General features: G+C 36.7%; 2 protein-coding genes across 2 annotated transcripts; both read right to left on the bottom strand.

Moving 5' to 3' along the window:
* Nucleotides 1-15,377: 15,377 nt before the first annotated feature.
* Nucleotides 15,378-16,791, bottom strand: LOC100892390 (gastrin-releasing peptide receptor-like). The gene has a single exon (XM_030981229.1). The coding sequence runs from the start codon at nucleotides 16,678-16,680 to the stop codon at nucleotides 15,418-15,420; it is 1,263 nt and encodes a 420-aa protein (XP_030837089.1). The 5' UTR covers nucleotides 16,681-16,791; the 3' UTR covers nucleotides 15,378-15,417.
* Nucleotides 16,792-29,477: 12,686 nt separating this feature from the next.
* LOC584023 (phe13-bombesin receptor) lies at nucleotides 29,478-55,120 on the bottom strand. The gene is made up of 2 exons (XM_003723762.3): nucleotides 54,851-55,120; nucleotides 29,478-32,691 (listed from the first exon to the last, which is right to left on the bottom strand). The coding sequence occupies exon 2, from the start codon at nucleotides 32,274-32,276 to the stop codon at nucleotides 31,032-31,034; it is 1,245 nt and encodes a 414-aa protein (XP_003723810.2). The 5' UTR covers nucleotides 32,277-32,691; nucleotides 54,851-55,120; the 3' UTR covers nucleotides 29,478-31,031.
* Between the last annotated feature and the right edge of the window lie 16,969 nt (nucleotides 55,121-72,089).

Below are 72,089 nucleotides of genomic sequence, written 5' to 3'. Positions count from 1 at the left end.
TCAAGTCAGGGAAACTGCTCCTTTCCGTTACTGCTCTTTAATACTGGTAAGATGTTCTTTAAGTTACTTTGAGTTTTATTTGGTTTAAGTAATTTAAATAATCGCTACAGAGTTTGAGGAACATGCCATAAAGCAAACTAACGTTTCTGCTAACACTATACAAACATCACCTTGACCAGCAACCTGGAGTGCAGGCAGCATTCTTGAGGGATGGGAACTTCTGACAGTACTGAAAGAGATGGGGAATCCATCTCTAGAACAAAGTCAAGACATACTAGTCATTGGCACAAGCGACATATCATGGACATCCAATTGGCTGAAACGGGGAGAAGGATTGAGACCCTAGGTGAGCAGTACACAAAGTTTGTGACAGAAAGTCTAGAGCAGTGTACGACACCTAGCTGTCACACAAACACTTCATACGAACAAGTTGCCATTTTTCAGTCGGCAGCCGGCGAAGGTTATATATATGTTAAAACAGAAGGCACAGCTTGCAGCACTTAAGAGTGACTGTGGTCTCTTTTTGAGGATTTACATCTCGTGTCAGACAAGGAATGGAGATATGGACAATTTCTTCTCTCATGAAAACCAGGCAGTCCCGCCAGCTTTGTTAACTGGAGGTAAATGCGGTTTGGAGTTAAAGCAGATCTACTTCGCTGCCTGGAATCAAATCTGCTCGAAAACAATAGTGCACCTGTGGCCCAAGCAATAATTATTGATGGTGAAGCTGTGGTTCAAATGCTCAACCCTGGAACATCAAGAACATTTCAAGAGTATGGAGAAAAAGTGTTTGCCCCATACATCTTTGCTCAACTCGAGAAAAGCATCCGCATCGACCTTGGCTATGGTGTATACTTACCTGCTAGCCTGAAAGCCTCAATAGGGCAGGAAAAGGGTGGCTCCTTCTATTTTGCTGCCAGAAAGCTGGAAGGACTTCCTTCGATTCAATGAGAACAAAACCGAATTGTTTGATTTCATGTCATGCGAAGCCGTTTACCGGCCTTCCTCTACCACAGGGCAAGGAACTGTATAATATGCAACAGATGGAAGTGGAGTACTCTGCTCTCCTGCTGAGTCACACTTGGCAGGCCTTGTCCCATGGGTGTAAAAGGGTATCCATACGTATTTTTTGTACTGATGCGGTTGAACTGGCCGTGGCTTCATTCAGCAAGACAGCTCCTGATGCTGGGGATCGCTTTTGGTGTCAGATCAAGCTTTCGGTACAAGGCTTTTCATAAAATCATGATAGTTGCCACCATGAGTCTGACACAATGTATGACTCTTCCAATCTTTCATGCGTTCACCGGGTGTCACACTGTTTCTACATTCACAGGAAAAACTTAGAAGTCTTTCCCAGAGGTGAATGATTCTTTCAATGAACTCCTGTGCATGCCTAGGGAGGTCAGTGAAGGATCAATGTTACTGCCAGAGCGATTTGTGGTGCTAATACGACCGAACCAGTGAGAGCATGATAGTGAATGATGCCAGGAAACAGCTCTTCGCACAGAAGTCTAGAAACCTGGAGAACTTTCCTCCATCCCAGGCAGCACTCAAGCAGCACCTCAAGCGCACTTGCTACCAGGCCAACTGTTGAAACCAGATATTGGCCAAGAATCCAGAGATGCATCAGAGAGTCATCTGACTTGGGCTGGACAAACGAAACAACTGGGTGGCAGCCTCTTTGGACCACTCTCCCGGAAGCATAAAAATTGTGGCATGAATAATCCACTGTCGCTGCAAGAAAGGATGCACTGAACTGTGATCTTGTTCTGGAGACTGTTAGATTTTGATCGTTACCATCATTAGGATATGCATAAGTTGTGGACAGTGCTAAATTCATGTAGATATCTATAGCTGTGGTTATGAACAGGTTTTAGGTCGTATTTGGAATAGCTTTTTTTTGTCTTCTGGGCCCAATTTCATAAAGCTGCTAACCGGTAAGCAAATTTTCGTGCTATAACTGTAGCAGACAAATTTGGTTAGCAAGAAAACAAGGCGTCCACCTTGTACATTCACAATGGGTTGCATTGTTACAAAATTCATTTTCGTCCAGTAAGCAGCGTAAGGTTAATGCATTTTCGTGTGCTTACGGTTAGCAGTGCTTTGAAGTAGAAACTAATACGTAAGCACAGAACCAGCCGATAAGCAGCTCTATGAAATTTGGCCCTGGATAGTCAAAGTGGTGGTACACGGGTCTTTTTATTAATTTTTAAAATAATGAAACCTTAAGTGTCAAAATAGAGGCAAAGTTTATTTTAAAAAAGAAAACAGCACTTTTTTGGCCTAATATGACCTTTAACTTGACCTCATTGCAAATCCCTGAGTTCTGGCGACCTCAATGTATTACGTAATGAATTGGTATCCCCAAGTTAGTTGGAAATGACACCTCAAACGTTTTTCTACACTTTTTGGTTAAAAAGTTACCACGTTTGTACATTAGACCATGCGGACTGGCGGCTATTTTGGATTTGACCTCTTAGGGTCATCAGAGGTCACATCAAACTGTTAAATAAACTAACTGAAAAGGATTAAGGTGGAGAACTCTGCAGGGAAACCATTCCACAATAAATTTGAGACCATAGCTAGGGAGAACAAATGACAAATAATGGGGATTTAACCTTCTGTAACCATTCAAAACTTGCTATTTTTAGCCAATTTTGACCTCGACCTTGACATAAATGCCACACCCTGAGTTCTGGCGATTTCAAATGTACTACCAGATGAACTGGCATCCCCAATTTAGTTGGAAATGACACCTTAAATGTTTTTCTGGATTATTTGGTTCAAAAGTTACTGCGTTTATACATTAGCCCTTGCGGACTGGCAGCCATTTTGGATTTGACCTCTCAGGGTCATCAGAGGTCAAATCAAACTGAAATAGACTACCTGAAAAGGATTAAGGTGGAGGACTATGCAGGGGAACCATTCCTAAAGAAATTTGAGAACAAATGACAAATAAATGAGATTTAACCATTTGTAACCATTCAAAACTTGCTATTTTTAGTCAATTTTGACCTTGACCTTGACCTAAATGCAAAACCCTGAGTTCAGGCGATCTCAAAAGTATGACCAAATGAATTGGCATCCCCAAGTTAGTTGGAAATGACACCTTAAACGTTTCTCTGGACTATTTGGTTCAAAAGTTAAGCATGTTTGTACATTAGACCATGCGGCCTGGCGGCCATTTTGGATTTGACCTCTCAGGGTCATCAGAGGTCAAATCTGACTTCCCTCCACATCTGAAAATAAATCTTATGGTGAAAGCAAACTATGCTAGAAGTTTCATGCTTTTATCAAAAAGTGCACAATTTTCTTGCTAAGCCGCTGCACTATTAAAATTGATGAGGGGGAAATTAGCAAATATTAAGCTTTAGTGCATCAAGAGCGAAATTTTACCTCTGTTTATTTATGTTTAAGGAAATAGTATGGTGAATCACCTACTTTTTTCGTTTAGCTTGAAAATCATTTCACTCGATAAATCATGTTTTTAGTTGTTTTATATATTTGTACACGTTTTGGTTCGTTATAGATTTTGAAATATCATAATAGCGTATAAAAAAATAAATTCTTAATTACTCTGTTTGTAAAAGGAATATTACTTCTGTGTTTGTGTATTGATTGAAGCATGAAGGCTCAACTGTGAATGCTCATTTGTACACAATCAGGTCTTTCGCGGGGATCTGTAATAAGGTTAACAAGAGTTTGATATTGGTTAATGTAATTAGGAATGTCAGCTTATCCCCCCCCCTCGCCTCATAAATCATCAATATTTCGCTGCGATTGTATGCTGTCAAAACTCTAATCCACGCGCATATCCATGTATAAATCAACTTTATTATCTCAAGGTCTACAGCACACACTTCGGCTGGATTACAAAAAAATACCCTGTCTGAAGACCTGAGGGGTCGTAAGAATATCAATATTGGATTATGTGGTAGTTTAAGTCTTCCATTCCAAATTTGTTACTAGTCGATGTCCAATCGTGGGCGACATGTATGATGTTAGTAGGATTCGCAGCCGAACGGTTCTTTTCTTTGTCTGGAATACTCTAAACGTCCTGCAATGTCACATTTCGTGACCTTAATTAGAAATAATTTATATTTCTGAAACACCATGTTTAGTTCTAGTTCGATTTCTTTTGAAAATCCAGTCATAGTGACTAATTAGATCGTAAGGTGCATGACGACCTTAAATGTCATCGGGGAAAATCGATACAAAAAAGGTAATTTTGCCAAAAAGTTACCAAAAATGACCACATTTTTGGTTGATGGTAAACAGTTTGACAGTTAGTTTTTCGGATCGGGGCACGTTTTGACATAGAATAGGCCATTAAGTCTCCTTTGCTGATAATATCGATAGGAAATATTACCCTAATCAAAAGTGACCATGACGATCAGTATATAGTCAAAGTGTGTCCGAAACTACCAAACTTGTCATGAATAGGGTGAATAAAATCAGTGGAATTTCTACCCCAGATAAGCTATATATTCAAACCTTCCCCACCAAAAACTCTTCATAAAGCCTCTAATCTCCTACGGTAGGTATAACCCACAGCGCACGGGTAGTGGATCTGATTGTTGTGAGGGGCACTTTAGAAGGTGTGTATACCCCCTCCCCCGTCATCGTTCATCCGTGTAGCGTCTTTCTTAATTAAACTTCAATCGCTTTGTCGAACATGGGGTTGTGGTCTCTCGTGTAACATTAGAAGTATCATCGATAATTCTTATCCACCAGGAGACTGTCGATCCATTACAACCAATAGCTTCAAGATGGTGAGGTAGATAGGAGAATCTCGGTGATTCATGAAAGCTGGGATTAATACATTCAGATCATCATAGACGTTTACTAAAGGATAGGAAGCAAACCACTCGTGAAACGGGAAAGTTAAGTGCAATTGCAATAGCGCAGAAAATGCGATAAATTGCTTTAGCATATAAAGTTCTTAAGTGATGAATGAGAAACAAAGGAATCAAATAATCAAGTAAAGTACTTCGACACGAGAGAGATGCGTTTAAAAGTGCAGATGTATGAACAAATTTCATGCTCCAGTTGCTATTCTTAATGGGTGTCCATGATGACGTCATAATGGTCAATTTATAAGTTTCGTAACGGTTCCTCCCTATCTTGTTATTAATCTTCAATATAATGTTTCAATTAATGCACGAACATTAACATTAGGAACGGAGTGTGCAGCTGATACCATTATTATCGTATCAAAATGATTAGGCTGTCAGTTTATTTCATGCAGTGACTATGAAATTACTTTAGAAAATGTTTTCTACGTATCAAACAAGAGATCACAAACGGTTGAAGTTGAATAATAATCGAAATTAGCCTATGTTTTTTCTTGTTTATCATTGAATCATATGTGCGGTTTCCTGCTCTTATGTTAGCGTCATTTATTCGGGCTTCATCTGATCGTACTTTAGTTTGATTTTAAACTTGCTTCTACTGTATTTTGATTCCCATTTGAATTTTCCTGACTTTTCAAATTCGGTTATACAAAACTATGGATTTGTATTCATAAATTGATTTGTTTTTCTATGATTCCTGCGTAGATTTGCCAATTAACAAGTTGTCTATTTGTTTGGCTTCCAAGATTATCACTGTTCATAATGTATATCTCTTTAATATGATATCACCTGATGACCGTACCAATGTAACATATCATTTTGGGGGAGGGGAGCCGGGGGGGGGGGCGGTTGTAGAGAGAAAATAACTATTCTGACAGTTGATCGATGGTACCCTGCGTGTGTTCAAATATTCAGAGACATTAAAACGTTTCGCCAGCTGTTTCATGGAAATTCCCAATCGTTGATGAAGAGATTTTGTTCATATCGCATGTACCATGTTTGATTTCGATATTGTTATTTTTAAATGACTAGGACCAAAATTTAAAATAGGCTTACAACTGATCTTGCTATCATAGTTTGTTTGAATATCACAACTAGTCGTTGAGCATGTACAAAAAAAAAGAAAATCTAAATCAGGGGGGGGGGGTGGATATCACAATTCATCGATATAAGCAAGAGAGCTAAAACACAGAACAATTCAGAAAGTCAAATATAGACTGGTAGAGAGACAAATCGTTATTTAGGCGTAACGTTTGCATTTCGAGTGGTTCTCAGGGATTTGAACTAATAGTTTTTGACTTCACAAGACGTCATGAATACCCATGGATCAACACATAGCTTCTTCTATTTCGTTTCGTGGCTCAGATGACAAGAATCCAATTTCACTATTCTTTTCGGGCCCTCCTAAATACGGACTCCCACGATATAATAATTTTCTGCGTTTAATGTTTCAATGGAGTTATCCTAACGGGATCCAAGATGAGCCCGGGTTTTGCCTTGATATCAGGCGAAATGATTTACTATAAACATAAATCTTTTTAATTAAATGAGTTTAAACCGATTTCATTTCGAAAATTTGCTAATATCCTAACAAAACCCAAGAATAAACTGCGCAAACTAGAGATACGCCAACCTCATTGCCATAATGCTGCGTTTACATGGCCAATGCCCATTGAACACGATGCGTCATGGTATGCTGGCGTTGGACTGCGTTAGTAAATGGTGCGGTCTTTGACACTCCATCCGTGTGAACGTCTCGTGTGCACCGAATATTGGTTTACGTGTGAGATCACGTTCACTGTGAAAAAGTCCGTACGTAGGTGAACAACCAGTGTAATAATTGTAGCATTTTCAAAGACGCATTTCCCAAGGCAATTTCGTTCCAAGTATACATGAATGATGGAAAGCGACTTAGTTAAGCATTCCATAATTTGTTCAAACGCATGTTTCAATTTTTTTACACTTTATTCCCTTTTCCCTTTTCTCCTTCTTAAAATAATACATCTTTAAGATCTTGATTTCAATTCAGATGTAATGATTCAGGTACAGTTTTTGCTTTAAAAGATCTAAAAATGTTTATAAATTCCAAGGAACAACTACCGTATATTTTGCCACTTAAAAATCTTGATTTGATTAGGTGTTGAGTGATGGTCCCATGGAAGTTAAGTTTTATCACCCCAAAAAATAATCTTAAAATTTTTGGTTTCAATTCAGATGTAATGGTACATTTTTCGTTTTAAATGATTCAAAATTGTATACAAAATCCAAGGAACAACTACCGTATATTTTGCCACTTAACAAAGTAAAACGTATTGTAATATTTACGGTTTTAGTCATCAACAACCTGATTTATATGAATTATTTTGCAAAGGCGCCGAGTAAATAAGACTTTACAATACACCATATATATTAGACGATTAGATGGTAATATATAGAACAGATATGTGTAAAGGAATAGTCCATTTAGGCAGGAACTTGAAAAACATTGCGAACAAAATACATGTACCTTGTGGTATTCTTTTCTTTTCGCAATTCCACTCTTTATCGCTGCACATCGGGCAGGTAATTCTCTTGGCAAGAGAGAGGGGAACAGGAATTGAGGTCGGGTTTAAGTAAACTACTAAGGCTTTTAACATGCCAATAATAATAATGGGGTATCGAGAAAGTGATAGTGCTCATTCGATCTAAAATCTACACAGACTAAAATAAGGTTTGAGGAAATGGCGTGAGAAAATAGGTGAGTCATTCTTTAGAAAGAAAAGTGAATATTCGACTTGGATTTGTAGCTTTGCTACAGGCATAAAAATACCATTTGTCTTGAATTCAAAAGTCAATTAAATCAAGTAAAAAATAATGTAAGTTCGCAAGTGTTAACAAGTTTTTTACTCATGATTTGCAAGACTTGAATACAAATTTCAGCGCCTCTAATGTGCTGTTATTACTCTAAAACTATTTTCATTTTTTCAAAACGTCGTTTTTGTCTGGACCCTTGAAGTTAAGTATTCCTTTCTTTGCGCCATTCCACTCGTTCATTTGCCACGCATCCGCACCCACACACACGCACACATACCCACACACAAACACACACCAACACAAACTCACTCCACCCTCCCTCTCTCTATTTTGTAGTCACCCTACCCCATCTGCCTTTCTCGATCTTCTTGTTATTTTCTATTTCACCATCGCAGTTTGATCTTACAGACTGAATTATAAATAGTTTTGTCATTACTCGTAACTCAAAATCTTGCTGACAATTATGACACACGCTATTGCATAAATAACTAAGTATCTTGTTTGTAGCATGGTGTCACCCCCGGGGCGACTGATATTGCCCAAATGCATATAAATGGTTTAATCGTCTGAACATTAATCCGACCGCATCCTCTACTGCGTGGGCAGGGCTTGGAAAAGTCAAGATGTACCGATTCGAAGATACATAGATACATGATAGAGATGAGGAAAGCAGGACAGGTCAGCAGTATCAAGCGGTCTTTTCGTATAGATAGTTGCGATTGATCCGAATCACATTCAACTCTTTAGTCGATAGTACGTCAATAAACAATCAAATGGCTGCAGGATTTGCTATACGAACTGTCCTCGAACTCACCAGGGACCCGTTTCACAGAGCCTTTTTTCAATGACAAATGAACAAAAAAAACAGTGACAAATCTGTTGATAACCAATCAGAAGCAAGGGTTTCAGTAGCTTATAACAAAAACTGTCATTTGTCACTAATGACAAGTTTTGTGAAACGCCCCCTGCTGTCATTTATTGACGTTGTAGTGCGTCATTGAGTTCACGGCCTTTGACGCATTGGGGTAGTTGTTTCATAAAAACTTGTAATCAATAACAAATGCTAAAATTATCTGACAATTTGCTCTCAGCCAATCAAATGTCATGATTTAAGGAGATTATAATGGGGTTTGTAACACTTATTATGAAACAAGCCCCAGGTGAGAGTGATATAATAAAAAATTGAATGCAAAATGAACAGTGCAAATATTCCATTGAATTTGCTGGCGCATGCACTAATTGTATTTATTGGTTTGATAATGGTTCATAGAATGACCAATCTGGTCATATGATACATTCACAGTTTGTTATTCCGTAAATTAAATTTAGGAAAAGAAATCAGGTAGATAGATACGGTTATATGCCTAAAGTCACTGTATTGTGGAATAATGGAATCTTTAAGTTTTAGGGGAAAATACGTCGCTTTACCCTGCTCCATTTTCGGAATACCTTCATATTAATAACTCCTAATATATTTGCCGGAAAACAAACAAACTAATAAACAAATAAGCATGTTAACGATCATTCCGAACAGATGAACCTTTTAATGGTATTTCAGAGTAACTCACGCATGATGTTACAAATTGACCTCGCATGGGAAAAGCAATAATTCCCAATGCATGCATGCATGAAGTGTCAAATGTTAATTTTTCTCCTAAGGCCATTTTGACATGGAGTGTGGCTATTATAAATGCAGTGGTTCCAGTGGTTCCAGTGGTTCCAATCGGCACGAAGTATAAGAAACACCTTAATTACCATATAAAGTAAAACTGAAGTGGACTATATAAATCAGCGATTGTAATATCCTCTCTCAGTTGTAGTGTACAATGTATAATTAGCAAGTGTTCTATCGTGATTGACCTTAACAATGAAGAGATTTTTTTTTAAAATAATTCTTAAATAAATCAATAATTATCAATTGAAATCTCGTTCCTTATTTTGTATACCATCTTTACATTTGCTTATAAAACACTCATACAAACAAACAACAGTTTATATTAGATGCTGCTTGTATGTATTTGCTTGCATGGTGGTGTAGATATACAGTAGGCTTACGGTTGCACCATGTGAGAGAGGGGAGAGGATTGGGGAGTCCTGAATAGAAAAGGATTTTCGGTAATCTTTGCAGGACACCCCAATCCTTTCCCTCTCTCACGTGGTGCAACCGTAAGCCTGCTGTAGAAAGTTTCTATTACACTCATTATCACTGTCTTTAAGATCAACCATCTCTCTCTCTCTCTTTCTCTTCCTCTCTCCTTCCTTCCCATTTATCTCCCTTTTTCTTTCTTTAACCCCTTTCCCCATCCCCCCTCTCTCTCTCTCTTCTCTGCCCTCTCCATTTCTCTCTGTTACTCGCATTTATTTCTCATTCCTTCGCTGATCCCCCTCTCTCTTTCCTTCGCTTGCATCTCCCCTTCCATTCACCTATCTGTTTCATTATGTTCTCACTCCCGGCATAGTCCCCCATTTGTAACTTCTCATTTCACTGCTTCTCCATCTTTCTGCGATTACATTTATGTCAGTCCATATATTTCATTCACTGTCTCTTAGTCATATCTCTCTTGCTCTTGATTTCACCAATGTTTAAGATATTTTCTTCTTTCGAAATCATTAATCTACAAGTATTTAGTACGACAAATTATTCAGCAGAGGGTCTTTAATAACTCGCATGCAAACAAACATAATTTTATTCTCTCAAATTGACAAAGAATTTAAGAATCCAATGTACAGTCGTCATGCATATAAACGCTTTATTTATACAGATATAAGTAAGTCACCACATTACACTATAAATGAAATAGAAACTGAATATCCGACACACTTGAAGATTCTATATATGTGAAGGTGTAGTCTTACAATGATTATCAAATACACTATTTTAAATATTTACATAATTTATAATTGACTTTTTTTGGTGGGAAGCTAACGTGATAAATTTCGTCATTCCCCTCATGATGATCACAATTTGGGTAATAAATGTGATGTCTTAATATTCTGACGCTTTTCAATTTGTCTTTTTGACCAGCTAATTCTGGTGATTCTACCTGTCGTCGGACGGCCTCACACCGGGTTTTATTTTGGGAGATATAAGGTTAGGGCTTGGAGTTAGGTTTAGGGTATTGATTAGGTAATGGATTTGGAGATATGTAAATTGTTTGGTAAATGGTCGAAACTAATTTGGAATTGACCGTCTAACAATTTTTGACCAGAGCATGAGTTTTACAACTTTAAATTCGTCAACAAAAACTGAAAATAAACACACGGATACATGTACGTATTAGAAACCACACTTTGAAGAAATAGAAATCATAGCCTGATTGTGATACTCTCTGCCTTGTGATATCGTTAAAGCTGAACCTTTTCCATTTCTTCTTCTTCTTCTTTTTACGACTGCATCTTGATGCAAACAGATTCTGTATATCCATAGACATATATATATATATACACATACATACCATATGCACTCATACCAAAAAACAAATTCAGAAAACAAAAATCAAAAACATTAAACAATCAGACAAAGATATAGTCATGCATTGAAAATAACATGCATGTACATGTATACCAAGTGAGGTTGAAATATGATAAGTTTTCACAGGTATGAATAATGTATTGTATTATTACAACTGCTCTCTAGTCTTATAATAATTATCATCATTGAGGGCTCACATGCCTCCGGGTAATAGTGTTGAATTTCACTTTTGTGAGCCCTGGCCCACACGTTGCTCCCTCCCTTTTCCTCTTGTTTTGTTTATGTATTGCATGATCTGTCAAATGTATTTGTATTGTGCTTTTATGATTGGCCTAATAAATAATAATAATAAAATAATAATAAATAATAATTGTTAATATTATTAATTCTAATGTTATCACTATTATCATCATCATCATCATTATATTATTGTTATTATTACTATTATCATGTTCAGGTATCATAAGGTTATTTTAACAATCAAAATGTTTAAATTATTACAATTAGGAATCAATTCTTAAAAAGGAAAAGGAAAAATAATCATAATGAGATATCCATTCCAAAGAGAGAAGAACTGAGAAATAAACTGAGTGGGAAAGAAAGGTTATTATCACCCTTCTCTGTTCTTTTATACTAGATTAACTTTTGTTGACAATAACACGCCAAGGAATGTAAATATCAAACTGTGAATACCACAATTTCGGATCAACAAACCCCGTGAATGTCGGCACATTTTCACGATTTTAAGACTTCTCTTAAATAAGCACAGGAGTCGTTGAAATAGTTTGTTGCTTTTTTAGAGTTTTGTTATTCCCATTTTCTTGACGCCAACGTCTGTATATTTCCCTTATCACCTTATAGGAACACATTGCAAACTTTAAAACATTCATGAATAACATGGAGTAAGATAAGAACCTCGTTATTGCCCTATATAAATGAGTTTAAGAGCTGATTTGTCCAACAGCGTGCTCATCCCAACCGGTTACGGGACCGCATTCTTATATAGTTTCCGTTCAAGGGGTGCTGATTATTCTTTAGAATGGATTTTGCCTTTTCTACTATCCTTTTTCGACATAGATCTCTAATGTTTAATTATTGCCCTATTATCTTCTCGGCCTGTTTGATGATTCTTTTCTGCACATTGAAGTCTCCTTTACGACAACTTGTGAATAGAATGAATAAAAACAACAAAAGTCCACAATATTGCGTAGCATACATACACTGCAATATATTTGTGTATGGTTTGTAATACAACATGTTTGTAAAATACTAAAAGACTTATTAGATCAACAAAATTTCCCAGTTTATGTTACATAAGAACGACGTCTGTATGATTGCAGCCGAACCTGGAAGGACTTGGTTTACTTATTGACTATTAACGTAAATCAAAATCATATACCATCAAAATGAAGTATATTATGCTTGAATATCCTCCAAGCTGTTTCTTTCCATCCATTCCAAACGCTGTGTAACATTATACAATAACGCATTTCGGACTTTACCCTTTCAATAAAAGATTATAAGGTACATGTACATCTATAATTTGTCCTCGATGAATTTATTATTATTATTATTATTATTATTATTATTTATTATTATTTGGTGTAAGCTTTTATCACAATGGTTAAAGAATGCACCGCTTTTATATTTGCCCCTCATACTGAATAGCAAATTAAGAGAAATTAAAAAAAAATCTCTGTATAAAAACTGATAATGGATCGACATGCGTTTGAATTTGATTTGTCAATGCGGTCTTGTTATATGTGACCTTTTCCAAAGCAAAACAGGGATGACACTCATGGTTTTGAATCTCTGCGAAAAAACCTTTATCCCATGCTTTATGTGGCCTTAAAGCAGTCTCAAATGCACGTTTTTCATCAACATGATTAAGGTTCTAAATATAGATATCTCATCATTGTATAAGGTAGCGAACTGATTAGTCTTGCAATGAAAATAGTGATTTTATCAGCCAGTCCTTTAGGATAAAAGGAAATAGTGTTCGAGGCGTGACGGGACCTTGAAAATTAACTATTAGCCCCATTTATTTGGTAAAGTATCTACTTTTACAATATATAAAAGGTATTCTCGATGTATATTTTGAATTTAAAGTGCTCTTAGGTTCAGTGGAGGACATAGAAACCGATTCCATTGTTGCGTGAAAACTATTTATTCGTTAATTTGATCTCGATTAACATGCAACGGAATCGTTTTTTTCACACGAGACCTATTTTCGTAACTAAGAGGTGACCTAGCGATTTTTAGTTATTCTTCACCATTTTATTGACTTTTTGACCTCCTCTCGGGGTATGAGAATACAAACAAACATAAAAGTATGAATAGCAATGCATAACTTGTGAATACAATTCTTGTACAATGTACATAGATAATGACACAAAGATACAACGATAATAGGTCTATAGTGTATGAAAGTACAAACGTTAACATTGTAACCAACTAGTAAACACAATGTATACATACAATTTAGATAGTGACAATAATAAAATGTATAAGTATAATGTAGTCTATTTACAAGCTAAAGAGTAAACAAAGACGGCTTTCTCACTATCCTACCGCTACGAGTACGTGTAGGTTCAGCTCTAATTGTACTGCCTGAAATGCTTGAACTATCTTCTTTCTCTGTTTTTGAGAAAATTCAAACATAATAAGGCGAGCAAATCTTGCTAAATTCTTCAACTGAGAAGTGCTTCAAGTATCAAAAATTTCTGTCATGTGCAAAGCACGCGGAAGTTTAGTTTTGTACAAAAAAAATTAAGTAAATATATATAAACATCTCTACATTTGTTATATTATGTAAAAAGAGGATATGAACTACTTCTTTTCAAATATTGCACGGATTGTTGCCGGGGAGAAATTTTTCTTTTAAGCCGGCGAAAAAGATCAATCTAATCTTTTTGATATTATTTTAATCAATATAAATATGTACCATGTGAATGAAGTATTCCAATAAATACAAATACGATACAATCAGTTCGATTCCCCTGAAAAAGCATCCTCTGGAGAAAAGGATTTTCCACCAAATTTTTTTCTCTTGTTAAAAAAAATGTGTGTGTGTGTGTGTAGGTGGGTGGTTCTTTGGCCGTCCCAGGACCGCCTGTATATTGTCAGCGATATACTGAAAAGGTCATAGAGGTCCTTGACTAGGCCAGAAGTCATTAAGAAAGACACATCAGTCATCTGTTCTTCAAGAGTAATTGAAGAATCAGATCGTCCCCTTTTTTACTCTGCTTTCAGATTTTGGACTTCACCTCGTAACATCACAATCATGAATGAGAGAACCACATGTCCCCAAATGATTTTGACGAGGGTGGGCATTTTTTAACACATTATTAAACATCAATGAACCCGATTTTTCGTTCTCGCATCTTTTTATTTTGCTAAATGAATTATCACTCATAATCAAACGCTCGGAGTGACTGCATAGTTAAAAGTATTCCAAACGTAAAAAAAATCTTTCTCCATCCCTTCCTCTCTCTTTCTCTCTCTCTTTCTCCCCATCTCTCTCTCTCTTTCTCTCTCTCTCTCTCTCTCTCTCTTCTACCTTTTTTTTTGGTTAGAAAAGTGGGGTACCCGAAATACACAAGAGCAATTTCCACCTATGTTAGGTACCGTTATTAAAATCTTTTGTTTCTGCAGTAGTCCTACCATGTGAGATCGGCTCCAAGGATATTATATTATGGTAAGAAAATCTACGTTACATGTTAACAGTTTTCTACAATACAGAATTATAATATTTTTTTAAAAACAAGTATAGCTAGGTATTAAAAAGACATGAACATGAAATAAATTAATTTCTTTACATTTGACTACTTTGTGAAAAGAAACGGAATTGGGCATACGAACCACTTGCGATTGTACAATAATTTTTCATCGACACTTGACAATTTTGACACTTTGAGATTGTAAGAGACTTAAACTTCTATAAATCAGAAGACTTAGAACACATTTATCCCCATATCAAACATACTGCCTATTATTTACATATTCCATTCCTTGTGGCATATCAACATTTGCTATGCCATTGGTGGGATTCGTTGCACAGTTTCTAAACACAAACACCATACAAATTGTTAATGTATAACCCTAGCTTCAACTCGAGTAAGAATTACAATTCAAGATGGATAACATATTTCACAGTTTGACGAGATGTGACATCGGTTTCCTCCAAATATTGTCTAAATACTGAAAACACTTGACGATAAACTATCATCATGTTCATACCACGTTAAGTAGTCTGATGGTCTATTCCTATACTGTGACCATGGTGCCTCACCTCACATCTTATAATTCTTCAGAAGATGCCGCTACTGGTGTCCCTCGATCATACCGGCTTGATGAAGACCCTCTGTTAAAGTTTGACCTACTCCTGAAGGTACTAGCCGTGAAGAAGGATCCTTTCAATGAGCTGAAGGTCTCTGAAGGCTTCCAGGCGAACCTGCGATCACCAAAGCAACAGAAGATATCATTGAACAACTGCTGTCTGAACCGTGTGCTTAGGATGTAGAGCGCGATGGGATTCAAGCAGCTGAGCACGTAGATCGGAACACTTCTCCAGCGAAGGAATTCAAACATGGCGTATGTCTCGAAGGTCTCACTGTAATAGAACTGGAACCAGATACTGAACAGATAGAAGGGTGACCAAGCGAAGAAGAACATCGCGGAGAGTACGGTGATGACGATCGCCAGCTTGACTCGTGACCGTACGCGTGGTGTTTGACGATTCGTAGGAGAAACCTGTGGGGTGACACCAATGACTGGCTCTCGAACACTCTTGATAAGTGCATATGCAGTGAGTGTATGGGCACCAATGATCACTGCTAAAGGGATTAGAAACGCAAACAGGAGACGAAATACTTTGTAAATCTGTGCAACTTGCTGACCATGGTTGATAAACATACAAACATTCACGTCATCGTAGTAGACGTACACTTGTGCTGTGTACCAAATCGGGGCTCCAACTAGGAACGCTCCGACCCATATCATGAGAACAATCTGCCAGGTCGGACCCAAGAAACAGCTTCGGGACAGCCTGACGCATCGGCTACTGGCGCGATTACGCCAAGGCCAGGCAATAGCCAGATAGCGCTCAATCGCTAAAGCCATCAGAGAATACACGGTGATACATCCACTGGCCACCATACTGCTATGGGCAAACTTGCACATGAACTGACCAAACACCCAGTTCCTCTGAAATCTGAAGTGGTAGTCAATGATGAGAGGGAGATTGAGCACGAGACAGAGTAGGTCTCCAACCGTCAGGTTGACCACGATGATGTTCGGGGTGGATCTCAAACGTTTGTTCTTGAGGACGATAAAGATGATGGAGAGATTAGCTATCACACCAAAGACCAGTACGATGATCATAACAATAAGCTGCGGCCACGGGATCTTCCTAAAGTGATCTGGGAGTGGAGCTAAGGTCCATTGATCGGTCCCATTGGTAGTGTTAGTACCCCAGTAATCCTCTCCTGATACATCGCTCATCATTTTGATCGCTCTGTCCGAAGACTCAAGTGTCTCTGAAGCCATTTTGTGAAAACACATCGACAGGGTTATAGGCCTATCTTAGTCAAAGTACTATCTTTCTATCGAATCCTCTAAAATAATTCAGTTGTATGCTATGACATTGACAATCTGCTCTCAGTTATTTCAATGTGTATTGCCATACTTCCCCTCCGAGTCAAGTAAATCTCATGCTATCAAGAAGCAACTCGGTGATGCAAAAGTCAGATGTTGTACGGGTGTGTCCAAACTTTAGGGACCACTTGTCTTTAATCGTAGAACTAAACTGAGAAAAATTACAACTTCCGTCCCTTTTCATAGTTTGACCATTACTATAGGCTTAAAAAGGGGCGGAATTTGATCGTGTCTCTATGACGACATTATATATTCGACCAATCACAGATAACGATCCAACAAGACCAGACTCAGTGGGTAGTCAGAATGGGTAACGTGCTGGTGGACTCACGCACCATTTAATATCATTTAACCCAAATCTTGAGAGACCATAAGCGGGAAATGTAGACCAATGAATCTAATCGTGTCATGCACGAACAAACTCATATTGTATGCTAGGAATTATGCCAATTATATCAATATTGAAATAAATCCACTTTATTCTACGAGCATATCAAAATGGAAACTCGTTATAATGATTTTTCATTTATACCTAACAATTGCAAAATGGGAAAATGTAACATATCTTGATAATCAATTAGAGAATGTCGTTATTATTATGAGTATTATTAACTAAAATATTTGCTTAATGTGTATTCCTTTTAATGATTCTTTAAGGATCACTTTAGGTTGTCACTGTGAAAATACACATAAATATTTTTTTCTTCTGAGTTTTTGTTTGTGTATTTCTATCTCGATTGAGAGAGATACGTATTTAAATATTTGATTGAAGAAAAAAAAGTTTACGTAAGTGGTACTGAATGTTGAAGTGAAGAAATGGAGAGAGAGAGAGAGAGAGAGAGAAAGGGGGTGGGGGTCTGGAATGTGCCATTGATAATAGAGGGTTAATTAATTCAGCTAATGCAGGGATTACTGTGCTAGCCTAGTATTGTGTTGATTAATAGCAAGGTATAATTATCATGCCTCTGATTCAGGTTCTGTACATAATGTTTAGAGGTTTGGCGGGAGACCAGTCTGAGACCTTGCCACACCTCAATTTTGAAGCCGAGAGGTAAACATAATTTTGTTTTGCTTTGCAGACATTGCTGATTGGCTTTTGAATTTCTTCCTTGGCAGAAATTGCTGAGTTCCTTTTTAAGTAAAGAGACTGACAGCTTGGGTTCTGCTCAGCAGAAGTGGCTTATTTATTTTATTTTAACTGCAACCATCAGTAAGCGATTTGATCGTAATATTTCACATTGTATCACTGGGTTATTTATTCTTGTATGATGGCATTACAAATGTCAGGGAAATGAAGATATGAGATTTTTTTTAAAGTATGTGAAAATCATATAGTGTGATTTAGTGGTTTCCCTCTAAAAGTAAAGGAAATTAGAAATATTGTGTAGTTCTGGATTGTGAAAGTTAATTTAATTCCAGTCGTTCTAATTGAATATATATATATACAGTGCGTCCCAGAAAAAACGAAACCGAGAATTATCGATGTTTTATCATAACTTAGTCTCATTTATAATTAATAAATGACACATATTTGAAAAGCTTAGATCCTCTTCTTTCATTTGATGTAACTTATAATGATGCATATTTCACGCATGAGTGATTAAAATGAATTTGAAGAGAGGAAACCCAAAAGTCATTTGGCGGACGGTATCTGAATTTCAAAGAGAAAATCACATTTCTAGAAAGTTGAGTTTCTGCCCTTTCATATGACACCTCAATCAGGAAAAATAAGCAAGGAATGACAAGTTCTGTTTGTTTAAAGTAGTGCTTGCATTTCCATTATTTTATGCCTGCCATAGAAACAAGAAGAATTGACAACAGACTTAACTCCGTTTCGTTGACAATCAGCCATACATGAAGTCTTTCGTCTACGGCTGATTGTCAACTAAACGGAGTTAAGTCTTTTGTCAACTCTGTTTGTTGCTACGGAAGCAACCAGTGAAAACGAATTCGTTTGATAATTATAAATAAGACTAAGTTATGATAAAACATCGATAATTCTCGGTTTCGTTTTTTCTGGGACGCACTGTATATATATATATATATATATATATATATATATATACTCATTCAATTAGAACGACTGGAATTCAATTAACTTTCACAATCCAGAACTACACAATATTTCTAATTTCCTTTACTTTTAGAGGGAAACCACTAAATCACACTGTATGATTTTCACATACTTTAAAAAAAAGTCAGAGTCACCGGTAATGAATCGGGGACAATTAATTTTGAGCTGTATCATACCATATTGGTATTGCTACTAATGAAACTTTTGAGACATACAGCGAAAGAAATCGTGGAAAGTAGTGAAGACGACACAAATTATAACTGCACGCGAAACTGATTTTCATTGTTGATTATTACGTTTTGGAAGTGTGGATTTCCCCAAGACGTCCTACGGTTAATTCGGCACCCATCAGAAGAGTGATCATTTAGATTGCTATTGACTGAATTGAATATGATTGAAAGAGAGCCATGTGTGATATATTTCTTAGAGGCTCTCTGGAGCAGAGTAGACTTGAATTCTATTTTTTAAATGGTGTTGGCCATTATTTTGTTATTTCTTTCTTAACGTCATATGTACAGAATATGAGACAAAGTTACCGGATCCCTTTAAACAAAAGAAGTGTAAGTTTGAAAAGAAATTGTACCATTAAGAAGGTACAGGGTTTTTGGATATCGAGATGTGTATCTTCTTCAGGTCTGTACAGGTTAAAAGAGCATAGGATGGGAAGTGAACTATAAGGTTGATAATCCTAAGGTGTGGTGAAAGTTTTTTTCTGTTTTTCTCATAGGGGATATAATGTGCGAAGGTGAGCATGTAGTCATGCTGGGGCGAACCGAATACGCCATGGCTGAAAATGATTCCCTTTGTCAATTAGTTATATAGCTAGGTTAGTTCAAGGCATAATCCCAGTGAATTAAGTTATGTGTGAAACATAAAAAAGGTAGCTAGTATGAGCAGTGTGAGGGAATAAACGTCAATTACACTGGAACCAAGTTTCAAACAGTTACAGAAGGGGAGAAGAAGTATGAGATGTTATTTGAAGTAACCCTAGAGGGTAGCTTTTGCATATTTCTGATGGGTCATGGTTACATTTCTTTGTTGACATATCAGAACTTATTATATGTGCTTACAGAAGGGAATAGTGTAAATGTGTTAAAGATAAAGACCAGTTCTGGTCATGCGATTGTGAAAGAAACGTTGTGGAATCGATCAAAAAAGGTTGATCATCTAGCATACAAATATTAGTGTGTACTGCAAGGTTCTGGAATCATCAAAATGATAAGAAATTTGGCCCAGTCTTGGTAAAGTTACAAGCACTGTTAACAGAAAGATGTATATGGGACGACGCGAAACGTGCGCGACACGTGCGCGATATCTATCAGGTCCAAATAGATATAGTATTTTACCAAATATATTAATTAGTAGGCGGTTTCTCGGCAAAATTTGTATCATTACGTATTAGTCAAAACATATTCTTTCACATGATTGGTAATGAGAGCTTCCATTTCATTTTTTGAGAAAGGGGCGTTTCCAAAACTGATCTTTACCTTTAAACCCAGAATAAAATAAGGGCATTGTTGTATGGTAAGTGGCATGTGTGTTTTACTAAGTGCAATTATTTTGAGTTACTGTGTGACATAGGTCCTATATTTGAAACAGTTAACAACAAAAAATGTATATATTTTGTATAGCCGATATATCCAGAGTCAAAAGTATGAATTTGACTAAATTACATTATCCAAAGTCTACACAAAAAAATATTTGAAAAACTTCCGTAAGGTTCTGAGTAAAATGGTTATGGATTTGGTGTAAAGGATGTTTTTGTCTTCTCCCGGTATGCCCTACATTGTGTGGCCAATTTTTGAAATCTAAAATTTAAAAAAACGTTCTGCAATTTAAGTTCGAGCGTTGATATTTATCTTTTTTTATTTGTCGTTGGTGTCATTGAAAAGCCTGTTTATTCCCGTTTACACTGAGGCACCATTTGTAACGATTATGGAATATGCAGCACACCTGAATATGAGGCCAAGTCCAAAGTTAAATGTTCTAAAATCCGTTCTTATTCCTTCAAACACAATCTATCCTTAAAATGATGAATTCCCTATTGACAATGACAGTGCATTTTTTTTTATTTCGCATAATATCCATGTATAGATGTGACGATGTAGATGTACTGGGAGTAGCAAATGTTTGAACAAATATGAATTCCAAACTAATCTGCCATAATTCGTAAAGTAACACAACGCAATCGCACAAACAACTGCAATAGCCGGATGGGTTGATTTGTTGTTGTGTTTATAGTGGTCATTTCTGTCAACCACGCTTGACGTCACACATCCCATTCACCTGTTTAAAATGATAGCATTTGTATGGATAGAATCGATCTTGCATATCTGTTTCGTTCCTATGACGGGCTAGCCTCTGGCAAGCTTCGGGGTCGTCAAGAAAAAACCTTTCTTCCGTAAGTATGAAAAAAAATCCGAATAGATTTTAAATTGAAGAACTATTGCCTAAAAATAAAGAAAAAGGGACATTACAATTTCTTCTCTATGAAATATGAGTATGCATGTTGAGCTATGATTTCGAATATCGGTCAATCCAAAACAATAGAATAACCCCCCCCCCCCAAAAAAAAAAAAAAAAAAAAAAAAGATATATATATATATATATATAAATAAATAAATAAAAAAATAAATAAATAAATAAATAAATAAATAAAATAGACCGTTAAAAAAAGACATTATGCCATTCTAACACAGACTCAAACCAACTTTTCGAGATACAGCCCAGTTGACTAATAACAAACGAGACCAACAATGTGTACATTGTTTCTTGTAATTATTGACGTAAATAATTTAAAGTAAATGGCGAACGAATAGCACAGTGAACTGTCAACTTTCCCGATCTTTTGGGAAATATCTATTGGAAATATCTGTTTATTGCGCGATTTTGATCATTCCAAGTCACCATGATGAAAGAAGCTGGAAGAACGACGCTACCACGGAAGGTTAAAGAAGACGGAAAGGGGAATTTGAAGCCAAAACCACATGATGTCAACTCTCCATCTTCCAAGGCTTCCCCGCAAGGCAAAGCTGAACGGACTGGTGCGACCCAACCCGCCAACACTCCAGGGCCCAGTACTCGTCCAAAGACCGCCTCTGCAGCTGCAGGCCCATCGACGGTGGGTACACCCATCAGCTACCTGCCGCCTGATGACATTCCGGGCGATCTTCATGACAAAGAGGATGACGTAACTACAGCAGCAGGAATGGCCCGATACTTCAAAGAGGCAACAAGGAACTTTGAACGTATGATAGAGAAAGCAGTGGAATCTCTCGTCGAAAACATCATGCTGGTCGAGACAAAGCTAGGATCGGCAATAGAATTTGAATGTCAGAGAGTGACGGAGGTTGAGGAGAAGAATAGACAGCTGGAAAAGAGAATGAGTAAGCTTGAAAAGGAAGTTCAAGCGTTGCGACTGGAAACAACGAAGCAAACCTCAGCAATCAACAAGAGCGAGCGATTCTCCAGGTGGAACAACGTACGAATTGTTGGAATCCCGGAGACTACCACCGGCAAAGACGACTGCGTAGCTCTCGTGGAAAACATCGCGCAGGTCAAGTTCGGGCTCGACATCAAGGTTGAAAGAGCGCATCGAGACGGGAAGTCATCACAAGGTCGCCCAAGGCACATCTTGCTCAAAACCCTATCGTATCGTCAGAAAATCGATCTCATGAGGAACCAGCGTGAGAAGTTAGCGGATGAAAACTATTATATGACTGACGACCTCACCTACGAAGATCTCATCGAGAAGAGAAAATGGAATACATCTGTTCCGGAACTGTATAGGAACAACGTGAAACTCCATTTCTCCGGTGGTAAATGGCGAAACCAAGCTGGAGTCCCCTACATCTTCAAGCCAACCAGTAACGTCAAGTAAGACTGTGCATGTTTTTTTAATGTATTTTACACACTCGAATGCTATGTAATGATGAATTTCTTCTTGCTTTCTGTGCATCTTTCATCTTCTCTCTCCTTTATCACTCTATTTACTCTTGACGTAAATGATGTAAATAATAATGATGATGTCTGATAAAAATTAGACCATATATAATTTGTTTATATTAATACGGAGAGTTGATATGTGACATACTGTTATTTCACTTATAAATTGTATTATAATGTACCCATGTACCTCACCTGGTACACCCTCTTTGACTTGCATCTTTCTTTTTCTATCCCCTCCTTTGTTGGTAATAATAATCTCACTATTGCATGATACTTGTCAGGTCATGGACGACATAGGTACAATATTATATAACGATGGTTGATGAAGAAGAGATAAACCCAAGTATACACGATGCTATAGCTTGTAAATATTACCTTCCTCATGAATTTAATTCAAATTTTATGAATCATAAACAGTCATTCAGTCTATGTCATACCAATGCTCGTAGTCTTGCCAAAAACCATGAATATTTAAACCTTCTTTGGTCTTCTCTTACTATACACTTTTCGGTAATAGGTGTTACTGAAACTTGGTTGAGGGACAACTCACCACCTATATGTAATATCAATGATTATTCACTTATACGGTCTGATAGACAATCTGGTAGAGGTGGTGGAGTTGCGATGTATATATCTAATTTGTTGTCGTATAAAATAAGACCAGATCTTACCTTCAACAGTAATTTCATTGACTCAAAAAGTGTAGAAATTAACTTGCATAATACAAAAAATGTTATTGTTTGTACGGTCTATCGGCCTCCAAATACGAGCGTTGATATATTTTTGGAAGATTTAAACATTTTATTAGAACGGATAAATCATGAAAATAAAGATGTATACTTGATGGGTGATTTTGATATAGACCTGTTGAACTCGGATAATAATTATTATAATACTTTTGTGAATATGTTACAAGCGAATTCTTTCACTGGAGCCATTGATAAACCTACAAGAATTACGCAGAACACATCAACTTTAATAGATAATATTTTTACGAATGTTGTTACTGAACATATGAATGCTGGTCTAGTTTACAGTGAAATATCTGATCATATTCCTATATTTCTTATTTGTAATAATGATCTCATGTCTCGTACAAAACAAAAGGAAATATCAATGTCTCGTAAATTTAAAGCAGAAAATATATTATCTTTAAATAACGATTTAATGATGGAAACATGGAATGATGTACTATCTTGTAATGAAACTGATATTGCATATGGACTATTTTGGAATATATTTTCAGCCCACTTTGATAGATGTATTCCAAAGACTAAACAAAATAAAAATAAAAGAAAACCACAAAATCCATGGATAACGAAGGGAATTTTTCGTTCAATTAAGAAACGATATATATTGTACAAACGTAGTCTCCGTGATCCAAGTAACGAGAATAAATACGAATATAAATGTTATAGGAATAAATTAACAACAATGATTAGAGTATCTCGTAAAATGTACTATGTAAAAGAATTTGAAAATGCAAACGGCAATATGGCATCTACCTGGAAAGTCATAAAAGAAACTCTTCGAAAGCAAAAGGCCAAGTCAAAAATTAATATTAACAATGATGGTCAGACAATTTCAGACTCTAAAGATATAGCAGATTGTTTTAATAAGTATTTCGTAAATGTAGGCCCTATTCAGGCATAGAAAATAAATTCCAATGGTTCAGATTATTTACAATTCCTTTCAAATCCATGTGATAAATCGTTTTTCTTTATGCCTACAAACTGTGTTGAAATTTGGAATGTTGTCAATAAGCCAGTTTCGTAATGTAACCAAATTTAATGCATACGTCTTTGTGAAGTGCCTCAATACAAATTATTTCATTCACCTGATAAGAATAATAGTATTTCAATAGTCAGAATGCAACTGCATATATTAAGTTGTTGCCAGGTTGGACAAACATTATGGCTTGACCTACCTAGCAACACTTAATATATGCAGTTGCATTCTGACTATTGAAATACTATTATTCTTATCAGGTGAATGAAATAATTTGTATTGAGGCACTTCACAAAGACGTATGCATTAAATTTGGTTACATTACGAAACTGGCTTATTCATTGAAAATTAGTTATTCTTGTAGTCATGATGAGATGAGTGCGCACTTTTTAAAACAAATAGCAGGAAGTATTGTAACGCCTCTAGTACACATTTGTAATTTATCACTTACAACGGGAGTATTTCCGGACTCACTGAAAATAGCAAAAGTATTTCCAATATACAAAAAAGACGACTCTTCTCTAGTTTCAAATTACCGACCTGTTTCTATCTTACCAAGTATTTCTAAAGTTTTAGAAAGACTGACTTATAATAGACTGTATGATTTTCTAACAAAAAATGAACTGTTGTATGAAAATCAATATGGTTTTAGAAATTTCATTCAACGGAGTTAGCTTTGTTACAATTATTTGAGTGTCAAATGCCTTAGCTGATCATAAGCATGTTATTGGAGTATTCGTGGATCTGAGCAAGGCATTTGACACTCTTGACCATACGATACTTATACGTAAATTGGAATACTATGGATTGAGGGGTGTTGCTATACAATGGTTTAAAAATTATGTAACAAATAGAAAACAATATGTATGTTATATGATTCAAATGAATCAGAATTAGTATCTATAACGTGTGGAGTGCCACAAGGGTCAATCCTCGGCCCTTTGTTATTTCTGATATATGTAAATGATATTCATAATTCATCAAATGCACTACAGTATATTTTATTCGCTGATGACACCAATGCATTTTGTTTCAATTCGGATTTTCAGATCCTTTTAAGAAATATTAACGCTGAATTACCAAAGTTATCAAAATGGTTTAGAAGTAATAAACTGTCTCTTAATTTAAGAAAACAAACTATATATATACTTTCAGAACAGAAAAAATAACGATATTCCTGACATTGAAATTACTTTGGATGGTGAATTATTGGAAAAAAGGATAGCACAAAATTCCTTGGTGTTTTGATCAATGAAAATCTAAAATGGAATAATCATGTGCAATATATTTCTAATACTACTTCACGTAATATGTAATATTGGTATTCTCTGTAAATTGAAATATTATGTTCCTTCAAATATCTTGTTTATGTTATATAATTCATTGATACTGCCTTATATTTCATATTGTAACATTATATGGGCAAATTCGAAAAGCAACGTTGACGCCATTTTACTGTTACAAAAGAAAGCCATGCGTATATGTACTGATTCTTCCTATCGTGACCACACCAATCCCTTGTTTTCAAAACTAAAAACTCTAAAAGCTGATATATAAATTTTCTACAAATAACACTTTTCATGTTTCGCTTACAAAATGGTCTACTACCTTCATACTCCCCCCCCCCCACTGTTTAATTTGAATAAAACCATCCACTCTTACCCCACAAGACAAACTGAAAAATTCCATTTAAGAAATCCAAAAACCGCATTGGCTCTCAAATCCATTAGACACGCCGGCCCAGACATCCGGAACTCTCTGCCCATTGTAATAAGAAACCTTAGGACATTGTATTCTTTTAAGAAGGCAGTTAAAACTATGTTATTGTCTAAGTATTGATCATGTTCGTGTGCATCGTTTTTCCATTCATGAATGAACCTGCATTCAATCAGCAGATGTATGAGATGTATTGTATTATTACCAACGCTCCTTCTCTCCCCTTTCCTTTTCTTCTCTGCAAGTCACTCTTTTTCATTTTTATTTGTATTGTTGTATCTAAGTTGAGGATTGCCGGCACGTCAAACTACTTTGCTTATTTCTGTAGCCCTCCTGCATCTAATGTATGTTAATTATGCATTCAATATATTTGTTTAAATTCAATATATTTGTTTAAATTCAATATATTTGTTTAAATTCAATATATTTGTTTAAATTCAATATATTTGTTTAATATCGTTTATTATCTGTATAAAATTATATACACTTGAAATTTTGTATCAAGCCATGTTATGTTCATGAAAATGTATGATGAAAACAAAAGAAAAAAGATGCAGAAACCAATAAATCAAATCAAATCAAATCAAATCAAATAATAGACTTAACTCCGTTTCGTTGACAATCAGCCATCCATGCATGAAGTCTTTCGTCTATTGCTGATCGTCAACGAAACGAAGTTAAAGTAGATATTCATTGGTTTTAAAATCTAACTTTATTTTCATAATTGCAAAGTTGAAACTTTAATTCTACTAGGTTATCAAAATTCAATGCTTGGAAACATCCGAAGGAATGATTATTATAAATTACAAAACGCTTAAATACAGCCCCGGCATAGCACCTGAAGAGCTCTCCGAACGCTGCTGAGATGTGTGAGATCACAGTATGGACATGACTTGCACAAGCAGACGATGTCTCATGACATCTCACACATTTTCAGTTCCTGTGTTTTCATCTTCTCTCGAGTTCTTTCTCTTACTTCACTAAATGTATAATCTATTACCTCACTCTAATCCCCGCGCATGGGTTTATTTTGATGACAAATGCAGCGATACAAATATAAAGGAATCTGTCGCCTGTAAACGAAATAAGACGCCATTGTATATTCAGCTGCACACACCGGGGTATGTTCGGCGTTTCAAGAGGGAACACATGCCGTCTTTAATATCATTCCGGGGGTTTTCAATTTGAAAGTCTGGTTTCTTTGATTGTTAATTAACCCCTATCCTGTGTATTTACAAGCAAAAGATTTTAGTTATCAGAATCGGGTCATATCCCCCTTTGAATGGTTTGACATGCCATTACAGTTATATACACTAAACTCATTATAATTTGTGAAATAATAGCTTTGCAAATATGTTCATTCTCTATGGGATGTCGTCTGCTTGGGCAGTGTTGGTCCATATAGTGACGTCATTAAAACATCGTTATTTTTCCGGCGAATCTCTCGTATATCCCAGCTGCTATGGAGGTGGTTGTATTTGTATTTTTATAAATCACCCTATATGAAGTTGACCTAAAACTTGTACGATGGCCATCTGTTAGCTTACCAGTTTCTAGTGATACATTAGTTGACTTATTTGTGATCTTCTTTGAATTTCACCTTTAAGTCATTTGTCAATTATGTTTGTTGCTACGACAGGCAGGCAGTGAAAACGAATTCGTTTAATGAAATTATGGAAATGCAAGCCTTACTTTAAACAAACAGAACTTTTTTTTATTCCTAACTCATTTTTCCTGATTGAGGTATCATATGAAAGGGCAGAAACTCAACTTTCTAGAAATGTGATTTTCTCCTCGAAATTCAGATACCGTCCGCCAAATGACTTTTTGGTACCCTTTCTTCAAATTGATTTTAATCACTCATGCATCATAATAAGAGTTGCATTAACTGAAAGAGGAGGGTCTAAGCTTTACCAATATGTGTCATTTATTAATTATAATCGTGATTAAGTTATGGTAAAACACCGATAATTCTCGGTTTCGTCTTTTCTAGGAGCACTGTATAGGAGAGGATGATCAGCAAAACAAACTGACAAATAGAAAGCTACAAAATAATACTGTACTCACTCTCTCTGACATGAATAATTTTTGGTTGCTTCTGTTTAGATATCAGCATATGTCTCACCAGAAATGAAGGATACAGTTACTTTGATCGAGTTTTAACAGCTGGAGTCCCAACTGGTAACTAATTATTCCAAACAGCTGCCGTTTCTAAGGTTGCACAAAAGAATCTACAAATGTGCTCTTATCTTTGATGTCCGAGGTTTGAAGCCGCCAATATCATTGGAAAGCTTGAGTAGTGATTTTTGTGACAAAGACATATGGTTATTATTTCACTTTTTATTTGAAGTTACAAGGGGAAAATCGAACAGATGATAAATATCAATACAAAAGCCGAATTGTTTCAAAAGATTTGTTTACATTGTATAATAGCAATTTTGATTTGTGAAAAAAGTAAAATTGTACAATCCTTAAACCTGCAATTTGACATTTTTCCAATTACTTCCAGCTCACGAAAATAAAAAGTGAATTTGTTCATGTCCAGTTCTTTAAGATGTTCTGATTAGTGCCCACAAAATAATGCCCAGTCGAGTAATTTTGATTAATATTTTAGGAAGTTTTGCTCCATTTCCTTTCGCTTGCCTCCTGTAAAGGTAAGCACTGTGTACCCCTCGTGTTCTCAGACGAGTGGTAGCGAAAAGTAATTATCATTATAAAAGCATATTTCCCTTTGAAACTGGCCCTTGAGTTTGCAGCTAGGCAGAAATCTTTTGTCTACGTATCTCGAAGGAAGATCCAGTTAAGCACATGCCTGACATATTTTCTCCTGGCTGCATTGAAGATGGTACAAAGGGAAGGAGCTAGATATGACTCCATCTCTTAAAACTCCTTGCTTTGATTTGTTTTTTCTCAGCTTATTCCTTTTTGATAGACGGGTCACATACAACGGATCTCAAGATCAAATACACAAGGAATATTACAAATAAATGCTCTTTTTATTTCCCTCTTCCTCTCCGACTCAGGCATCTTTCCCTCTCTATTTTTTATCTCTTTCTCCTTCCCCCTTTCTTCCGCCCCTCTCTATCATGAATATCACTCTATTCCATCCTTTCACTCTTCTCTTTGTAACCTCTCTCTCTCTCTCTCTCTTTCTCTCTTACCCTCTCCATCCCTCGCTCTTCGTTCACAACCACCTCTAAACACTTGACAAAAATATCAAACTGTAAGCTGCGATGTATTTTAGGTATTTTGGGTTTACTGACCACACAACTGAATAGAGTATCACACTCTTGGTAGTACAATTAAAGACTCAGAATATGAATTAAACGCAGACAAAATATACAATCACTCACTAGCTTCCCAATGGTTCATAAAGCGAATAAAGATTTATCAGCACGATCAAAACTGCAATACTATAGATTCTTAATCCATGAAAAAGATAAACGATAATAATATATTATGTTTTATAAATAATCTATCATATATACAATATGAACATCACTTCAATAAAGAGCTTATGGTGCACATAGTATATTTACATAAGAAGGCAATTATTACTACTCTATTCTTGTTCATACAGTTTTGATTTTCATGACAATCGCCATTTAATATTTACATATTTTAAAACAAATCACCCATCATCAAGAGCTATAACTAACATTCAAGTAAATTAGTGAAATATTCGTCCTTGATTTCACGAAGTGACGGTAGTGAGGAAAATCGTCACGCAAAGTGAATGCAATTTTTTTTCACTACCGTCACTTCGTGAAAACAGCGACGAATTATGTTGATAAATATTTCGGTTTAGGTCCGTTTCATTTTCCACCCAAACTGATATTATATGTAGTTAGATCGCAGCCACATACATCTTTCACAAGTCATTTGTTTGAAGTACAAGTTTTATCCAAACAAACATCAATTTAAAAAACAGTTGAAAAATACTATAAGAAACACGATGATCATTGATGCTAGTAAATAGACATTGTAATATGAAGTAATTGAAGTTGCCTTAAATGAATGCATTACAAACCCATATTATGTTACTCAGTATTGAAAATAATGTTTTTGGAATCTGTATCGAGGACATAGTAGAAAACATCGTCCCTCTACGTCCAGTATTATTCCCAAACAAATCTGTTACATCCATTATATTTCACATCATTTGAATGTTCTTGAACGATTCTTCTCCTACAGTCGTCGTTTGCTTGTCGGGAATTGGTTGGCAAGTATTTGGAAAAGTTTCAAGGGCATCACATCCTGACCAAGTGAAATTTGATTTTGGCAGTCATTTTCTTTTCATTGGAGGGGGGGGGGGAAGTCAATTTGTGCGGTCAGTTTTCGATCTACTGTCTGTCTCGTCAGTATGAGTGAAGTGTTAGAAGTAGCTAACAAGTCCATGACATCCTAGCCTTCCTCCTACCATGGTTTAACATTCCTTAGATTGGTCAATTTATAGTTAACAAATAAAATCTCCTGCTGAAAAGGATGAACGATGATGGCGATTGTATGTTTATACACTGTACATTGCATCTGTAACAAAAAGAAGGATATACTTTTGGCCAAAAGATTTCGAGAGTCGAAGGTTAATATGAAATTGTTTGAATTATTGACACAATATATAAAAGAGGGCTAGTTTTTCCATCTTCTTTTTATCAGTATGAAAGGTTTGGACCGTCTGATGATATTTTTCCGCACTTCAATGCTTCCTTATGTATGACCTTTGATTTTTGTATGACCCATGCAAACAGAATACAACGTCCCAACATGCCCACGTTGATGAGAAACTGTTCTTCTAGAACTTAGTAAGTTCGTTTGCTGTAGCAAGCATTCGATCTTGTCTGCTTGGTGATGATCTCCTCCCTACGGTTGAACGACCTCGGAAGGTACTCGCCGTCAAAAAAGAACTCTTCAAAGAACTGAATGTTTCTGCGGGTTTCCAGTCGAAATTCTGCTTTGCGCAGCAGCAGAACAAATCCTGGAAAAGTTGCTCTCGGAAACGAGTACTCAGGATGTATAGCATGATAGGATTTAGACAGCTGAGGACGTATATTGGAAGGTCTTTCCATGCGGCAAATTGCGTCATGGCTCTTCCATTAAAAACTGTCTGAGTGTACTGAAACTCTACCCACATGCTGTATACGTAGAACGGAAACCATGCGATGAAGAACATCACTGAAAGTATGCTGATGACAATTGCGAGCTTGACTCTAGAGCGTACACGAGGCGTTGAGCGGTTACTAGCACACACCTGTGCGGTTGCACCTGTCACGGTGCCTCTGACGCTTTTGAGGAGGGCAAGAGCTGTGAGGGTATGGGCAATGATGATGACGGTCAGCGGGATAATGTATGCTATCAATAATCGAAACAACTCGTAGCCCTGGGCGAAAGTATCTCCGAGGTTCAATGGCATACAGACACTGTAGTCGAGAAATTCATAGACCAAGACTTCAGCTGTAAACCAAATCGGAGCCCCCACGGCGAATGCTCCGAGCCATATCAAGAAGACAATCTGCCATGTTGGTCCGCAGAAACAGCTTCGGGACAGCCTGACGCATCGACTACTGTCACGGTTACGCCAAGGCCAGGCAATGGCCAGATAGCGCTCAATCGCTAGAGCCATCAGAGAATACACGGTGATACATCCACTGGTCACCATACTACTGTGGACAAACTTGCACATGAATTGCCCGAAAACCCAATGCCGCTCGTGCCGGACATGAAAGTCAATGATGAAAGGTAGATTGACCAACAAGCACAGGAGATCACCAACCGTCAGGTTTACTACGATGATATTAGGCGTCGATCGTAAACGTTTGTTCTTGAGCACGATCCAAATGATGGACAGATTGGCTAAAATACCAAAGATTAAAACGATGATCATGATTGAAACCTGGGGCCAGAAGACTTCTTCTGATCCCCATGATTGTTCTGTTGTCAGATTGGTTCGATTGTCAACGATCTCCTTGATGATCACACTTATCGACGTCTCACTGATTATCTCTGTTACGTATATAGGTGCTTGGGTTGTCTCCATCATGGACGCTGTACAGATGAGTCCTTAAGATTATGGCCAGAATACGATATCATTGATGCGTGTCATGAAGAACGTCCATCGTTGTTCTTACCACAAATGCAACATTTGCTCGATGGTCGCGTCTTTCCGATGGTCACGTCTTTCAGTGTGGAAATGGAAAAGAACTGATGATCGTTGAAGCTGTAAATTGATGCTGCTGAAAATGTTTTCCCACTCGCGATATGTCGTTGACGTAGCCGTTCTATTGGATTTCTATAATTATACTGGCACTCTCGAGCTATTTTCCGTGAGGCCCACTTCCAAATTACAGAAGAAAGAGTAGGTCATCGTCCTATAGCTTTTGAGAGGAATGTCTAGCAGTCTAGTATGTCTCCAACATTTGATGATCAACACTCCAAGTTCAGTTCAACACAGGACCCTGTATATGAGAATGAAAAGAAAAAAAATGGCAACACGTTTAATAGTAAATTCGAGTCATTTCATTATTGAGCATAACATTCGGAGATAAAACAGTTATCATTAATATTCAAAGGCTTACGAGGACTCCGAATACCAACTTTACATATTTGTGAATAATTATTTAATGATTCATATTAGTTTGAAATCCATTGTAGTAGTTTTGAACAATCAGTGAACAAAATTATTTTGATCGTGAGAGGAATTCATTCTCTCTTTTCACAATCAAAGATACCCCCCCCCCCCTAAAAAAGGGGGAAAAAAGAGAAGAAAAAGAGCAATACCAAATAACCAAAATTAGACGATAACAATTTAAAACAAGGCATGCTTTAATCATGAATGGTACGGCCTATAATGATTCCTCTGGAGTCAAATTATGAAATATTTTGCAATTCCATCGGAATATTCAGATTGTTTTGTGACAGTCTATATATTATAGGTTACACCTGCATGTGTGCAGACCTGTTCGAATGCATTACATATCATTGACTGTAGGTTTTGAGAATATGCCCGCTTATCATAAGCCATATCACTACCAAGATGCGACGGATAAGGACAGTGATAGCCTGAAGCTTTATCAGGAAACTTGTTTTTCAATCTGTTATCTGTCGTGGTCACTCCGCAGAATAGAATAAATAGAATGAATAGAATGAAGAATGAATAGAATTATACTAGCAAAAATCGTAAATTTGCATTTTCATTGACCCGACATGATTTATGGTATAATATAGTAGGGTAAACCTATTAATTTCAATAGTTTATTATAGTTGCTGTTCACAGATGCTCCTAGCATTCCTCTTTTGATTGCTATGATTTTGTTATTAACATATTTCATTATACCCTCCGGATTGATGAACGATGTCTAAAAACGTGAGGCATGTCTTGGTCAAGTGTGCACCTGTCTTAACATGGAAAGGAAATCCTGTTTCGATTTCTCGTCAAAACCACAGCATCAAGACGCCGGGATAACATCAATATCATCGATATCTATTAGTAGAGGCTTATGATTGCGAGGATTGTCACGGTACATCTAACATATTTAGCCCCCCTTCCCTCCCACAAGAAAACTGTCAAGTATTGCTTAACTACGCTGAAAAAAAGATCCAGGTGAAAATCTGTACGGTAACAAGAAATACGCCTTTCACCTTTTGGATAGATGTTTTTAAATAGCCATTATCGACAGCTTAAAAATGAATGAGATATCTCCATCATGAAAAAAGCTTTTAAAGCCAAAATCCCACGAGTTGGTAAAAATTCGAATGGATTAACCCCCCCCCCCCCTACTCAGTGTCATTTAGGGTACGCGTATGCATGTTCCCTCCCTTTGAAAAAAACCTGTAAAGTCGGATATTTGTGTATTGGGGTCGGACTTTGTTGCGTCAAAAGTACACCTTTAACGGAGATTTTGAGAACACGAATGCGGTACCTCCGACCCCGGAGTGGGGGGGGGGGGGGATTAAATCGTATTTACACTCTCCCTTTAATTATCAGAATGTATGTCATAAACTATACAGAGGATCTTTCTTTCTTCGTAAACCCGCATTTTTTTCTCGTTTCCTTGAAAATTTGCCAATACTTATTGAACTCGAAATATGATTCTTCTTTTCTTCTCTCTCTTTCAGCATCCGTCTCTCGTTTTCTCTCTTCTCTCCTCTTCCTTTCTCTTGTATTCTCTTTCGCACCATTCATATTTCATGGCATACTATCCAATAACTGTAAAAGGATACTGGCAAGATAAGATGCAGTCAACTTGAAAAGCGTAATACTGAAGAGAATATGAAAACCTATGAATTTTGTATAAATGGCAAGGTCAGATATTAACTATTCCGAACAGTCTATTAGACGAACTAAATCAGAAACGAATCTTCGAGCGATTTATACGAGATGTGACTGTAAAAAAAAGAAGAAGGACACGTTTGTAAAATTTAGCGTTCAACTTCGTGTCGGTTTTGACAACAGGTCATTTTTCCAGGGTGGATAGTAGCAATGTCCTTTGGCAAGACATTGATCTACATTTGCCACACACAACCCAGGTGAGGTAAATGGGTACCTGGTAGGATTATTCCTTGAAATGCACTGTGCGCTGATAAGGCTGCCGGAGCTAAAGCTAGGGTAATAAAGTCCAAGGCTCTTTGAAAACGCATAGAGATGTTATTTCATAACGTATTGTGCGCTATACAAGAACTGAACTATAACTATTAATGATCAGATTAAATTCATTATGTGGAGTGTTGGTGTCACGACGCTCATAACTGACCTTCGAAAAATAGACCTATTAATCATCATCGTAATCAAAACACGCTTTCAGAAATGTGAGGGTCGTTAATGACTCCTCCAAATGATCAATCAAAATATCGGTAGGTTTTTAACATTAAGATCACATTTTAACCAAATTGAACAGATTATTGCTCATGTTTAACCTTAGAAATGACTGATTTAAACGATTACGATTGTGGACCACAGTATAAGGTGACAGGCTCTGTATCCCAAAACAACATAACTGTGGAACCGAAAAAATAGACTAAAATAATTTCCTCACGACGTCTATTTCTCATTTTCATTCAATATTTGTTAATTTATTTCCTTTTATTTAATTTTAACTTTATACCATTCAGAGTTTGCTTACAAGGGAGCCCTGCTATGCATAACAACATAGAAAATACATAAAGATAACGCTTTGTTACAGAATCGCATAAATTTGTATGGTTTTGGCGCTCCAAAAATCAGCTCACTCAATATTAGGCCAGGTTTATACCAGTTTGCATATTATAAACATGATTCCGTACTATCGTGAACAAAGGAGATATCATAGGATTTCCAGATCTATTTCCAGATTTCAAATAGGTTGAAACGGTAATCTTCTGAGAATAGGAATAATAAATGACCTGCCGTTATAAGCCTTGATCGTGACACCTCATTCATCATTGGATTCGTTAGAAATGCTATTACTGCATTATTATACATGTATGATGAAGCCGCCAGTATTCATGTCGAGGGTTATTGTTTTACACTTGATAGATAAATGTAACTTTACGTAGGTTGGAACTTTATCTTGTTTTATAATTATGAAGAATGGTACGTCACCTCTGAATTATGTTTAAAACATTTTTTATGCATTTTCACGAGTCGGATACTAATTTTCTGTTTACCCTTTCCATATTTTTCTTTGTTCCCGTGCTGAATAGCGCCCATTTTCAGTAAAATAAAAACAACAAAACTAAATATGATATCATGCCTAATGTTTATTTTGTTCTGTCTCAATAATAAAATAGCTAGTCCTTTTGTTTTATTTCAATATTTACCAAAATATTTGTTCCTTATTCATACTTGGGGAAAGCCCAACGCACACTACACCTTCCTCCTGTGTTCCGATTGTCGTAGAAAGGGCGGTTATATTCGATATGGAAATCTAAAAAAACTTTATCCTCTTGATTCAGGCTTTAAATAATGATAACATTGACAGCCAGACTATTGTGCGTATAACTCTTCAAGAAAGAATAAAAGCCGTATCGGTTTCAAGTCGTAGACGATCGCACTACTGGTCCAGCATCATTACGATTCTGAGCTGAGTTAGCTTTCCCCCTCCAAAGAAGCCTGAAATCCCTTGAAATTTATATTGTATTAATCATATGGCTATTCAGTTCTTAAATCATTAAGATTTTACATTTTTAATGTTCATACAAAATGCTATCACAAATTCTTGCAAAATTAGATCGTTGTCAGATCGCGTAGATCACTTCGGAGATACCGGCCTTGTTGCCGCGCTGTGGCTTCACCTAAATAAGGATTAAAAATAAGTTTCTTCTCTTTCATGTTTTGTCTAGTTGAGGTCTAAAAGGACTAAACGTCGATTTCAGCTTACATCAGGGGATAGTCACATCTTGGATTGCCAAATAAGTCATGTGACTACAATTGACTATATTCCTTCTACCGGTATATCCTTTAGTAGATAATCAAGATCTTACAAATTTATATTTTATTAGGTTCTATTCCCAGATGATACTTACAGGCCTTCAGGAAATGCATTTTTGCTTCAAAAACAAGAGCATTAGGGAGCTTTTATCAAAGCTACATATGGTACAATCAACATGTCTTCGTTTCATGATCGAAAATATGGTAGCTTCTAACGGGGCAGAATACTGTTGAGACAGAGGATGTACAGCTGAATTTAACCACTTGTTTGGTTCAAGTTTCCGGCAGCTTTCTTTAAGTGTATTATGTGGTTATTAAACAATCCTGATGTAGGCATACCATGTTAGTGGTCTGAAAGGAAAGGAACTCAGCTTTGGTTGTGGTCTAATTGAGAATCTCCCATTACACTTATTGTTAAGTTCTTTTTAAACCTGCAAAAAAACTTCATCGGGATTCTTCCATTTTACTCACAGAATTTTAATTTCTTAAAAAGTTGTCTATTACTGTTGTAGTTTTTATAAATAATTTTGAAAGTATATTAGCTACGATAAGCATTAAACCATTTCTTTTGTTCGTAGCAATTGTTCAGTAATCTGATCTTATTCCTAATCTTGGCTCTCATCACATACTCAGAAAAATATCATCACATCCCTATTATTTTTTTTTTTAACTTTTAAAATTTTAAAAACTTTTAAAACTCGTATGGGTCTATCCCAAGTTAAAACAACAATACATGTACAAGGGTTGTGATATGTCCCAGGATGGGGAAATTTGTATATTCTTATTACTCTATTTAAAATTTACTTACATAATTTTTTGCTAGGTGTTTATGTAGAAGTTTAAAATCGAAATGGTTTGGGAAACTCGAGGAGGCCAAGGAAATGGCACGCGAACGCTGCTACTAGAGTTTCGGGGTTTTATAGGGAGAATTCTGAAAAGGGTGAAAGACACCATAGGATGTTGAACCCCAGCCACACCAAAAGAGGCCGACACCAGACCGACCGACCGGCCATCGGTCAGTCGGTTTGGAGTCGCTGTGCAGTCGGGTTGGCGGTGTGACTTTGTCATTAAAGTGATAATCCGACTGGCAACTTCGGTTTATCAACCGAAAATTACCTTTACTACAGTCGGCACAACTTTGAAAGAGGAAAGAGCAAGTCCGTGCACACGGGTTCAGAGCATGTTCAGAGTGAGCGAGAAGACTTTGTTTCTTTTCCATTCCTCGGGGCAGCAACACCTCTCATCCGTCATGAAAACATTCCGCCTTCATCTTTGAGCGATGCCGAAGATTGAAAAGGACACAGATTTTCAAATGGCAAAGTAAAGTCAGCAGATATATCAAGCTGACTTAAATCAATTGGTGTAATCCAATGGATTGGAATGAAAATGCCGTTTCAACGATTTGTAAAACATTGCCATATATTTCTCATGTCTCATGCTGAATTTAATCGATTGGTTTCTTCCAAATGAATTAGACTGAAATGCAATAACAACGATTTGTGAAACAACAAGTGGGAATAGTGGATGAGGTAAGATAAAGGAAATTAGACAACAAATTATGAATCGAATTTCTCCGACGCTCTCGTTTCTTGAAGCGCTAAATCAACAAGCTCGAGGAAACTGCACAATTCAGTAGCAATCATCACCAGCTAATATTTTGTAATGCTCATGGAAACAAATTTTCTCACCGTGTGAACAAAGAAGAGATTATCAATCACTTATTAAAGTATAATTTGCTTCGCTTAATTCCATCTTATACATGAATTAGTTGTGTTGCTCGGATGGAAAAAAATCTTGCAGCGATTTGACAATTTAAATTCATAGTATTGAATATCATAGATGATATTGCGCTGAATAATTCGAACATCCATGTGTGCAGTGTGCTCATACCCCCCCCCCCCCCGACAACATAATCTATAAAATTAACTATAAATTATATCCATGCACTTGTTTTGACCTCTCCGAAACTGTTTACTCCAGAGTCAGCCTGACGCACTACGAAAAAATCCAGAGACATGATACGGCCCTTGAAACTTTAGATCCCAAGTTTTTAATTGCAGGTATGTGTATGGTAACATGTATCATGCTTGTTCTGTCCTTACGTTTTAAAGTATATGTAACTGGTTTCTTGCATTAATGAACAGACTAAGGTTATTGAAATGACAGATCAAGCAGACAGGAGTATGGTGGCCCTGAAGGGACATCGCGAATAGACTAAATCGTGAAAAATATGCGATAAAATTCACGATATCGTCAATTTTATCGCATATTTTTCACGAAGAAATTCACGAAATTGACGATATCGTGAACTTTATCGTGAACTTTTCACGATGAAATTGACGATATCGTGAATTTTATCGTGAAAAGTTCACGATATAAAGTTCACGATATCGTCAATTTTATCGTGTACTCTATCGTGTACTCTATCGTGTACTCTCCTGACGGGCGCTTCGTAAACAAAACCAGCCCTAGCTGGGGGAGACAGAGAGAAGGAAAAAAGGGAAAGGGAAAGAGAAGATAAAAGGAAAGAAAGAATAATAAGAAGAAAAGAGGGAAACGGGGGGGGGGGGGCGAAGGGCTCTTGCCTCCTCCTCACTCCCCCCCCCGCCAAAAAATAAATAAGGAGAGAGAGAAGGGAAAGGGAAAGGGAAAGAAAATATAAAAGGAAAGAAAGAAGAGGAAGAAGGAAAGAGGGAAACGGGGGAAGGGCGAAAGGCTCTTACCTCCTCCCTCCCCCCGCCAAAAAAATAAATAAGAGAGAGAGAGAGAGAGAGAGAGAGAGAGAAGGGAAAGGGAAAGAGAAGATAAAAGGAAAGAAAGAAGAGGAAGAAGAAGAAAAGAGGGAAACGGGGGCAAAGGGCTTTTGCCTCGTCCCCCCGCCCCCCGCCAAAAAATAAATAAGAGAGAGAGAGAGAAGGAAAGGGAAAGAGAAGAAAGAAAGAGAAAAACGAAAAAGAGGGAGAATAGGAAAGAAAGGAAAAGAAAGAAAAGAAAGGAGGCAAGAGCCCTTCGCCCCTGTTTCCCTCTTTTCTTATTATTTTTCCTCTTCTTTCTTTCCTTTTATATTTTCTTTCCCTCTCCCTTTCCCTTCTCTTTATCTCTCTCTCTCTCTCCTATTTATTTGTTGGCGCGGGAGGGGGGGAGAAGGCAAGAGCCCCTCTTTTCTTCTTATTCTTCTTCCTTTCCTTTTTTATTCTCTTTCCCTTTCCCTTCTCTCTCTCTCTCTCTCTTATTTATTTTTTGGGCGGGGGGATGCAAGAGCCCTTCGCCCCCGTTTCCCTCTTTTCTTCTTCTTCTTCCTCTTCTTTCTTTCCTTTTATCTTCTCTTTCCCTTTCCCTTTCCCTTCTCTCTCTATCTCTTATTTATTTTTTTGGCGGGGGGTGGGGAGGGAGGAGGCAAGAGCCCTTCGCCCTTCCCCCGTTTCCCTCTTTCCTTCTTATTCCTCTTCTTTCTTTCCTTTTATATTTTCTTTCCCTTTCCCTTCTCTCTCTTATTTATTTTTGGGGGGGGGGGGGGGGGGGAGGAGGCAAGAGCCCTTCGCCCTTCCCCTGTTTCCCTCTTATTCGTCTTCTTTCTTTCCCTTTCCCTTCTCTCTCTCTCTCTCTTATTTATTTTTTTGGCGGGGGGGAGGGAGGAGGTAAGAGCCTTTCGCCCTTCCCCCGTTTCCCTCTTTCCTTCTTCCTCTTCTTTCTTTCCTTTTATATTTTCTTTCCCTTTCCCTTTCCCTTCTCTCTCTCCTTATTTATTTTTTGGCGGGGGGGGGGGAGTGAGGAGGAGGCAAGAGCCCTTCGCCCCCCCCCCCCCGTTTCCCTCTTTTCTTCTTATTATTCTTTCTTTCCTTTTATCTTCTCTTTCCCTTTCCCTTTTTTCCTTCTCTCTGTCTCCCCCAGCTAGGGCTGGTTTTGTTTACGAAGCGCCCGTCAGGAGAGTACACGATAGAGTACACGATAGAGTACACGATAAAATTGACGATATCGTGAATTTTATCGCATATTTTTCACGATTTAGTCTATTCGCGATGTCCCGTCAGGGCCACCATACAGGAGGCATCCGGCCAAAATAATGTGATACCTAGCTAGTTTGATAACCCTTATTTGGGGCAGAAAAATATGATTTTGTTCTCGTTTGTAACATATTGTGGACACTTACTTAGCCCCCCCCCCCTCCCCCCGTGCATGATTCCTGGACACGCCCATGTATTTGTTGCAGTATTGTTCCATGTAGTTTCTCCCTCAAAGTTAAAGGCAATTAAAGTAAGTAGGACTAAGGTGGCGAGTATCAAGACAAAAGTAAATTGTGATACGTAGAACTCAGAAGAGAGGAACGGAGTTTCTTGACTATTCAAATTAAGAGGTGCGTGTATATAATTCAAATCAATTTGCCCTTAACTCTATAGTTCAAGAATTGGGGCGTATAGTTGCATTTAGATTAGAATTAGAAGTTGTCAAGACGTAGCTGACAAGCAACACGTTCTCCTGGATTTTTAGGGCAAACTGGTAAACATCTATGAGGAAATCTAGGGAAAGCTATCAGTTTCCATTCCCTTTTATCTCACTTTGGAAAGAAACGGTTTGTACTGGATATTTGACAAGATTGAATAATTGCTTTGAACAAAGACCCCAAAATAATGTCAAGTATTGAATCTAGGTGAATTTCCCGGTAGAGTTTATCATGAATAATTATCCTAATAGTTACCTATCATTTTCTCCATTCCTGTAACAATTAGCAATCTGAAACGATGACAACGAGCATGCAATTGCTTGCAAACTTTCAACATTGTACATCATAATACCTGAAGTGTCTGCGCGTGATGTTTATTCAAGGTAAGATAAATTTACTTAAGTTCAATTATTAGAACACTATAATGGCTCGCTTGAGTACATGAGTAAACTCAATATACACGATAGCTGGAACACAAAATTCGACAAGGCTTTTAAAAAAGGTGATTGGGTCAATGTATACAAGTCACTAAAATGGGATGCCATCCTGAGCCGCAGTAAACTTAATTAGTACACGAAATAAAATGAACAATGATTAGATTGATTTCTAAAGCGCAGCGACTATTCTTAGGTAGAGCACTCAAAAAAATAATACACATAAGACATTCTTTATTTTGGTGTCATATTAAAGATATCAATGATATATTTATTTTGCTGCAAAAATTTTCAAATTCTGTCAAGGCATTCCTGAGATATGGTCTTTTGAAGATATCGTAAAATCATTCAAAAACCTGCCGCAAATAGCAAATTATGGCAAAAATTGATTTTTTACATGTTTAAGGGTGTTTTTTTTGACATAATAGAGTATTACATGGTCTTAAAAATGATATGTATTGTGAAACCAAAGTGAAATAAGCATGAAAAATAAAATTCAAGAACCAGACTTGTTGCATTTTGGTGCACCGGATTGACAAAAACCACATTTTGTTCAATTTCACCAATCCGCAGGTTTGGAAATGTTCAAAAAACGACTAAGTCCAGCTAATTAATATGCGTAAATGCAATATCTCAAGTTTTAAATGAGTCTGTTTGATACAACTTTGTGGCAAGCTTCAACTAATGAATCCCTATCCATTTATATAATAAGATTTATGAAAACTAATTAATTATGCAAATGAGCTGATAATTAGCTAATTACATATTCGCAACACCGTTATGCAAATTAGACAATGTTTATATATTTTTTTTTCCTTCTCACCTAACTTCCTGATCTATATAAAACAACTGTAGAAAGTTTGAGCTTTGTAGATGCTTGCATTTGCAAATGAGAGGCAATTGCTGAACTTTCGCAGCAATTTCCAGTAATGTTTCACTCGATGGATTAAAAATCGGAGCATGTGGCAAGAAACTATGGATGTTAAACTACTGAAAACCAGTTTAGGATTTGAAAATCGGGCAATATTTACGGATTTATGAGCATTTTCTGAAAATTCATTCAACTCAATGTAACTTCGTGTAGAAACAAAATTCCGATGTACCTGTTGCTGGGGTAGCCAGGGAAAGGTCACAGGTACCATATATGGTAAGGTCATTGAAATCCAGTGAATGAAACATTGGTGGCAAGTCCATTTTTTACAGGGGAGTTTTTTCCAATCTGCCGGGATATTTAGTGCAGTATTGTCCGTGGTGATTGCACACACCCACTGGCCCAATTTGCGCGGTGTCAAAAACATCCCTTTTTAAAAAAATAAAATAAATACTTTCCCTACTACCCACACCCACAGGATTTTAAGTATAGTGGGTTAAAAGAATGACTGAAATATCTGTGAAAAAAATTATGTTGTTACATGTTTTTGAATTTTTTAAATCATAAGTTGAAAAATGGCTTCTCAGCATAGATTTGCTATTGCTGTGCACTGACGTGCACGGCAGAATGTATATGCATGCACTGTGATCAGCCTACTATTCTACACTGTGATGTGACGAGTGCATCAGACCTTAGTGTGCTCTGGAATTCGCATATTCTCGAGCAAGGGCCGAGCTGAGAGCAGATAACATACTAAATCGACCGATTTTGATTAAAAATTCCTTCCTTCCAAGTATAGCAGCAAATTAATGTCTTACCTTAGGACATTGGTGCTTCCAGAGGGCTCGAACTCACGACATTAGCATATCTAAACAAGAGTCTAAAACACTTAATACGTCACAACAACCAATAATGCGTTGTTGTATCGATTCGAAAGTTCTGGGCAAATATCACTATAGTTAGAATAACAGGTCATTGAAACAACCGTGTAATAATATGCGTTAAAATTGTAGTGTCATAAAGTTAATAATTTATTAGTGGAATATTACTTCACTCTTTAACCTCGTTTTCTTGATGAACGCTGATGACAATTAGGGCGAATTACAAAAATAAAAACTTCTAATAAATGTATGGTTCTGTATCATAACCTAATCATTCGAGTGTGTTATGTCATGTCCGTTATAATCAATGTTATAGAACTACCTGCTTATAAATCAACAAAGTGTGTTCAAAAGATCTTATGCAAAAAACAACAACAAACAAACAAACATCCAGTGACTATTTCTAGTTATTATTTTGTGGGAGGCATTATGAAAACTGCAGATTTTAGGCATGGACAAGATATACTATACCTTAAATGAAAGCACAATACAAAATAATTCCCTATACATATCGAGTAGCAGGGTGTACTAGTTCTGCCTCAATTTAAATTTCTAGAATTTAAATGATGCACGACCTCCTGTGGTTACGGCGGTCAAACATGCTCGAGAGATTGGCGTTGAATTTGGTGAGCTAGCTTATTTGTCTTATTAACTAGATGATAATGAATATAGAATCAAGAAAATTGTTTAGCGAATAAATTATTTGTGTCATGGTCATGATAGCCATGGATATGTAACGGTGTGGACAGACAGCTATTTATAGAGAATTTCGGACATTCTAATCTCTACATGTGGCTGCTGTCCATTCTACAAACTGACAAATTGGCTCGCAAACTGGTCACGTAAGAGTAAAACTTTATTACATTTATGATCTGAAAGTATTATCCTTATGGCTTGCTGATGGAGGTTTATAATAAACAGTGAATAACCAGGAAATGAATTTGCAGTTTTTGGTGGCGTACAGATTATTTATTATCGAAGTATATTTGCATTGCTGACATTTTGGAAGCTTTATAAAGCATTTTTAATTGTATTTTATAATTTTTTATCGTGATTCATATGAATCCCCTCATGGCCCGTAATATATTAATGACTAAAGTTGGATATTTAGTAAAGCAGTGGTCAAGTACAACTCAAAAGGAGAACTCTGTTTGACCGAGAGTATGTTATTCCACGTTTAGTCCCCAATCAGTTGAATTCCTTACTCGGGCTCCATAGCTCTGCGTGATGTTTGTTTTTCATCAACGACATACGTTATCTATGTCCAACTGCTGATATCCCTCTCTAAACATCATCACATCTCTGACACGACTAGCTGTGGTAGTAGATCAACCCGTATCTACATTCTAGGCCGAACGAAAAACAACAACAGATACAAACATATGGGACTGTGGAGAGATCTCGTGGACATGATGGACAGGCTGAGAAACTTTTACGAGATATTTCAAGAGCGAATTGTTTGATGCTAATTTACGTTATTAGTGATGCTTAATGACAGTAAATAAAAAAAAAGTAAATAAAAGAAAACGAAAGATAAAGAAACAAATTAATGACTACAAGCAATATGTTGTATGTATCTCAAAGTATTATGGTGCCTTCGGCCTCTGATTGGTGGGTTCGATTCAGTCGCGTGCTTGATGCATTATCTCTAAGAGGTTGAATGCACTTTGTATGCTCTCTTAACCTACATCATAAGTGACATGCGTAGAGGCGCCTTGGCTTGTCGGTTGATGCAGGGGTCCTAGAGCTGGAAGGTCCTCGGTTCGCATGATAGTGCGCCTAAATAATTATTCCTTAGGCACCCAATCGGTCAGACAAGATGAATAAAAGCCAGTCCATGAATCTAGACTTGCTTTTAAACCGATCAGATACAATAGTCCTAGTTCCCATATGTATAGCGAAATCACTAAAGAGTTTGAATAAAGACAAACGTCTGCACTAGTAGTGTCTTCAGCGTATCTGCTCCAAGGCTTTGGAACATGCTTCCTCTTGAGTTGCGGGATGCTCCTTGTTGGAATCATTTAAATCCTCCCTAAAAACATTCCTTTATAAGTCTCCCTGTTAGTCCGAAGCTTTCAATGTCATGCTCTTGTTATTCATGTTTCAAGTAATGTAATTACCTTAATTGACTTTGTAGTGTTTTGGCCTAAAATTAATTATATTGGGTAGTCATACTATCAAGCTTTGCTTATTTTGTCAACCCTCCTGTTTGATGTTCTCGATTAGTTACACCCAGCCTTACTTTACTCTACATATATTCTTTTGTCATGTGTAAATTTGCAATATTTGTTTGTTATATATTTGTAAAAATGCAAAAGAAAAAGAAAATCAAACAGAAATAAATAAGTCAAATTAAATCAAATCAAATCAAATCATATTCTATTGAATGTTAATGTATTAACTGGATGTATCTCTGCTTTCTGTATTTTGAAGTAATGTAGGTTGATTAGTATATATTAATTATAGTTTTTAAATATGGTACTTGATTGAATGTACTATTATATGAGAATCGCCGTTTTTGGTAAAGCGCTTAGAAACATATTGTATTAAGTGCTCTATAGAATGACAATGTATATTATTATTATTAAATACTGACAAAGGATCATGGTCCATCGATGCAAAGCTCGAAAATCATAGTTGTTGTATGTATCGTCATGTTTTCTGTTTGTTTTGTTTTCTTAGATATCGTCGGGACGAAATTAAATTCTTTCTTACCATCTCTTCAAACGTATTGATAAACATAATGATTTTGACATGTATAGCTTTCAATCATTAACAAGCAGGAATTGTCACATTTTGTATCTAGATTACAGCAGAAAAAATCACTCAAATATCACCAGTTTGAATCTTCTATTCTGTCCTATATACCTACATATTTATATATGTACACATTTTGAAAGACAGAAGTCGTTTGAAGCTATTTCGATGTCCTTGGTCAACATTGATCTTCAATGTGATCAATCTAACAAACCATCATCACCGTCAATTGGTTGTCATTGATCACGCTTATTACCCCATGGTGTCCTAATCATTGATCACCGACCTGGGGCGTGGTTATCATTGATCGTGACAGCAATCACGAAGAAAACACATTATTGCCGAACGCACATTAGATCAGTTCCACAGGTTTCACGCTGATTGATTTGAAATGAGTGATAGCCATGAGCAGTAGCCAATGACACTTTTTCACCGCTCCCGGGATGAATTCAATACCTTAACAAAAGACAAATAAACATTGTCTTAATTTAAGAAATTAGACCCTAGAGTTAACTTGGCGTTTTTTACACTGCATCGTTATTACCAACTTCCTGCCTATAAAGTCCCTCAAGTAACCGATGGCGAGTAATTTCCTTCATATATCACGTTGAAATTAAGAGCACTACTTAATCTCGAAGGAGAACTAAGTTGATTGAAATGCGCATAAATCAATATGAAAATGTTCTTTAAAAATATATAGTCGCAAACAATTGTTTTAATGGTTAATCTCCTAAAAATAAAATAGGTACTAATTTCTTTTTCTTTCTGTTAGTTTCAGGAAGCATTTACGAAAGGCGAGAATGAAAACAGCCTGATCACCTCCAAATTTCTTTCTTTTGACAAATATTTCACTCTGTTTGCTAGCTTCGTTATCTGGCTTTCAAACTAGTTTGAATTGATTTCGGGGCTGACACCCTTGTTTAATATTTCTCTGGATTTGTTTTGATCACATTAATTGCAATGTAAATGGAGAACTATCTAAATGCAAATTCTGCATTTAGGCAGTTCTCCTTGTAACAGTTATAGTTAGAAATCAACAGTTGACACAGGATACACGAAACACAGTCTCACTCATCTGCTGCCAATCTTAAAGAAGCCAATCAATTCCTATTAAATTTCTTAGAGCATAAGATTTTAAAAATCTGTAAGAAAATGAAATTGTGACGAACGATTATTTAGAAATCCGAGCCTCGTACCTCTTAATTTAACTTCTCTTTTGACCTTTTACCCTACACGTGGATTTACGTTTCATGTAATAAAATACTTTGCGATCGATGAAATACTCGAAAGAATCCTCTGCGTCGGCTCTCTTTGGAAATTTTCAGCAATACTTGAAACTTATCGAATAAGCCAATTACTTGGTTTCATTGATTATCCAATTTTCAGGACATTCACCCTCAAGAAAATAATGTAATTTACCGATTACCAAACCTACCTATAGCAGAGATTTGTCAATATATTTACCTTTATTCCAGAGATGAATGGTTACATGACAATGGGCTTTATTGTAATTTAGCCTAAAACAAGAACGCCGGTTCAGGGGGTACCTTAGGGTAGTTTGGTTCATAGCATAGTTGTATTTTTAAAAAATGCAACATTTTCATCGGGACATATTAATGTACATTTGCTATAGAGTAACAAAGTGTGACGTCATACTAGTCAAGTTGTCAAGGTTGCTGCATGGATCCAAACAGTTTTGTGCTGAACAATGGCGTGATGATAAAACCAGTGCCAAACAAGAATTTACCCTGCTCCATCCAGTTGCTCGAATTATTTCGCGGTGAACCTCATGCGCAGGCTCTGTTGTTTGGAATCACACCCTGGACGACGAGCGAATATGACGTGAGCACTTCAGTACTCTATACACGGAACACCTTATTCCCAGCTGTGATATTAAGATTAGTTTGTGATTAATTTAGCTGTAGAAATGGCGAATGCAGACCATGTTTACTGAGTGCAAATCAACATTTAATTGACAGGCTACAAGAAGTATACCCTCCAAACACTTTGATCGAGACTTTGCATAAAAGCTTAGACCGAGTTTGTGACCAGACATTCGGTTGGCATCATGTAAACGCAATACCTTGTGGGGGAAATGTCAGAGGAACATTTGATGCCCTTCAGCGTTCCATGTTAAATAGAAGGCTATGAACATTTTACTTATAAGCTTTTGTACGCAATATGTTATAAAATGTCATAAAATGTCGTACAAATCTTGTATTATGGCCTAAATAAGGGCAAATCTCTCTCATCGAACTTCCCTCAAGCCGAATCGGTGTTATGCTGTCTTTTCTTGCTTTGAAATTGAGCATGGAAAATAAGGGGTTTCAGCCTAAGAAAGAAGTAGCTTGACATCGAGAGGCACCATATACCCCAGACATATCACCAACTATTGTTTCAGGGATATTTGAAAAATCAAAGTCAATAAGTTGCTAAAGTTGTTTAAATAGCTTCCCATTAAAAGCACATCATTGGCAATTTGCCGTTCGGCTATTTAGTTAGAAGACTAGGAATAATTACGAAGCAATCGCTACGCACTGAATTAAACATTACTTGTGATAAAGCCTAAAGCCCGCTACTTGAAAGTCAAGTCGTACGATATAACAATCGTAAACATGTTAAAGGTACAACCAATCTTTTTAAAGATCTTAAACAAAGTTTCAAAAGGGAAGCACTAAGGGAAGTAACACAAATATTGGAATGCTTGGAAAGTACTGCTGTAGTTGTAAAAAAAATGAATCTTTAGGGTTAGTTCTCTGATGTATGAGAAGAATTTGTACCCTTCTTATCGATAATAAGAAAACTTTGAACATTTTTCTAAATAATTATTTGAAGTTCACTGTGTAAGCCTAACTGATAAGTAACTCAACAAATTCCTCGCCCATATCAAAATGCTGAATAAATCCTTTATCATATTGATGTAATTTATGATATCCTCTTCTGACTCTTTCTCTCACGCTCAATCTCCCCATTTCACCCCTATTCCTCCCCTCCCCTCCCCTCTCTCTCTCTCTTTCTCTTCCTCCTTATCTCTCCCTCCAATTCAAGTTTGAGTCATATACCGCTATTATTGATCTATTTCTTCCCCTCTTTCTATCGCGCTTATTGCCCCTTTCTTTTCTCTCTTTCTCTTTTTTCCTTTGCTCTGCTATCTATCCTTTTTTCCATCTTTTCTCTCCACATAAATGTGCTTATCCAATGACCATCATTGTCACAGTAAGGGGAGGTCATGACCCTATCTAGTGTCGTGTTCTGACCAGGTGCCAATGCTATTACCATTCCTGACAGCAAAGCATCAGGGAGCACATACACCAAACAACTTCAGGTAATTCCGATTGATGTTTACTTGGAAAATGATCATGGGGTCGCATAACTTCTCACTGGGATACTTCATTAACCAAGATCCAAAGTAGTACGTCACTCAATACCCTTGCCTTCATTTTTTTAATTACATTTAATGAACGTTCGCGTCAATCCGTGTTCTGTCATTAACTTAAGCTCGTTGTACACGATGCGTCAATTGCTTGACGTAAGATTGCGTCAGAGATTTCGCAGTCTTCGAATCGCCATGCAAAAGAGACGTAGCACTAAGATTGACTCTAGAATTGAATAGTGGAACCCCTGCGCTGAATTACTGGCGTATGCACTTATTATTGCAGGTAATAACTCAAAATGCTGCCTCGTGTACGACATTCAATATGAATATGAATGGAGGGGGATTCGGGGTCTTTTCATTGTAAGTATATAGTTCTACACCGCCTTCTACACCTATGAACTATATCTAGAACTCACAGTGGATACCGTGACGCACGCAGCGACAACAAGTCCACTTTCCTTCCCCCGATCGTCACCCTTGCATAAATGATTACATATTGTGTTCATTTCATTAAAAAAAACGGACAATTTCATTTCTGTATGGTGACAAAGAAGCAGTCATTGAACATTCTTTCTTCTATTCAAATCACAGATAACATTTTGCTTCAGTTTGTCATTATTTTACACCGCTGTTGTCATGGTAAATAAATAGTTTGCGGAGAAGACATTAATGAGTCGCGGCATTGTGCCCATGCCCATAGCTCTGCTCATATCTGCAAATAACGCGAAATTGCCGTTGTGCATTCGTTTTAGAGATTTTCTATGCCCATCGTTCATGTACGCATTCACAATAGTAGGGACTTTTAGATTTGCACGTCAACAGCTTTGACTGCAACGTGTGACGTCATTTTAAGGCACTGCGCATGTGTTACGTCGTCTCAGTCGGCGATCGAGAATGCGTCAACCTTGATTTTCCTACATCTAGTACATACATACATACATATTGATATTTATATAGCGCCTTTACATGCTCAAGGTACTAGTATGCCGCGTGCGCATAAAGTATACAGTTTCTCAGGTAGACAAAGGAACATCCGTTCCCTGCTATTATGTAAAAATGTGTAGAACAGGTGTCACATGCATATTCACCTGTTCTACACATTTTTACATAATAGCAGGGAAGGGATGTTCTTTTGTTGAGGGCAGAATGAGGAACTTTGTCCTTGATGTTCATAGTACAGTGTTACTTCCTGCATGCATGTATATCGTCGAGTGCAATCTAAAATATTTCTAATTGTAGTCAACATGCGCAGTTAAGTACGTTGACACGCATGATCAGTCGGCGTTCGTCGTGTTCTCGTCCACTCAATCTAAAAGTCCCTATTATAAGACGGTTTTTCGTTTGATCGGCAAATCCCACCTTCAAGTGGTTGCCCGACATGTAATGCGCATTGTGTTGACGGTCGGGGCAGGGACGTGATAGAGAAGGACTGGAATCAAGCCGCTCTCCTTTGACCCCATGCTCCAAGCCGCCGAAAAGTTATGCGCTAATCTGCAACTGTTGACCAGGTGGTGAGATAAAAGAGCGCATGACATTTCAGGAGTTAGAATTCCTACATCAGAAAATGGTATCACTGCAACTGTTCGCTGTCCCTTCCAATGATTTCTCATCCATTGTTGAATGTGTAAAGACTAGAACAAGCGAACACAAACTTGTGTACTTTCATCCTTTTTTAAACTTGAAAAATACAAAAAACACGCGAAAACACGCATTAGCAAACTTAATGTTATTGAAGATTGTAAACCATGGATCAAATAACGGGACATTAAAGCATGCACAAATTAGCGCATCATCCTAAAATATTGAGTTTTTGACAGGATGTAATTTTTCTTTTACCAACTCTGGCACACAAATTAAAGGAAGGACGGAGTTTTAAATTTGAAAATTTGTTTGATGCACTATTCCCAATAAAATCCCCATATAAAGTTTTTGATTTACACTAAAATTTTGCCGGTAATTTAATATTTTGTAATAAATGTAAAACTGGTGCCTGGCTTCCGAAAGTCCCCGCAGTGGAAGCGCGGTTCGGAGCATGGAACTTCAAAGCCAAGTGGAATGTTACACATCTCATTGTTACGCTTTAGAACTCAAGAATGCGTTTGAATAAATTACAAGAGTTTCGCCTCCTTTTCTTTCACCTCCCTGGTCGGGGTAGACGCTGCGCAGACCGTTAATGTGGCGGATAGCGTTCGTATATATCTACCTGTAATCTTATTTTTACTCGGCTCCAAAGCAGACAGCAAAAGGAACAAGAAAAGAACACGATAAGATCCCTTCACTCCTTCCCTCCCACCCTAACCCATCCCCTCTTTTAAAGGGCTTCCAACAACGATACTTCTGTTCTAGAAAGGCATATAATAATTTAAAAACAAATAATAAAATTTCATCAAATAAAAAAACAGCCCTCTGAACTATGTAAATATACTATGACATTCGTATACCAAGAAAGAAGGTGCATGATATACCTCTGTCACAGTATATCAAGAGCGAATTTAATTGATGGTGTCATTAAACAATTCCCGTTCGGTTTTCAAGTCCGAGTCATTAGGGTTTAATGATTTTTAAACTACAATGGAAGGTACCGAAATATATATTCTCTGGGACATAAATTGTACACGATTAACACTTGCGGTAGGCAAAATAAGCAATATTGGACCATGAAATTAATTAATCACCATTAATAACATTTTAAGGAATTGATAATCCCTTCGAACAAAGGCATACTGAAACGTGTATTGATCAGAGTAAAATACAACAACAACAAAAACAAAAACACAAAAACAACTATGAGAAAAATTCTCTAAATATGTTAATTGTAGTCATGATATATACATGTAAGGCGGCCACCATTAAGGCCAAAGTGGTTTGAGGTCAGTATGTTCGATTTAATTATACTACAAATTGTATTCCGTTTACACCTAATAGGCTATATTTATTATGGCCATTTACATATCGAAGGTTCGTTTGCATAATCTCTTATCTAATATCAATATCGGGTATGTCAAGGCGATAATTATACTCACTAATACATACAATGAATGAACTGATGAAACATCGCAAGGCAGACAAGAAATCAGATGGAATGACAGAAATGTGTTGAATGCACGTGCTAGATTTATAGCTTCCTGCTCCAACGGAAAACAAGCATAGATAGACTGCAGCAAGTTCAAAGTAAACTTTTCTCTTTAAGAACACGGGAAACCAGAACGAGGGGAACGATTGATAGAACCAAGTCAACCAAATAACGAATTGAAAGAGGCTTTTCTCTGGATATCAATCATTTTTTTGGCACCGACACAATAAAGATACTTCATAAAAACACGACCCGGTCATGCGGTTCGGCTTTGAAGGTGGATTTCCGATTACAAAATAAATCATGAGCTTCTATTAAGAACATTTCAAAAACAATTCGTAGTATTTAAACAGGTGCCGGAGTTGTCCCAGTGTTCCTCTTTTTTCTTCTAAGAATCACATTACTTTATTTTATCCACCAGTTGAAATCTAGCACTGATCGAGCATCAGACATTTATTCACCACATAAGGTTCTTTAAACATTTACACAAACAAACCTAGTATTTTGAGAAGAAGTAAATATTCATTAAGTTTCGAATGATGGAACAAAACATACGTCCAACGACCAAGTCCAACAACAAATTCAGATTGGATAAACAGATTAATCCTCATTTTCCCTAAATAATCTTGTATTCCTATCGACTTTCCACTTAAAAGAAATTATATATTTTTTAACAACGTAATATAATACCACGGTAATTCAGTTGTTTTACTCTGCTTAACGATACCAAATCATGTGAAATACTCTTTACAATGTATGTCACCTCAAAATATGAAATATAATGGTTGATTTTATTTCTAATGTTTACTTCAAGCTATGTTAAAACAAACTTGTTAAACTAATGCACTTTAAGGCAATGCACACTTTGATATCATTATAACTCTGAAATGAATTTAGACGAAATAAAGTATTCATTTAGGAATACAAAATTGAGTATATGTTATAAGGATATAGACAATGAAATTTGATTGGACTATTAAGTCTTCGCAGAGCTACAATATTCATTCAAAATGCCAAATACGGTTCAATCTACCTCACAATGGTAAGACAATGACATGAAAGTGATTACGTTTATTTTCGTAGTTTCAGATATAAAGTCTAAAACTTAATCTATTAATCGTGCTTCATTTAATACAAAACACTTTTCATGTGTTATTTATTTGAAAAATATGTATCTATTTACAAATTCAGTAATAATGAGGTCACTTCTCTTCAATTTAATGAAATATGACAGACTGGTTTGGGAGGAGGCTCACTATTTCAACTACTACTACTTGTGCACTTTAATGCAATTATGTTAAAAGGATTCCAGCCCCATTTTGACACGCGTGAATGTTAATTAGTAGATTATTGCTCAATCTCATTTCACGTAGACTGATTACAACAATACAACGTAATACATCATGCTCACATCGTTATCTCATTAGAAATAACGATTGTGGCATGGAAGGAGAGAATAAACGCTTCTCGTTACATGACAACAATTGCAAAGGAATTGATCGCTTACACATCTAATTACTGTGGTACAATGAACGATGCCTTCTTACCTTGAAAAGAGCAAATGGTATGGATAAAATGACGTTTCTACTAGCAAACAAACCGAATAGTATTGTCAGTTTCAGGCATAAGAATGAACCGTTAAGGTTACCCTTCAAAGTAGCTTGTCGCTATAAATATGATGTATTCATTATCGGACTAACTTTTATTTTAGTCTGAATGTAATCAATCTTCATACCCTTGTCTAACTGAGCAGAATAAGATCCAACATGCAAATACGGTTTAACCTCCCCCTCTCCCTTCAAATGATTGCAGTGACGCTCTCCAATACAGGAAAAATACAGAAAGTCGGAAAAAAAACTTTGAAAAGTAAGTTGTCATTTTGTCTGTATTTTCTATTTGCTTGCCCCTGTTTTCAATTAGTAAATTTGGCTCAGAAGTGCCAAATTACACAGTGGTGCACCCTCCTCTTTTAATTTATTGATGCTCCTTAGTTTTATGCAATAAACCATAACGAAAAGCGATCCTCATGAAAATGATTCCAATGTAACTTCTCTTCTAAAATGTACTTCGATTATTTACAATTGTTTTTAAAAAGGGTTCAGTTTGCAAAAGTTAAGCGTCTCATGTATTACAGCAACAAAAATATTTAAAAAATAAAAGAAATAAAGCATTGGGAGATCAATTCAAGGATTGCAAAGGACAAATTAAAGCATTGGAAAGAAGAAGAAAAAAAATCTCCAGAATCGTGTTTTCTTTAAAGTATGCTTAATATCGGCGTTAAAAATATCCACAATGAAAAGTGCCTTATTTGCGTCGAGATATACAGCTTGTATATTTTCGATTTAGTCGATAACAATTAAAAAAAAAATATTTTACCTGCTGATAAGTTGACTCCCTCGGCGTGTTAAAAGTTATCACCGTCCATATAGAATGCTGAACAAGTATTTAGAAACATCCATTAAATCAGAGTGACATCTCTAGAGTGATGAAAATAAAATAGTACACCTGTGAAGCGAGCTCGGAGCCGGGTCAGGTAATATAAGAGCTGACTCTCTTTGATCGGTGCCGAGAACTGTTCTGTTAAGTTGTGCGAGAAAGGCGACACATCGCTGAGCATTTTGAGCGCTTCGCGGTCTGGTGTTGTCGTGTTTTATGTACTCCAATCAATACATGATGCATTCTAAGGAGACATGCACGCACGCTAATACGCACGCACGCACGCGGGCACGCACTAAATACTGAACGCACACACACACTGCTCAATTTCATTATGTTGGTTGTAACTTGGGTAAGGACGATTGACATGCACGAGTGCATCTTCCTATTGGTGTGTATCACGAACACTGAATACCTAGTTTATAACTAATTATTTTGATATTCGTCCATTAACAAAAACGAGTTCATATATCCAATTACTATGTATTTTACGTCCTTTGGGTTTTCATTGAATGTTTTGTGTGAATTATTTATGCGCATATTTTGCAGATGAAAATAAATCGTTAAAATTGCATTAACGTGTTTTTTTTCTGAGCACGACTCCCTAAAACAGATATCAATTTTCATTCCAAACTGGTATGTTCACTTTATAGTGCTTTCAACTTTAAGAAAAACCACAACCACTGTGGTATGAGGCTTTCCAGTTCGTTTGATTTTGAAGAGTGCTTTGAAATTGTTTGTTTTCCCAAACAATTTTCGCGTTATATGAGAACAATACTCAATTTCCAGTAATATCAATACAAACTTAAATTTCAAACCCTGATAGAGTATTCATATGCATTGTGGGTGAAAGCTTGGTCATATTGGTGATTTGTAAAGGTGGCAGTACTTTTTGTAAAGGTGGCAGTACTTTAATATTTTTTTTCTTGACAATATGACACCGAAAACGTCCAAGTAAATGATTTGACTAAAGACTATACATGTAATTCAAAATCGATTTAAAAATCTTTTTTCTCAGAGAAGAATTTTTAAAATGCAGATTTTGTTTATAGAGCTATTAGATTTTATTTATGTATACTTGCCTAGCAGTCAAGGAATAGCGGGAATGGTTGTTATGGCCACCTTTAATTTCTTTCTCCCCCGCCCCCTTTTTTAGATTCGTGTTTAGATATGTTATCTCACTACCATCCCAATATGCATCTACCATACGTCATTGTTTTAACCAAAAGTTATGACCTGTAAACATAGTGAACAGACTGTATGTCCAATGACATATTTACAGTCACTAAATATTCACGCTCATTATTTAAGGCTAACATATTGTGAAGACATAAATTCAACTTTAAGGGAAAAGCAACGACTAAGAATATTCGATATTAACAACATTCGAACGTTTAATATTTTGATTTAATCCACCAGTATTACAAAAAAGGCTGAACCTCTTTCTCTTACATGAATTCTCTTAAGAATTTATTTCATTGTCCATCTGGCTTCATAATTCTAATTCATGTTTTTAATCATTCTTGTTCTTCCGATTCGTAGACGATAATTATCAAGAATTCCTCATAATTTCAGTCGTAGAATCCAATTTCGGTTGACAATCTTTGAATTATTGTAACATAATAAAATCTTGAGAACCTAGTGCTTTCACCCCAAACAACACATTTCGTAATTATATTTCCGAAATATTTTCTTAATGAGAACGCAGAGGGAGGATAGTCACTGTCATAAATGGTGACAACATTTGCCCAGACCTGGAATTTTATTTGATGCATCTATTTAGGCAAAGCTCATAATGGATATCTCTGAAGCTCATATTCAATTTGTTAAAGTCCCTATAGCGTAATTTTTATTGCGGTAAATTATTTTCTCATTTTATTCATTGGGAGTAAATGAGCTGATATGGCCCTCTTCAAATGGTGTCATTAGCCAAATAAAACTAATAATGTCCTGAACAAATATATTGGTATTCCCTGTGGCTGTTCGTCGGGCTCTTTAAAGTGCATTACCATTATTAGAAGTAGTAGAGTTTACTGTTGCTATTATTTGTTCGGGGTTCACTGTCCTATCTTTGTCATGTAAAGTATTTTCTTGTCCCATTCCCGTCTCTGTTGGTAATCCCCTTTTTTCCTATTCCCGGTTACTTTTTGTAGTTACGAATTTGTATTAATGATAAGTTCAGTACTGCTATTGCGATTCTATTGTGAAAGAAACTCTTTGGAAGCTCACAAATTATTTTCATCTTTACCAGAACTCATATTTTCGTAAAAGTTTGTAAGCTTTTTCAATCTGAAGATTCATTTATCATTATGATCACGGACTTTAGCATTAGCGTGCTATAATTGGTCACCAGAATAAAGTGGGAGTTTCATTTATAGAATTTATGGACATTAACTAAAATATAGAACAAAATAAAATAGAAGGTGAGAGCTTAGAGTGCTCTACATTGCTTTAACTTGAAATCAAATCTTGGTCTTCTGCTATGTTTACAATGCCTATCGGAGCATAGAGCATTAATAATTCACATTCAAATCAGGAAGTACATGTAATAAATAATTCACTGCTCCTGCGGAAAAAGATCCATGAAAAGTTGCTATCGAAAGATAAGTGATATGCCCGTTTCGTCGTCTAGTTTGCATTTTTAATTTGTTACTCGTGTCAGGGTATGGATCGGGGAAAAAAATCCCCATCAGAGAGATGAAAGTACATGTATTACTTAAACCATGTCCTCATTGAATAATCTGGATGTGAATTTGTATATTTAATGATGCGCTTACAACAGAACTAGAGCATGTATCGAGCTCGACACATTTTCATACGAATACTGATTTAGAATATGTCATATGCTGTGAAAATGTTTATATTCAGTGTCTGTCCAAGCCGGCTATACATCTACAGGAAAACCAGAGGTGATATGTACAATAGTACTTACCACCTACAAAAAGAAAATTCTGAAGAATATAAGAGGGAATGAAATTATTGCATCCAGTAATGCACCTCTCATTGGAAAATGATCATGTCTTTCCACAAATTAATATTAAAGAAAAAAATTATATTGACCGAGATTTTTTGCAGTTGGAAGAAATGTATTTTTAATTGTGGCAGCAAATTGATTTTGTATTTTGATACATGGGATTTTTTTCCTTCAATATGGAGACTTCTCTATTTTTTGTTTATGTTTCTGTCTCACTTCATATTTTCAACGAATAAATAAGTGAAATGTGGTAGACCGACAGGTATACGACTATGCCTCCACCGCACTATGCGGGTGAGCGTCTTCAAATCATCCTTTATACTTCAAGGCCAAGTCTTACAAAGAGTCGATATCAATCACAACTTATTTGCGATTGATATCAATCGCAACTATGTACATAAGAGATAGGAGACTGCAATCTTGTGATTGATTAGAGGACTTGCGATCGATTTGGATCAATCACAACTCTTTGTAATACGGGGCCCTGATCGGAGTAAGACCGGGGAGACGGACATGGCGAATCATCATTCTGCTTTCAAGCTGTACAATATTAGCTTTGCTATGAAACCCCCTATTATTGTGATAATAAATATGTTCAAACGTTGACCATATTCTTTTTTTCAAATAAATTTATTTAACTTATAGTTATACAAAACAGCTTGAAAAGATTCAGATGAAGAAAGTCATCGAGTAATGCTTTAAAATGTTAATTTGTGGTCTTTTTTTTCAATGGAGTTTTGTGAGCAAATTTGCATTGGAAAAAAATTAACACAATATCCATAAGGGCATTTCATTCAAAGAAATTGTCACAAGCGGTTTTTTAAATAAATAATTCTTCTCCCCCCCCCCCCCTCCCAGTAATACATTACCATTTCGTCATTAGAAAAATACTCATCTATTGTAAGTTATCTTTGTCATCATCGTCATCAAGTTTGTGGGAACTTTCGGGGAACTTTAAACCTTTAAAGATCCAAGTTTTTGCGTTTTAAAGAAACTGTAGGTGGAAGAAAGTACGTGTGAATTCAAATGTTAACGATTCGAAGGTATTTGTGATCTGTGTTTACGCAAAGTATTTTTTGCTATCAAGATCCTCTCCCCGTTAATTGTACATTCGACACTTTTCGGAAGAAATCACTTGGAGGTGTACGATTACCAAAACTGATGCAGCAGTCAGAAAGAGGAAATACGACTTGCCTTTGGGGCAAATGAGGTTAACTAGTTGAGGGCATTGTATCTCCAATAAATGGCCATAGAATCGGGTCAATCGATTATCCGGCATTGGAAACCTTTTCAAAACGTTCTGTGTAGATCTGTTTGCCATATTATGTGACCACTGCCCCTGTAGCCGTCTACGAAATTTTGAAGTGCGAATCGGTACATCACATTAAAGGGAACCAGTCTGCACCAAAAATATTTTTATCGGTATAATTAGGGTTGCATACCAGTACGGAATATTCCAGATATCACAAGACTATCATCATTGACGCACTACCCCTGTATATTGACTTGATATCGGGGGAGGGCAGGGTATTTAGTAGTAGGCATATTAGTAGTAGTAGAATTACACTTCGTTTCATAACTTGGTTAGTATAAGGCAATATACCACAAGGTCTATGTAATACATAACAAACTGTGACATTGTCAGATACAAACTGTTAAAAATGTAAGATTTGGGACATTCAAACTTAAAGCTCTTCTTTTCAGCTTTTGCCTCCAGCTGCGAGATAAACCAATTGTCATTCATCTACTGGAGTATTCGTGATCACAATGTAAGTATATTGTAATAAAGTTTACCAATAGAATATAGCAATGTTTAAGTGATATAGGATATTATGAGAAAATTACACAACGAATAATAAGTTTATAAGCATTCTTAAAACTAATTATGTTTTTTTTTTGCTATTTACATTACGAAGGTGTGACTGACATTAGTTGCAAAAGAGACGACAGACCGATCAAACGATTATATTAGCCCGAATGGCAAACAAAGTGGGTAAGTTTGGAGACGGTCTGGAGACGGTCTGGAGACGGTCTGGAGTCGGTTTGGTGCAGGTGTGACTAGGTCTGTCCTCATCAGACCGAGGCATTAATTAAAGAGGGTTTTTATAACGATTAGTGTTACGCTCCAATGACCTATTAGTAATTAACGTTAACTGTGTAGTATATGCTGTATAGCCTTTTTTGTGCTTAAGAGCAGCGACGTAATACGACGTTAAATTCCATATTAATGGCGCCATCTTCCACGCTTATAGTTATCGCGAAATGGTAATAAATGTATATTGGTGGTTCAATCACCCGTTTCATTATCGCTTGTCCACATTAATTCTTCCCACCTCCTTCTCTATTGTCAGAGGTTCAATGACCTCAAGACTAAGGAGGGCTCGCGATCATCCCTGGTCATGAATAAATGATTTTGGTAGTTTGATGATGCCACAACAGAAACACATCTTAATGGCAGGATATACGTGAAGAATAGAAGCCGAAACGGGTGGTCTCCGTTGTGCTCATTGTTAAAAAGTTCATACAAAACAGTGAATAAAGTCAATGGCAAAGTTCTGTTTTGTTCATACATCTTTATCGTCTTGTATCCTTGCTGTATCTTTAATTCATCCTGCTTCCGTCGCATTTTTTTTTTTTTACTCCTCTTCAAATGTCTTGGGATATTTTAGTTTCCTTTTCTCTTATCTCATGATGCATGGATAATGTTAATATTTAACTGCTTGGTAAAACTGGCAGGTGAGACACTTGAAATCATATGAATACAAAATAAAATTTATCATTAAACGGTTCAAAGAGGCCAAATTCGTTTACTTATCTAAAAGAGCCTTTGGGACATTCAAACTTCAAGCTCTGATTTTCAGCGAATTGTATCCAGCTGCGAGATAAACCAATTGCCAAACATGAAGATTACTCTTTTGATATTGCAAATGTATTTTTCAAATGAGCTGCATAAAATGACAAAAAATGCAAAGAAATCAAACAAAATACAACACATTTTACTTTTTATTAATTCACACAGAGAATCATATCAGAAAATTAAATAAGTATATTATAACTCTTAAAGTTTGTCTTGCTCAAAGAGTTATCCTGTCATTTTAATGACAGGTACGTTATTAATACAAAAGTGAACTTTGATAAGATTTGACATTTTGTTAGGATTTTACCATGCGAAATTGATCGAGATGTTGTTCGTTGTCAATCACCCTTTTGCGTGTGAGCTTCCTCTAATTAGTCCACATCTAACTTCTTTTCACAGCCCCTACTCCCTAGTATGCGTGATTGGGTGGCAGAAAAATACATTTTTCGACAATAATCCAGACAATGGACTACGACGTCATCGAAAGTATGTCAGACCAGTTAGGGAAATAACAGATTCCTTCTATTTGTAGTGATATCATCAATCATAAACTCAGCTTCTTCTTGTTGTGATGTGAGCATGAAATGAAATGTTTCCTTAGGAGTGATCAAAATGTGCAAGATGAGAGACGGGAGATGAAGGTCGAGAAACAGAGAAGTATGAAAAAAGGGAGAGAAAAAAAGAAAGGGTGTATTAATTAAAGAAAAGAGAGAGAGATAGAGAGGAAAGAAAAATGAAGAATATGAATATATATGGAGTGAGTGAAATAGAGAGAGAGAAAGAGAGAGAAGCTGGAAATGACATTATTGGAGCAGATTGCAGCTTGGCGTAAAGTATGATGGAAAGACGATCTTTTCTAGTTCATGTTTTATTAGAACCAAAAGAAACTGCACGTCGGTGCGGAAATAGATGTTGGGAAAAAGTGATCAAAGTTGGAGTAAAGGATGCGAAAAAAACTGCGCTGATATTGATGACAAATCCCCTAGGTATACGTGAACCTCTGCTCTCTAATCAACAAGCATTAATCATATATCGGTATGTGTATACCACGCTGCAGTATACCACGCTTTTATCATACTATATCAACAATTCAGTAAACGCAAACCCGTTCTCCGCAGACATGCTTTTAGCTCAACCAAACTTGGATGTGGTGAAATGCTTGAAAACTAATTTGATCAGTCGCATGATGTCTGGTAGGTTTGTGGGATGAACACGGAAGAGGTAAACGTCCTCTAGAATGAGACTCTATCAACCAGACAGTGCCACACGCACAAACACACGCGCGCATGCACACACCCTCACATAAATGTCTATATAGCTATATTTGTGTTGCTGTTGTTATTGGTTGTTTAGCTTTCTTTAAGGAGCGAGGCAAAATGTGGAAAAGGTCGTACCATGGAACTACTTCTTAGTAGGTCCATGGTCAGACCTTCTTGAAAGCTTCACCGAGGATCCTCAATAGCCACAGGACCTAAATCAAAGTACATGCATGTAAGTAGTTTCCTTTAGTCTTTTAGAACCTTCTTGAAAGCTTCACCGAGGATCCTCATTATTAGCCACAGGACCTAAATCAAAGTACATGCATGTAAATAGTTTCCTTTAGTCTTTTAGAAACAGTCATGTCAAGCAGATTATCTTTTTCCTTAGCTCAGTCAAAACAAACATATCGTTTGTATATTCAGTTTGGTTCAGGATAAAACAATGTGGTCCAATACACAAAGTAGTCGTACATCTCTCAAATATTAAATGCATCGAGAATGTGACTTAATAAGGAACAGTAACTGAACCCCTTTTAAATACCCCCCCCCCCTTGAAAAGGAGTTAAACCAATGAGTGGGGTTTTAACTGTTGTGAATTCGGGCCAAAGTGTGCGGGGATGAACCATTTCGATATGGGGAGGGGGGCTATTCCATAATATGGGAGCGGTGCCAGTGAGAGAGAGCTCTGTCACTGTAACGCGTCTTTACGTGGGGACCAGACATCAGTTGGAGGTGGAAAGAAGAGGGAGCCCGCAGCATGGAAGATGGCGAATTAGATTTGACCAAGAAGTGTAACTTCTTGATTTGACAAGCTTTTGAAAGATATGGTGGGCAGTGACCATCACGAATTTCTAAGGCAAGGAGAATAATTTAGAATTGTACATGTTGACGTATTGGTAGTCATTGGAATTAAGGAGGATCGGAGTGGCATTTATAATATCTAGACGAGATTACCATATATCAATCAGTCATTTTGTTACTTCATACTAAATTTCAGACAGATGCTCCTTGCATTGTTACTTCCATAGTTCAAGAGTTCAAGCCCCCTATTAACCGGGTTTCTGAATATTCTATATTGATGATTATGACTCTGAAAACGAGTTTCCGTATTATACAAAGGGTTGAAAATCTACACAAAAGAGATCAGATATATTCAAAATCTTATGATTTATAAATGAGTGACCGGGTGAGAGTGAAAGAAAACCGTCCGCGATTATCGTCTAAAAAGAGTGTATACATAGATTACAGAACGCAAGCCTTGTTATGCCCGACAATAATGATCACAACATAAATATACAGATTAATCAAAACAGATCAAGAGGGACAGGATAATTGTAATTCTTCTCATCGATGGGAATATCCATCTCGTTTGGGGTTAAAGGTATCACAAAGTTTTGGTATTGGGGCATGAATTTGGTTCAAATTAACATATTGGAAGCATATGCGTTCCTACAATATTCATTGATCGTTGTCGCGGTTGAAATCGAGTCTAAAGTTATGAAATTATAAATAATAAACTCTTTATGCTGTATAGCTCCCTCTCAAGGTCAAGATATTAATTTAGCTATAAAACAATGTTTCTTGACTAAAATCGACCGATTAGCTATACCCGTTTTGACATTATATATCACAACTACATATTCTGAGATTTTCATGGTCGCAGCTACCATTGTACGGCCATAGGCGCTATTTGAAATTTATCAAAATTTACCGGGAGCACCGGTAAATTTTTATATTCAATTTTTCTCGAAAACAGAAGTGTTTTAGGGGCTAATTTTGTTAGTGCTTATAATACATCCACAGGGGCATCCGAATATATCAAAATTGTAAAGATTCACTATCCACCCAATTTTCAAAATTTCCCAAAACTTTGTATTACCTTTAAATTGAATGTGTGATTGATACGCCTATCGAGAGGAGAATAATGTATCAAACTGTTGTGACGCTGAGACATTCCTCTAATGCGACTATACAGAAAGGTCTTCATGGGGTTCATTTCCAAAGATATTCATGTATTCGTTAAAAAAAATGGTATTTCGCGCCACCCAGGAATATCTATCAGATTCTGCACTGGAAACCTCTTCAATCTTTCAAAACTCCGCTCGTCAACAAAGACATCAGGCTATGATCACTGAATTGCTGTCTGCTGATGACTGCGGCCTTGTTGCTCATATAGCATCTACCACCTACAGGAAATGATAGACAGTGTCTCAAATGCTGCAAAGAACTTTGGTTCACATGTTACACCTCTAGAAAGCATAATCTCAGATGATGCAACCATTGTTGAAGATTTTGGTACTAGCATTACTAAAGCTATTGTTGCCTTTGGACGCCTCCAATAACGAGTCTGGACACAACATGGGATAAAGATCAACACCAAAATCAAAATCTATCACGCCATTGTCATCATAAGCCTGATGTGTGGTGCTGAATCCTGGATGTGCTACAAACGACATATCAAAGCTCTTAAAAGATTTCATCAGAGGCCCCTGACGCCCATTATGAGTAACATCGGTAGGACAAAGTAACCAACAATCAAGTCATCCGACCTGCTGCAAAACCAACCGTTGTAGAAGCTAGACATCCTCGAAATCAAGGCGTCAACCATTAACTGTCTATCATGTCCATCAGACGAGGTTCCCCGGAAGTTCTACCGAAATCCTGCGACTTGTCTCTAGTCAGGGGTCACTTATGTGATATCATTTATGACATGGCTTTATCATACCACAACCTTTATTTGCAATTATATTCAGTGATTATAATAGCGCAGTTTCAGAGCGATATTCATATGTCATTATTATCAAGGTGTACCCATTCTGAATTCTGGCTATAGCCCAGACAGTAGACCGACAACATACTAGATCGAAACGACCGACATAGCGTAAACCCTGGCCCCCACTCCGGGGTCGGAATGACCGCATGCGTGTTACCAAAATGACTGGTAAAGGGGTACTTTTCGTGCGACAAAGTCCGGCCCGAGCATTGTAAAAAAAAAAGGGGTGTATTTGACTTTTCACTCGGAGATTTCTTTAAAAAGGGGGTGTTTTTTCTTTTTTTCTCTCATCTCTTTGGACTCCTGAGCAATTATTCCGAATTTAGGGGGGTACATTGAGCATTTTTCCGTATTTAGGGGGGTCTCCAAGGCAGCAAAAGCCCGCGAAAAGCCCGCGAAAGGGGGTTCGGAAATGTTGGCAGTTCTCAGATAGGGGGTGCTTTCAAACAGAGGGAGCAAGCATACGCGTACCCTAAATAACACTGAGTGGGGGGGGGGGGGCATAAACATGAGGGTTTACGAGACCAACATGTTGGCCCTATTACTCAGCGGCGTATCCCAAAAATTTAATCCGTAGGGGGGGGGGGGTATCCTGCCAAGACAAGATGTAGGAAGTAATGAATCTGTAGACAAACTCGTGTCGGTGTTTTTTGTATTTTTTGTATATTTTAAGCAGATTCTGAGGGTTCATAACTACGAACTGTTCTGTCTCGCGCATGGGTTGTCGGAAGTTTAAAACGGGATGTCCCTCATATCCCTGACACATCACCAACGTCATCTGGCAATAAATGAACAAGGTTTCCACACTCAGCCCATGTGAGATGGGTACAGGTAAAAAGAAATTCCAAGGATACCTCGCACCCTCCTTCGCCTATACGAACAGATGAAGATATATGGCGCAGCATATTTGCAATATGTCACACAAGACAGTAGTTTGATGGCGCTACTAATTTTGATACTCAATTTCCGTGTTATTCATCTTTGTAATGAAGCCCCAAATCTGTCACTACAAGCAATTAGAGGTGTATCACCTTTAATTAGACTTTTAACTCTTTGGGTTTCCTAGTGTAGGTCGAAGGTCCTCGGTGATTGACGAATGAATTCAGCTGTCTCTATATACGAATAAATCCAAACACTCTCATACAAACCTCCTTTTACAGTTAAAGTAATGATGTCAAAGGACTGGAAACTTAAAAATCCTTTTTGTGTCAGACAAAACAGAGATCCTATTTACATGTATGCTTTTAAAAGGCGTCATCATTTATATATGTACATATGTATATCATGTTTATGTAATTTCCAATGTATAAATGTATGGAATTGAAAGACGTTTAATTGTTTAATTGATGTACCTGTATTTTACAAATGTGTTCATATAAAGATAGAATTGAAAATTAAAAAATGAATTGAATTGAATTTTGAATTCGTAGTAACTGTCAGTAGCGTTTTCAGCAAACTGCCGTTCGTCTCTATTTCCCCCTCGCTTTAAAGGAATTTTTAGTGATTGGCCCAGTTAAAAAATTGACCAACTTCAACTTCTTAATTATTAAATGTATTTTTGGTAATCATGTTGTTTCGGTAATGTTCGGGAAGCCTAGTTATAAATAAGAAAATAAATTTGGAAAATAAGAAAGGTCACAATAATTCAGATTGTTTTTCCCTCCCATGCACTGGTGACGCCAAATGCTTACTGATAATTAAAAACAAAACTCTTGAAGATATATTTTTAGCGGGCACGAGGTATATGAGATTATGAAAGTGTTGATGGGTTTAAGTATTGATGTAAGTGGATTCGAACTGACTACAACGACCATGACAAGCACCATTGAACAAGCATTATCTACGAAATGTATTGTCAATGAATTTCGTAACATTTTTAAGTTCACTTGGACAATAATCAATCTACTTTCTTTCTTTCTTAATGACGCTCAAAATAATATTTCTGACGTCTGAAATGTTCAATTATCCTAAGAGTAAAAAATCTTTCGATTTTATTTTTATAATAAATACGAAATACAAAATACCTCTTTTGTTTTAACTGAAATGCTTTTTGACAATACTTGTGATTTTAATTTCTCTTCATCTTGTGTAAGCAATTTAAAATGTTCATATTGAAGATGATAACTTTCATTATTCCTACAATGTCATATTACATTTTTATAATAGCCGTTTATGTAGATATTATGTATTTTTAATCATGTACATTATCTTGAATTGTAGTGACGTACATCCGCCGTTCACTCTTGTATATTCTTATAAATATTTTGAAGATGCCCTTACGTTCAGATAGTTTTTTTAAATCTCCATGCACGTCTTTCATAATCATTCTCATAAACCTCAAGTCTTCTGTACGTTAACGTGACCAAGTACGTCGATACTCTTGAATATAATTAGGTTTTTATAAGTGAAATGAGTGATAAACAAGATGCCGTATAAGATTCAGAGATTAGTTTCCAACAAGATGAGGTTGTATTCCTTCTAGAACAGACCATGGATTATAAAGTTGAAGATTAAACAGCACTGTATATTCTTTAAAATGATGAGTAATGACGAGTCGATAATAATGATAATCAATATTATTATCGATTCGGCATTCAAAAGATATAATACAATGACATAAAATATAACGACATGAGATATAAAAATATAAACTAAAAACAAATGATGAAGAAGCACCTCCTGAAATTGCCTGGAAGGAAAAAAAAGGAACTTTTGAATTTCCTTATGACCCTTGGGCCTTCCCCATCGGCTCCTGGATACAAACCAGAGGAAGCTACAAACATAAGGAAAAACAAGTACAAAAATAGATAATAAGAAATATGAAATATAACGAAGGAAGAAAAAGAAAAAAACACCCACACAGAAGCAACCATGACAATTGATCTCATGAAATCCTCGACGTGATGCACTGTAAGTAAAAGCGAATAGAACTGCCATTAGGACTTTATAGATGTATTTTGAATATTTAGTGTTTAGTTCAATTTCTAGAGCATTAAGAGTGAGATGTTCACACTTGTAAAAGCATTGCTTTTTAGTGGACCCCTCTGTTTCCAACATGTATTTCTTACATTTGTTTTAAATGCTTATAATTGATTTGTAATGTTTTGTTGGAAACATGAATAAATTGAAATTGAAATTGAATAGAAACAAATAATCTCTTCGTATGTTAAAGCATCGGTAAAACCCTTTCAAAGAAAAGAAAATGCTGATAGTTTCCAAAATCCTTTTTTAATATAGGAAATAAATAGATATAAAACCATTGCCAATCTACACAAGTAGACTTGTAAACTAATATCGTAACCTTTCAAATTCATTTGGACGTTGGTATTATTGTATTCATATGGGAGATGAAGACCTTAAAATGAACGAAATATAAGATTCCAAGAGCACGATAGAATGTAGAGAACCATGCCCGAATTGTTTATTACTAGTGGCATATATACAGGAGACAAGGTGACACGTATACTCGATATAAAAGATGGAGAAAAAAAGAGAAAGAGAAGCGGAGAAAATGAAAGGGAGAAGTGAAAGGAGGGAAAAAAGAATAAGGCTAAATCACAACCTCTCCTGACAAATCATTCCTATTTAATTCACCGAGTATGATCATTGCCCCACCCCCTTAATGGCTTGCCCCGTGCTACGCCACCATCATTAATATCATGCCCTTGGGCCTATCACAATATTTGATGAGATATTTAGAAATGTCAATCATAATTTTGTGCGGGTTGGTGGAGTATTACAAATGATTTCCTTTTTTTTGCGTAACGCTCGCGGCAATAACTTATTATTTCAATGTCTGCTAGTGGTATTATCATAGCAGCTTTTTCTTAGAATTGTTATTAGCTGCACTATACAGTTAATTCACAGGCCCTCAAAGGAAAAGCAATTATTGGACTATAGACAGATCACTACGTCACTTACTGAACACCCGTTATAGATTCACAGGTAAACTACTTTATCGGAGCTATAGTTCAATAACTGAATCATGACTGTGTAGCTGTTTGGCCTATAAGAAACAAGTATCACAATGTCTGTCGATAATTCTGATTGATAGTTACTCAAATCAAATATTAAACTGATAAATGTCGGCAGGGCAAGGGGTTCATTTGAGCGTTGATATTAGTTAATCTCTTTGTAAACATCCATTAGAGTGTATGGGTTTATGATCACATTATCGTTCCGGATCTAGATCACGTGATGTCGAGTCATGGAAGCGCCAAACTCTCTGGTATGCGCTTGCGTATCTTCCCGCAAGTGTGTTCTTTTTTGAGGGGACCCGGAAACCGAGTCCTGCTCGTAATAGATTTAGTTTTTGCCAACATTTAAAGTCTTACCACACAGAGTTTTATCCAATCCAATCCAAAAGATATTTGATAAAGCGCCTTTTCCTTGCAGTTACAAAGCGCTGCACACACGCTCCTCAATGTTTGGGTCACCGTGACTTAAAAACAAAATTACTTTTATGTACTTATATTCCCTATATTTTTTGGCATAGACCATCCTTCATCCCTTTCATCTAATTTTCCAGCCACGTTCTGTCATTATTACCCCCCCCCCCCTCCCTCTCATTTTCCTTCTCCAGATATTTTTTTCTCTTTAACATCTATAAAATGTTTAAGTGACCGTCCCCGAAAAAGAAAATTCTTCACCCCTCTTTACATTTATCATCTCTCCGAAATACTGTCTCTTAACTCTTAACAAGCCTATTTACCCGTTCTTTAATTAATACCCCTCTCTTTCCCTCTCTCCCCCTCTCTCTCTCTCCCCCCCCCCCCTCCCCCCCTCCCCCCCCCCCCCCCCCCCTCTCTCTCTCTCTCTCTCTCTCTCTCTCTCCTATCTTTCTCTTAATGCTCACTCTCCATGTCACCATGGACATGTCCCACCCTCTGAACCCCTTCTCTTTTTCTCTCTAGTCTCAATCAGAGTCAAATTCGTTCCCCTCCACCTATCTCTCTTTTCCCTCCATTGATCCCGCTTGTTTCAGTCTTCCATTTCATCTCTCAGAGAACAAATCTCCTGGGTTCCATTTTGAACCATGTCTCGGTTATCACACCCACTTAATCAGTAGCGATTACCTGTCTTCACAATGCGTTGCTCCCGTCACTTTCTCAAGTGGAAAGTGTAGTCGCACTCAAACCGTAAAGTGCATTCACTCTCTCCAATGAGCACCTCTCAACATTGTGATCGATGTGATTAAACTTCAATCGCAACACTGTTGACAATATACGCTTCAATTGCATCTGATTTCGGCGGGTAGGTGGTATCAGAGGATTTAATCAACCAACCCATCAAGGATGGATGCCAATGGTTTGTAGAGATATGGAAATAAATGCCGCTTGTCCCGCTGGGTATCTCCGGAAGAGATTCACAGCTCGCCTCACAGGAATATGAAGATAAATGAGGGTTATTCTCAATAACGACTGTTCCGTCCCCAAACCGTCATCTAAATTCCTACCTCCTTACTCAAACCTTCCTTCCATGACAGTGATGCCATTTAAGAGTTAATAACTATTTCGACCCAAGAGGAACATCCATTATCTTCATCTCGCTCTCCTCCATTCACGAAAGATGACCCGAGTCAGTTCATTGGAAGGAGGGTGACCATTCGATCGCCTCACAAATCGATCTTTAACAGCTCAAAGAATTAAGAAAAGGTTGAAAATAAACCCACGAAGCACGAATGATCAATTCTAATCGTTTTTGTTTACCACGTAACCGTTCATTCAACCTGTTTGACTCGATGATTATATACACTCAATTTAGTGCACGCATGCACGCACAACACGTCTACGACATTGTAACTTCGTTTTACGAAGACAGATATCCAATGAACCAGCCCCCTGTCCCACCCCCCCCCCATTACTACGATTAACTTCACTCCTTAAATCTGTCTAACATCAAACTCATTCAAAATAGCAATATGGAAATAAAAAGCTACACGAATGTCTTACCAGTTATTTTCCCTACCCCTCTCTCTCTCTCTTTCTCTCTCTCCTTTAAAACATAGGCCCGTTAGATTTAAAGAGAAATACTGAACATGTAAACCGAGGTTTCACATGTTTCGGACATAAATTATCTGTCATCCATCTCAATTCTCCATCACAAATAATGTTGGTATAATTATATAGAACTTTGTGAAATGAACACTAATTTTTGTCTACTTCATGAAGTAGTCCATATCTACCATAGATGGCGGTAGACCTGTGACAGCTGACTTCATTTATCAGACGAATGATAATATGCCAAACAATCGCCATTTTCTTATATGAAATATAAACTTGCATAGTTCTTTAATTGGTGGTACATCGTTTGAATCGTGTTTTTTAAAATAAATATGACTATAGGCTTCTAGGATAATGAATCCTTTTCAGACGTGTCAGTCTGGAGGTTATGATTAAAGATATTCAAAGATGAGGTGTTAAAGAATTTGTTAGCAAACAGAAGTTAAGAGAAATTAAGCATCATCGGAATCTGTGATCTATTTGGTTTGCTTGAAATCTAAAATGAAATATCCTCTCATTTTCTTCTATAAATGCAACAACGAAATTCGGAATATACATTGTGCGTATTGAGAACGCTTGGGCACCGATCCATTTGTCCCTTATGATTCTATCAATACTGGCGTAGTAAAACAATTTCTTTGTAAAATTTTATTTCGTTTTCTAACTATATATTTTTTTTTACATACACTTACAATAAGGAGGTATAGAAGAAAAGGAAAGCGATTTATATATAATTACGATGACACACACGACATCCCTGCCTCCCCCTATCACAGCTGTTTTGTTTGTAGTTTATGTCCCTAATTTGTGAATCAGTTAGGCCGGTCCAGTCTCGCACACTCTCCATGAGCCTCTAAAGGAAACGTGAACTGGATACTATGGTCACATCAAAACAAGACGCTGTGAAACTTATGACTGATGGTATGTTATCACAAAATAGTAGAATCTGGTTTTCCCCTGAATGTTCTCACAGCACCCTGTCAATGACGTATCGATTGTAACATTGCTAGGTTTTTCATGTCTTTTTTAAATTTCGTTTTCCATTTCAAACTTGCACACCACTCTCTCTATCTCTCACACACTCCCTCTCTCTTTCTCTCTTTCTCTCTCTCTCTCTCTCTTCCTGTCTGTCCCTATAGTTGTCCACACGTCTCTCTGTCTTATTTTAATGTCGCCCCTTTCAATCACTCTCGATGTCACTCTCTCTGTTTGTTAGTCTCTTTCTGTCTCGTGTCCTCTTTTCGTACCACCATTTCTCTGAAATAGCATACAAAAATTGAAATATTAAACCATACGAAAAAGCTACTACATGCC

Source organism: Strongylocentrotus purpuratus, unplaced genomic scaffold (assembly GCF_000002235.5).
Source record: "Strongylocentrotus purpuratus isolate Spur 01 unplaced genomic scaffold, Spur_5.0 spur5_scaffold_11, whole genome shotgun sequence".
NCBI classification, from domain to species: Eukaryota; Metazoa; Echinodermata; class Echinoidea; order Camarodonta; family Strongylocentrotidae; genus Strongylocentrotus; species Strongylocentrotus purpuratus.
The sequence above is the reverse complement of the archived record's forward strand: the minus strand, read 5'-3'. Positions and strand labels throughout refer to the sequence as shown.

Coding starts and splice junctions, on each gene's coding strand:
- LOC100892390 (XM_030981229.1), bottom strand. CDS start 16,680: ATGTGTTTTCACAAAATGGCTTCAGAGACACTTGAGTCTTCGGACAGA.
- LOC584023 (XM_003723762.3), bottom strand. CDS start 32,276: ATGATGGAGACAACCCAAGCACCTATATACGTAACAGAGATAATCAGT.